At 45.5% G+C, this 72089-nt stretch overlaps 1 protein-coding gene and 1 long non-coding RNA gene across 2 annotated transcripts; one reads left to right on the top strand and one right to left on the bottom strand.

The window, feature by feature from the left end:
- Nucleotides 1-27341: 27341 nt before the first annotated feature.
- Nucleotides 27342-71638, top strand: LOC144123817 (uncharacterized). The gene is made up of 3 exons (XM_077656558.1): nucleotides 27342-28206; nucleotides 64807-65036; nucleotides 71329-71638. Exons 1-3 carry the CDS (start codon nucleotides 27352-27354, stop codon nucleotides 71636-71638), a joined length of 1395 nt encoding a protein of 464 aa, XP_077512684.1. The 5' UTR covers nucleotides 27342-27351.
- On the bottom strand, nucleotides 48003-55060 carry LOC144123048 (uncharacterized). Its single transcript, XR_013312979.1, has 3 exons — nucleotides 54843-55060; nucleotides 53885-54056; nucleotides 48003-51467 (listed from the first exon to the last, which is right to left on the bottom strand). It is a non-coding gene; the product is annotated as an uncharacterized LOC144123048 (long non-coding RNA).
- Nucleotides 71639-72089: the final 451 nt, after the last annotated feature.

Raw genomic sequence — 72089 nt, 5'->3', positions numbered from 1 at the left:
TGTACAGATTTATTTAAATTTATTCCAGAGTTCATCAACATTAGTTCCTCGAAACATGTCAAGGTGTAAGCTGAAGTAGTCTAACACACTTTCATCATTAGCTCTGGAGAAGTTTTTCACGGAAATAATTTTTGCAGGTTCACTGTCGACATTTTGTTGAATGGGACAAGTAAAAACCACCATGCAATGATCAGATAACCCAGTTTCAACTGAAACAGTAAAACGTTCTGTTGCTTGGCTGAGAAAGACGAGGTCGAGAATAGATGCAGCTTCACCGTGTATGCGCGTTGGGTGCTTAACTCCCTGTTGCAAATTATGAATAAGCATAATATCACACATGTATGAAGCATTTATGTCATTGTTTGTACTAGGGAAGGGACTATTCCAGTCAATATTTGGGAGATTAAAATCACCGACAAGATATATTTTATCACGGCGAAATTTAGACATGTGATCGGCCAGATCACATAAATATTGAGGTGGTGAATCAGGTGGTCTGTATACAGCAAAAAGCACAAACGATCTACCCCCGTACGACAGTTTTAAGGTCACACTTTCATGGTTAGCTATTTGCTGCAACGTGTGTGCCTCTGTGTTTTGATTCACCAGGACCGCAACTCCCCCTCCACGTGTTGCTCTATCACGGCGAAAAACTTGATAAGAGCGGGCGAAAACAGTTTCATCATCAATATCATCTCTCAGCAAAGTCTCGGTTATAACTACGGCGTGTGGATTGTGAATCAACAAGATAGCCTCCAAAGCCTCCGATTTATTTACAATACTACGTGCATTTATATTAAGTAAGCGAAATTCCTTAACACGCGGTTGTGAAAGTCAGTCTTTGCTTTGATAACTGTTTTTATCATCGAATTGAACTCTGCTGTTATCGCTGTCATCTCAGGTGTAAAGCATTTTTTCGATTCGCAGCTTGTCATTTATCAAGGTAACTTTTTTTCCCTCATTCCTATCTGTTTTTGCGCTGTCCCACAGTAGTTTACGCTTCCTAAGTGTGTTTCGTGAATAATCGTTCTGTATTGAAATATTACTGCCTTTTAGTTTCTTGCAGTTCTTAAAGAGTTCTTGCTTTTCGTTATAGTCCTGGAAGAACACAATTACAGGGCGGTTTGTTGCCTTTTTGCCCAGCATGTGTATTCTGCCCACAGAACTGCAAGATACGTTAAGCTTTTCTGCAAAAACTTCAGTTAGAACCTTCTTTTTCAAGTCAGCCTCAGATTCCCCGGGTTCCTCTTTTACTCCAAAAACAATAAGGTTTGAGCGGCGGCTCCTGTCTTCTAAATCAGTTATTTTCTCCTGGAGTTCATATATTGTTTGTTCTAGAGTGTCAATCCTGTTTGCCTGCTTCTCCAAGGCTGTAAACCTTAGTCTCATATCATTCATGAGTTTTTCCATATTGCTCTGTTGCTCTCTCAAATCAGTCACTTCAGTGGCTAGGCCCTTTTGCCCTTTAAGTAATTCTTTCATCATTTCACTAGTATCCGGACCGGGATTAGTTTCAACGTCTCCACATAGGAGCAGTTTGCACATACAAAAAGCATTGTAGGCAATTTCAACGAACTGCTGTGGGCACGGCAGGACCAGAAGACAGCGGCAATCACTTTTAACAGAACAGTAATCGGTACAAACCTGCAGAAGGCAGAAGAGAAGCTTGTGAGACCACATGCCTACGCTGGTTCCGCCGCGCCCACTGAAGACAAATTCCTGTTGACGTTCTTTTAAAGGCGATTCGGACAAGGTGACGTGGTGGCTAGGTGGCGTTCCAGGCTTGATGTCACGCGGGAATGGACAATCAAAAGGAAGAGGCTCCAAAGGTGACGGTGCAGCCAGAGAACACGTGTCGATTGCTGATCCATTTACTGCAATCGTTGATGCGGTAGAACTGGGCAAGAAAACCTGCAGAAGGCAGAAGAGAAGCTTGTGAGACCACATGCCTACGCTGGTTCCGCCGCGCCAACTCTCCCCAGAAATATCCCAGAAATATCCCATCAGGACATTTGGAATCTCCCCCTTAGGTGCTCATTTTTCCCGAAGACATCCAAAAAACGTGCCCACAACTAGCCGTGTCCAAAAGGTTGTGCGTCCCGGTGACAGCCCCAAAACGTTAATGCTTGATCTCTCGACTCTGGCTCAATAAAATTATTTCTTCTTTTTCATGCAGACTTCAGGCATCTAAGCGCATATATTTGCCAAATTTCAGACACATGCATACGTTACAGGCGGTGTAATACATCTGTCCTCTCGCGTGAATGCTTGCTGACTAGGCCATTCAGGCTTACCTGTTTACATGAAATGTGCTTTAACAAGGTGAAAATTTGGGCTGGCTGGTGCATGATCTTGTGACGGGAGCAGCGCAGCACGAGAAAAAGAGAGGGGGGGGGGGGGACACGACGCTGAATAAAATCCAGATTTTTAATGCACGTTCGTCGAATATATACATCTCGCTCGTATAAGAAGGAAAAGAAAGATGCATGAAAAACACATTAAATGTACACGTGGTAAAATATAAAGACAGCGTACTCAGATAATTAATTTCTCTGTCACGAAGCGCTATTTGAAGGTATGGAGACGCATACGTCGCTCTTTGATCGGATGTTGAAGGCTTCTTCAATCTCCCTGGTCCCTTAATCAAAATATGACGGGATGACCATTGTGTTGATAAGCTGCGGAGCGCATTCATGCTCTCTGCAATGTTTTTGTAATTCACTGCCGATGCCGTCCTTTAGGGATCTTTTGTGCTCGTGAAGCTCTTGAAGCCGTTTTTTCAAACAGCGCGCTGTGTGACCAATGTAGGTGCGTCCGCATGACAGAGGTATTTGTCCTTCGTTTTCTTTCTCTTGGTGTCCCCTGTAGCAGCGCTTTCTAAAGTTTTAAAATGATGTACCGACTCGCTCAATTTTCTGTGTTACTTCATAAACCCCCCATTTCAGATATTTCGCATGTTTTTTTCGGTGTTTTTTTTGCATTGATTTATTCTTTGCTCGCTATTGACTTTGGCGCAAAGGCTTCTTAACTTGTTCGGCGCTGACATGAGCACTTTTACACCAGCTCTTGCTCCTATTTTTTTTAGACCGTGGGAAAGGCCATTGATGTAAGGAATGACCGCGGACGGCTTCCTTTATTTTGATGTGGTTGGGACATATTTTCTGCCTATAAGTGCTTGCAGAATCTCTTCTGCTACATTGGATAGCAGTCTCGTCGGGCAACCTGCTGCGTTCAGCCGACGGTTCTGGGTGTCAAAACTGCCTTGAACTTCATGATGACAGGATCTCGTCAATTAGGCTCTCATTGCTGTTTTTATCTACCCCTGCTTGATGATCTTAGAGTGCGCAGATGTGTAGGGGAGAAGTCCCTTCTAGTTTCGTGGTCCGTACCGCCAGCATATGTGAACGCCTAGAAAGGTTAGTGTAAAGTCAAGAAATCGCATAACGTTGTTTTCTGAGAGTTCAGTCGTTATTTCTAGTCCTTCTATTCCTTAGCAAAAGCAGCAATGAGATCCGCATTGATGAGATCCTGTCATCATGAAGTTCACGGCATTTTTGACGCCCATAATAGTCGGCTGAAAGCAGCAGGTTACCCGACGAGGCTGCTATTCAGTGTAGCAGAGGGGATTCTACAAGCACTTAGAGGCAGAAAATATTTCACAACCACATCAGAAGAAAGGAAGCCGTACGCGGTCATTCTTTACATTAATGGCATTTCCCACAGCCTGAAAAAGGTAGGCGCAAGAGCTGGTGTAAAATTGCTCATGTCAGCACCCAACAAATAAGGAAGCCTGTGCGCCAAAACCAACAGCGAGCAAAGAAAAATCAATTCAAGAAAAAGCATCAGAAAAAAACATGTTAAATGTTGCGAAAAGGGGGTTTATGAAATACCTCTGTCATGCGGACGCACATACATTGGCCAAACAGGACGCTGTTTGAATCAACGTTTTAGAGAGCGCAAAAGATCCCTAAAAGGCGCCATTAGCAGTGAAATAGCAAAACGTTGCAGAGAGCATGTATGTGACCTGCAGCTTAGCAACGCAATGGTCATCGTCATATTTTGATCAAGGGACCAGGGAGATTGAAGAAGCCTTCAACATCCGACAAAAGAGCGACGTGTGTGTCTGCCATCTTCAATAGCGCTTCTTGACAGAGAAATTGATTATCTGCGCGCGATGTCCTAATATTTTACCACGTGTACATCTTATGCGTTTTTCATGCTTCTTTCTTTTCCTTCTTATACGAGCGAGATGTATATATTCAATGAACGTGCATTAAAAATCTCGTTGCTAGTCAGCGTCGATTCCCGCCTCTCTCTTCTTTGTTTCGTGCTGCGCTGCTCCCGCCACATGAACATGAAATGTGCTAGAATTTTACACATAAAGGAAATATGAATTCAAAAGTCGCCTGATCCCGCCCATATAGCAGGAAATGCAGCGCAATACAGATGTAATTCCAGTTTATTAGATGTGCTCTTTGCATTTAAATGAATACAAACAGGAGACGCATATGTATGCACCATTTAACACACAATGTATGGAGCACTACGGCACCAGCATATAATAATGGCCAAATTTTTCTCTAGCTCGGAAAAATCTGAGAAAATGAAGATAATAAATACTTAATACATGCTGAAAGTTGATGCACCTTAAGCAAACATTCTAAAGGGTACAAAAGCATATATGCACGCGCAAAAACAAACGCATGTAAAGGGCAACCTGGGTGCCGAAAGAAAAGACGATATGGGCGTACGATACAGATACCCGGTTTCAGGTCGCGGACTTTCTGCAAATTGAAACCTCCCTCTCGCACGAGCCTCGCAGTGAGCTTGGGCGTGTTATCAAAACAGGAAAAATATAAATTCTACCAGCGGAAATAAAAAACGAGCATAAACCAACATACCTTGACGAAGTTGTCAACGGAAACACGGGCATTAAATAAATTTCTGTAACTATATATATGAATTCAACGCAGCCTTCTGTCCTGCGCCTTCTCACGGCACAGCGAACGCTCAAAAATACGCGTTACATCCTGGTTACACCCCTGTTTTATTTTCTTGTGACTAAGTGTGGAGATATGACTGCTTGGAGCCAGATGGGAAGGAAGGACGTCTTGAGGTAGGAGCCCTGGCGCGCCGCACACATGGTACAGCAGACCGCGCGTGCGGCACAATACGGCGTGGGAGGCGAGATCAAGGGGATCAAGGCACAAGTAATCCGGTGGGGGTGGGTGGGGAGTCAGCGACGCGAACACAACACAAACTATACCGCTGCGGCATGACGGCAATGTAGGTAGAGCAGGTTAATCCATGGGCACTCGCAGAAAGAGTCTGGTGGGCCTCCGAAGATCTCTCCCGCCTATGACCGCAGTGGACGGCAACGCTGCCACCAACAACACACCACAGTCGTCGGAGGCGCTGAGGGATGCAGAGTGCGCGCTAGGAGTCGCCCATTGCCTCGAAATCCGCTGCCGCGAACGACGCCTGTAAGAGCGCCATTATGGTGTAGGGCCGTGAATCTGCGCAAAAGACTTGCGATGCGCCGAGAGCCGCTGCATCAGTTCCAAAAGGAAGTATATGTGGGCACGCCGAGGTGCGCGGGAAAGCTGCCGTGAATCCGTGGCTACGAAATTCACGACAGCCCAGTGATGAGAGCAAGAGCTGCCGCGCGCTGGGGCTTGCGCGCGAGCGGCTAGGGGCTGCGCGAAAATTTGTGTGCAAGATGGCTTCCGTCCAGCGAGGAAGACGGGCAAGCGACGGGAGGCAATTACTGCGCCTCTGCTAGACAGCGGCGCAACAAGGACTGCTGGTAGTTGGAGATGCCTGCAGGGACCGCCGCACCGTGCTGAAGTTGGAAACACTATAGAAGACGGGCACGTTGGTGACCGCCGCTTCGGGCGGTGCGATGAAAAGGCAGACCGCCGTCGCCTGCTTGCCTGCAGCATGGAGCCGACGGCCCACGAGAGGGATGCGGGGTGAACTGCGCTTCCTTCGGCTTTTCGAAGAAAACTGTTTGATCTCTCAAAACGGCGAGTGCAGGAGCAAAACCTTCTCTCCCCATAGCTTTTGGCGCGATGGAGAGAGAAAAGGAAGTGAGGAGTCAATTTGTATTTTTTTTAAAAGCATTGGTCCAAAAACGTTCTCCCAGTTACCTTTCTGGGAACAAAATGCTATGATTTTGTTTCTGCTTAACACTCTCGAAAAACCGTTTCTAGGCCATTAGTGTGCGCACCGCACTTTTGCTTGTGTTTCTGTGTCCTGCCTCTACGGCCTGGAAATGTTCGATAAATGTTGTACTGGGACTGGGACATTCCATCCTTTCTGGGCGCACGTGGGGAGCTACGTTGTTTGCAGGGCTGTGCTTGTCCAAGCCAGAGCATAGGTTGCACAAGACCGACAGAGAGCGAGGAAGCTTCTCCTTTCAAGCCCAGTGCACTCCGTTATTCTGGCTAGTGACTGCACATTCACTCGAAACTGTAGCAGTCGCCATTTCTTGGAAATTGGTGCGCCCAGTAGCAACCTGCTTTACCAAGGATCAACGGCGCAAAGGTCAGCATATCGGCACAACTGCGGTTCACCTCTCGTCGGGACGTCTATTCTCGGCCGGTGTGTTCCAGCTACCAAGCTGCAGCCTGTTGAAATCTGTATCTTACTGCTTAATTACGACAACACCACAGTGCAGAAGCGTCTAGGAAGGAGTCGCGGGATTTCTTTGACTGGACCAGTCTCCAGATCTGCACTTAATTTCTTCCCCCAAAACCGGTCCGACAGCTAAGGTTTATGAGCTTTCCTCTGCAGGGACGTTTTTTTTCATTGTTCCAATTCCTGAATGCGCAGCTATTCCGCTGTGCACGATGGCGATGTCATCACGTTTCCTATAGCGTGGCAAAATTTTATCACTATCACAATGAGTAGGAAGTTGCGACTCGCTCTCAGCAAAGCGTACCCTTGTTCAAGCGCAGCTAAAATAGAGACCGACGCAGCATTGACTGCTCAATTGCTTAAAGGGCAAGATTGGATTGCCATTAGCGCCACTATAGGCCGTGAGATTTGGGATATAGTGCTGGCTACTAGGTCTTACAATAGGCCAAACGCGGGCGTGCTAGCCTGACCCGGCTGTATGCTTGATCCAAAATATATAACACAAAGGTTCCCTACTCAGGTGAGCAGGTGCGTGGAACTTCACTTTGAAATACCCAGAGGCGGGCTTGACAGGGTAGAAGCTGGTGGGAGCCCAAAATTTGCAGAACGCGAGCACCTAGTGGCTGCACGGGTCATCATGATCATCCAAGCTCAGTGAATGAGGCGCGGTTCGGCTCAAGGGCTAGTTGGCATCCTTGCTCAAATAGTCTTCTACAGATTCACGAAGCGTCGTTCATGTTTTTATTCTCTATCCTCCAACCACTGCTTCGTTTTGGAACACTAGGGACGCCGCAGACCCTAGAAATCTGCCCGCAATTGCTAAAGCAGAAAAACAAAACTACGGTTGTTCGCACGGCTGAAATACCATTCAAAGCCTCTATTCTTGTTTTAAAGGGCTACACAGTGGTGCACATTCACCTTGAGGATGAACATCTGCGTACGAACAGCCCTGTCAGAACGTCGCACAATGGCACGGGTAGCGCCAAATTCAAAAATATAGGTTGCGCTCAACTACGCAGTGTCTAAGCTTCCGCGAAAGATCTAAGCTTTAGTGGATTTACGCTTTAACGAAAACTGAAGTTGGTTTACATTGTGAGACAGAATGGCGACATTGGTTACAGGTCGAAACGGACGTATTCGCGTACTTATAATCGCTAAAGGATGGCTAATTTTAAAACTTACTTTTTCTTAAACAACTACAACGTAGCTACAATTTCAACAACATTTAATGAGCAGCAGGCAACACATGGTCATGTGTGGTGTTAGGTTGAAAGCAGCAAATTTTTCCACTTATATATTTCTGGCTGGAGCCTTCCAATACGGTGTCTCTCAAAGCTCATGTACAGCCTGGCACGATGTAAAACTATACCATATCATTTTTCTTGACATTGGGCGAAGATGCCAAGAAGCCACAGTAGAGTAGCGCTCCTGCTTCTTCTCTGTGCAGACTGATGGCGCGGAGTCACTCCAGTTCGCCCTAAATGAGTTGAAGCTTCCTTGGCCCGCCAGCACTCCGTCCAACGAGCTGGAGATGCTCGACGTTATGGTGGGCGCCTCCCTCGAGTACGGCCTGCCGCTCATGTGGGCCTTCACCATCGGCCGCCACGCTCGCCGGACGCGGCAGAACGCCATCTACCTGGTGCTGGACAGGAAGGTGGAGCTGTGGTTCCGCCACGTGCGCGCCTTGGCCGCCAAGCGCCGCGTGGCCCACTTCCTGCGGCGCTGCGCCGAGCGTGTCGGAGGCACGGGCCAGTCTTACGACCGAATGCTGCGCGGGCTCCTCGGCACTCACCTGTACGTACCCCCGTTTTAGCGAACGTCATCACAACAAGGAAAATAGGTTAAATTTGCTTTAACTGAGAGAAAGAAAAACAAGGTCTAGAATGTCCTGCCTTCGAAATGATGCTACAGCAGCTATGTCGAGGTATGGGCGTCTTGGAGGACGTGCAGCCTGTGGTCATGTGCTCAACTGCACCTTGTGAGGTGACGTGAGGTCTCCGCGGCTATGCAGGGCGAGAACCACGCTAACTCTTCAGGCCCATGCTACCTCGATGTCTCCTCCAGTACCTGAGGATCAAGTTTCCGATTTGGAGGATGTAAACGGTCCTTGTGACAAGCGCACTTACCTGAACGTCAAAATATGAAAAAAGCCTGACAGCAATGTTATTGCGCTCCAATTAAGTGACTGAGGGATCAATAAAGGATATCGGAGTTTTTTGTTTCATTGAACGCACAGGACAGTGCCGGAAAGATTTCTGCAAGCTGTTGGGATTATGATGTTCTTCTTGGAGTTGGCGTGATTCAGAAATTTTCTTTTCCGAAGTGATGCCAAGTGTGACTATGCCGTCCTTTTGCCGAAAACTCTTCCAATGCAGTGTGCACAAGTTCGGAGCTTAAATTCCTTGTAGCCTTTTGTCCCACGTTAAATCCAGATGTTTTGAGTACCTATAGATTTCCGCTCAGTCTAAAGAACCCACGTGGAAGAAGGTAAAGGGGAGCTTCAACGGCATGTCTGTGCTGAGGTTATTACATTTGGTTATTTACTATTAGTGCGAAAGCATTCATTCGATCGCCAGAGCTGAGCTGAAAACTAGCAAAGGTTTAGCGCATGTTAAACCTTGTGAAACGAGCGAAAGCTCTGTTAAGCATGAGTTAAGATGTCAGGTTCTTCCTTCTTCACACCTTACTTCCTTCGAGGTACCTCTTGCTGGGGTAGTTGGTGGAACATTGTCTAACAAAAGTAAAAACAGCGCTAAATTTAACGCAAACCACACAGAAAGACGAACAGGACGGGCACTGACTGTTTTTATTCGAAGCCACATGTTGCGTATATAGAGCACGAAGAAGGTGAACGCATGCGCATTTATCACATGGTAAAAAAACAAAAACACCAGAGAGACGGAAACTACTCATTATCGCGTATTTTTTGGCAATCTATGTTCGCCTTCTCGCAGGGAGATAGAAGTGGTGCTGACGCTCGTATCATATCTCTCTTTGATAAAATTGCCTTCTGCCATTTCTCGAGCTAATCTACCTTTACTTCTAGCTAAAATTTTGATCTCCCCAAGTCGTGGTTCACAGTTTCTTACCATTTTATCAATGCAAAAGCGGCAATGGGCGTGTAGATTTTTGGGCGAGTCTGATGCGTTCCCTAACGACCTTTTATGTTAACCAGCACCGCAGCGTCCGGTATGACCAGCGTACACCTTGCCAAATGTAAGGGAGATCCCGTAGACGGAGAGGACAGCGCTTGTCCTGTCCGTCTTTTTGTCTGCTCTGAGTTCAGCGCTGTGTTTACCTTCTTTCGATGTGCTCGTTTATTTGGCGTTGGAATCGTAGCAGACAGCCAGACGATGGACCGAGGATAAAGCACAGACTAACAGAAGAACTGTAATTCTTAACACTTAAAAAAGCTTCACAGGAAGAAATACACACAGAGGAGAAACAGGGGCTACGCACTCGGCTACCAAAGCTGTCACAACAGTAACGCTCGAGCTACAAGCTCGCTCTTCACGGCTTGCCGAAAGCCGGGGCCTGCCTACATGGCTGTGCAAAGCCTGACTTAGAACCGCTTTACATAATGTAACGCGCTGTTAACCTAGCTCAAACATTCTAGAAACGGGCGAAGACACTTGAGGGAGAGGAGGCGTCGCAGCACACTTTAAGTTACGTCTTCCTCCTCCCTGTCTTCTCGAGTGCGCTGAAATTCTCTCGAAAAATCTGTCCGCGCGCACCCCGCTTCGCCAAAGGTCGCACGGGAGGGGGAGGCGGTCCTGCCCCTTGCGCTGGGGTGCGCTTGCAGCCGCTCGCGAATTCCGGAATGCGCGGGAGTGTACTTTTTCTGTTCTCTTTCTCGGCGCGCGCGCTAGAAAAGCCTTGCGCTCGCCAGAGCGGTCTTACAGCAATGGTTACGCATGCTGTGTCTTAGTAAATCTCTCACTGAAAATTCACTGGCGTGTCTTGATCTTCGGTGGTACTGTTTGTGAAATCTCATTGAAACATGTTTTGAAGCGGACGAACACGCAGCCAAGCGAACCGTATATTCGGTCAACCGCTGGTTAGACACACAGCTCATCGGTTCGGTCTTACCGGCAGCCGATGCAGCCGTTGACGATGAGGTCGAAACTGGGGCAGCGTCCGTTGCCAGTTTCTTCGGTCGCCTTTGCGGACATCGTTGCGTTGTTTCTCTAGTCAAGCTTCTCGCTCTTCATCTGTTTCCCCCAGTAGTTTAGCGCGCTTCTTCACTGCAGCTTCCCGGTGAGCTATATATTGCCGGGAATCTTAGCAGTGTTTGTTTCTTTTTCAAAGCTGCCATCACGCTGCTTTATCGCTTGCCTTGCGATTGAAGACGCGACGAGATTTATCTCGATTGATCGAATCCAAACAGAGCTGATTCTACGCTGTTCCAGAATGTTCTAGTAATTTTGTACGCTTTATTTATACAGTTCGCTATGAGCTTTAACTTGAACACGGCCGACAGCGGCGGGCATTCTGTTGACGACCGCCGAGCACGCTCATTGCTGCGCCGCCGCCGAGTGATTCAGTCCATTGTGGGCGCACGTCAGTCCAGATAGAGAGATTTGTTTGCACACCATTTTTGCGGCCTTTCTGCTCTCCAGACTGCAGTCATCACTTCGTGACAATATGAGAGGGTGATCAGATGCAGCCTGGCACCTGCAGCGAACAGTTGACGCGCTAGGCACACAAAGGATGTCCTGACTCGATATATTCCAGGCTCGCGTTTGAAGAACTGGCTTCCAATGAAGGCATTGACTCGACTTATTCCGAGGCTGATGCATACTCTTATTTTTTGTTGCACGTTTAAAAGGAAAAAAAATAGCGACTGTCTCGTTGTTCACTTTCTTCATCGGGAGTGAAAGCTACTTTAAGTCAAAATGACGACGACGAAAATAGCGCCGTTACCAGCATAATCAGTCGGCACGTCGAATTAAAGCACCCACGTAACACTTACTTTTCTAAACGCAGTATGACAGGAAAAATCGTCCTTCCCCAATGCACATATGCCAGCAGGCACTCGTTCCACTAGAGCTTGTTACGCATCAGAGCCATTGGCTCTTGCATATGCTAGTGGGGTCCTAAAACCTCATCGGTTTTGCGCTGACGAGGAAGCACGCAGTGATCAGATTAACAAGCGGATAGATAAATGACTGAGAGCAACCGAGAAAGAGAAAACGAAGTACGCACACCACACACCTAGTGTCCACTTTGCATTCCATAGTCACTCTCCCGCGTCGTCTGTTCCTACAATCGAATAGGTGACTGCATAAGTTGGGAGAAATTGTGCATCTTTGTGACTAAACTTTTTCTCTTTACTGCGTACAGTGCAAGTCAAATGGCAGCCATCAATGTATAGCAATTCTGAACTGCTTCAAGTCGCCTCTTACGAGAGCCGTCTGCAGCCTCTTCGCTGCGCATAAACTGACGCCGCCCAAATTTGAGCATGCGGCTCTCTAGCTTCCAAAAGATTGTTGCTTCCTAAAATGAATATTTGCACAATCCGCTACATGTTTTTTCTTGAGTGAAAGAACTGAAAATGTCCGTGAATGAAGTTGTTTTAGAAATGCGGCCAAATCTAATCTCTGCATACAGGACGCATCCCTTTATAAATTCTGGACATGCCGCTAGCAAGTGTCTACAAATAGGTAAAATTCTTTGTTATAGAATGATTTCAGCTTATTTGAATAGACTATGAAATGAAAATTCGTTTTACTTTTTATGGGGAAATTTGAAAATACGCACAGGTAAGAAGCCTCAACGTGCAATAAAAGAGGTATAATACGTCTTCGTTGCATTTACAAAAGTAAAACTTCAGAGCCTGTAAGCGACACCAATTGCAGACTGGTGGTTTTTGGCGCATTTTTTTTTATGTAGAGAGCAGCCACTGACGTCATTTGTTCCTTGATACCTGGTATGCTTCAGTGGCATTTATTATGACGGCTGCGACCGAAGTCCCGCCAAGCTTTTCCTTTGGTTCAGATGTCTGCATTATCTGTCCTGACTTGTTGGGCACATCCCGTGCCACCGCCAGAGCCGAACCTTGGCCTCGTGAGGCCGTCTTTCGTTAGCAGCAAACGAGCAGCGCACCTGCACAATGAAGGCTACCCAAGCGCAGTTACTTGCGCGCAAAGCAGGGCCTATGCTGATGGCAGAGCAGAGCGCAGCGGGGAACGATGTCCAGCCGCAAATCGATGCGCTTTGCAGACCCGGTGCGGAACGGACCATCGAATTCAAGGCGCTGAGCAGTTTAAAGCGAAGCGAATTCGACGTGAAAAGTTAAACCGCATGAAATTGTAACATATTGCATCGGGGCTCTCAATTATCTTACGACCGGAGCCCGGAAGATTCGACATTTGGCTACAATTACCTATATCAAATCAAATCATATCAAATCTTTATTTTCCATCAAGTGCTACAGATGGAGGGGCTACGGAAAAAAAGCTGCCACTTGGCGGCTTGACGAGTCCGCAGCCCCATATATAAGGACGTGTCTAGACAGCACCACAGAATAAACAAGCGATAAACGAATCAAGACACTCGATCAAAGCAAAAGAAAAGAAAAAGTTCTGAGCCAGATAAAACAAACACCATCCGCACCAAAAAATGAACAAGCGATAAGTATATCATTATATTTGTTCAATGCAGAAGAAAAGAAAAAGTCCTGAGGTAGATAAAACAAACACCATAATATATGAAATCAGGTTAGTCAATCAGCAAACAGGTCTCTAAGTTTAACAGTGGAACAACTAAATAAATCAAAATTCCGCGACTGATAACAGTTTAAAAGAGATGGCAGAGAATTACACAAACACTCCTTACTAGAATTCAAGCGTGGTACAGCAACCTTCTAGTTTTCTCCAGTCCTGTATTATAACATTTCTTATTTCTTTCTAAATGTGTCAAAGAATCGAGGCTATGAATATTTTTTATTCACTTCACATTTAAACCGAGCACTGAAACTGTATCGGTATAGCTTCTGAGTTGTAATAACATGTGCACTGTGAAAGAATTCGGCAGTGGTTGCATTATAACCAGCATTGTACACATGGCGTAGATACCGTTTTTGCATATGGAATATTTTTTTGTGTTAGAGAAAGTTGTCGCGCCCCAGACAATTTGGCAATAGTTGACGTGTGGATAGAAAAGAGAATTATAGACCAATATTTTTGTTTTAGTAGAAAACATGTATTGGAGACGACCGACTACACCAGTTATTCGAGCAAGTTTGGCTAATACAAAATTCACATGAGCTTCCCAGGACATATTGGCAGTGAATATCACACCAACACATTTGAAGGGGTCAACAATGTCAACAGGATGAGGGTTTAAAACAATATCGGCATGAGGTGCAACAGGTTTATTTTTCCGCCGGAAGACAACCGCTTTTGTTTTATTTTCATTAATCTCCATGTAATTGGATATGGACCATTGCTGCAGTTGGACTATGGTGTCATTACAATCACTGATGAGTTTATCGGTGTTATTACTAGAAAAAAAATGGTGGTATCATCTGCGTATATAATAAATTTGGCGTTCTGATTAATGTTAACAATGTCATTAATATACAGGTTAAATAGCAAGGGGCCCAATATGCTTCCTTGTGGAACACCACAAGGCAGTGGCCGGACTCGTGATTGCGAGTTGTTTATTTGGACTATTTAATATCGATTAGACAAATACGATTGCAATAAAGGTAATCTGCACAGTCGTATACCGTAAATGTTCAGCTTCTGCAGCAGAACATCATGATTCTCCTGGTCGAATGCCTAGGAAAAATCAACAAATAGGCTGAGTACTATTGCCTTGCTTTCAAACTGTGTTAAAATATACACTTTCTGGTGAAGCAGAGCTAATTCTGTAGACATATTCTTCCTAAACCCAAACTGGTGTTTCTTTATTATTTCGCAGCGATCAGCAAAATTTACAAGCCTACAGTGTATTATTTCTTCAAGCGGCTTAGAAAATATAGGTAAAATAGACACCGGGCGGTAATTGCCCACATCATTTCGGCTTCCCTTTTTAAAAAGCACTACTACTTTTGCGGTTTGCATATTCACCAAAATGTCGATATTCTCAGACATTTATTAAAAATATGCGTTAAAACTGGTGCTATGACATCTGCGACAAACTTTACTAGTTTTATTTGAGTTTCGTCGATATCCCTACTGCGGCTGCTCTTTAAATTTTGTATTGTTGAAATTACTTCCTGCACATTCACTGGCTGTAGAAATACTGATTTTTCATTTCACCTGCTGATATATCGACATTCATTTGAGGAGCTTCCTGGCGTTCTCATGCTTGTAAAAAATTATTCAAACCGTCCGCCAGTTCCGCTTTGCGGAAAACTGCCATTAATCGTGAGCTTAGAAATGCAGCTATGTGGGTTATTGCGGCGCAATAGCGTGTTTAATTTGTCCGAGAGCAACTCACTCGGCACATTTTTGTCGTCCAAAAAACGTAAGAAGTACTCTTTACGTGCAGTACGCAGTTGTTTCGTTAGTTGGTTCCAATATCATTTAAGGACGATCAAATCACCAGGATTGCGGGTGTTTAAGAACTGTATGTAGAGCTCATCTTTTGCTCTCATTTGTTGATACAGTTCATGTGTGACCCACGGCTTTCAAATTTTTCTGCTCTTTTTGCGTCTTTTAAAAGGAAAATGAGCATTGTACAATCTTTTGAAGGTATCTAAAAAAACATTGTAGGCATTGGTAGCATCATGTATATTCAGGACTTCGCACCAGTCTATTTGAAGCAGCTCATTCCTAAACGCGTTAAGAGCGCTATCGGTTGCCGGTTGGTAAAGACTGCCAGCAGACGAACAGTTTAGAGTGCTTGAAACTTGCAAACAAAAGAATACGGGGAGATGAATACTAATGGAACCTGATAGGGCGCCAGCTATGATATCTTGCGATGGAAAGTTTGTTGTGAATATGGCTAGCACTGACTCACATTAAGTTGTTATTATGGTTGCTTCATTAATAACGTTGTCAAACCCATATAACAAGAGAAGGTTGTTAAAATTTCTTCTAGTAGGAGTGTTAACACCCATATCATTATTGTCAGGACTCGGTAGAACTCCCCAAGAAAGCTGAAGGTAAACCGGTTTACTGGTTAACCAGAAAAAGTCCCTGCGAACTTCAGATTCTTCTTCTTCTTCTTGCCTCGCGCTCGTAGAGCAAGTCTTCATCTTTGGCGTCTTCTTGCATACGCCATTTGCCCCCCTCCTCAGGAAGCATCGTCTCGATGGTAACAAAAAGAAGTAGGAGGTCAAGATCGGTCCGAGTAGTACGGCTTCATACGTACAACATGGACGACGTCGACTTCTTGCTGGCGTCGCTTGGATGTCGATAACCCGTCCGGCACCACCTCATACGTGACGTCGGTTAAACGTCGCAGCACAACATAGGGCCCGAAGTGCCGCCGTAATAATTTTTCGGAGAGTCCATGACGGCGAATAGGCGCCCAGACCCACACTTTGTCGCCAGGTTCATACATGACATGTCTGTGGCGAAGATTGTAGCGTCGTGCGTCAGCCTCCTGCTGAGTCCTGATGCGCACACGCGCTAGTTGGCTAGCTTCCTCTGCGCGCTGTGCGAATTCCTCGGCGTCCTGATCGACATCGTCACCGTCGGCATTCGGGAGCAGCATAGCATCTAGCATAGTTGTCACTGGTCGGCCATGAAGAACGCTGAAAGGCGTCATGCGAGTGGTGTCTTGTTGTGCCGCATTGTAGGCGAACGTGACGTAGGGAAGAATTTCGTCCCAATTCTTGTGGTCTACGTCCACGTACATACAGAGCATGTCAGCATGTCTGCGATTGTCTTATTGAGGCGTTCCGTCAATCCATTGGTCGCTTTACGATGACTGGTACCGCTGAGGTGGAGAACGGTTTCCAAAAGCTCGGCCATAAAGGCAGTTCCTCGGTCAGTTATAATGAGTGCCGGAGCGCCATGCCTGAGGACAATGTTCTCAACGAAGAACCGAGCTGCTTCGGCGCCGTTACCCCTGGGCAGAGCCTTTGTCTCCGCGTAGCGAGTTAGATAATCGGTGGCGACAATTATCCATTTATTCCCGGCAGTAGGCGTGGGATATGGTCCCAGGAGGTCCATGCCAATTAGCTTGAAAGGTGTCTTTGGCACTTGATGAGGGTGGAGTAGACCGGATGGTTTTTCAGGGGGTGATTTACGACGTTGGCAGTCTACGCACGTCCGTACATAGTGCTTCACTGTCGCTGGTAGTTTCGGCCAGTAGTATCCGCGCTGTACTCTAGCCAACGTGCGGGTGTAGCCTAGGTGGCCGGCGGTTGGCTCGTCGTGACACGCTTGCAAGACTTCCGTGCGAAGAGCTGTTGGGACGACGAGTAGATGACCGTTCCCCCCAGGACGGAAGTTCTTGTAAATTACGTCGTTGCGAAGAAAGAATGACGAGAGGCTGCGCGCGAAAATCTTAGGCACATCCGTAGTTCGCTTCTCCAAGAAACCAATAAGAGGGAGCAATTCCTGGTCCTCTATCTGCTGTTGGGCAAAAGTTGCGTCATCTATGACTCCTAAAAAAGCAGTGTCTTCATCGGTCATTGTGGAGGGTCCGACTGGTGCTCGGGAAAGGCAGTCAGCATCCGTATGCTTCTTTCCGGATTTGTAAATAACCGTCATGTCGAACTCTTGTAACCGAAGGCTCCAACGCGCGAGTCTCCCTGAAGGATCCTTTAAGTTCGTCAGCCAACAGAGAGAGTGATGGTCGCTAACGACTTGAAAGGGGCGAGCGTACAAGTAAGGGCGGAATTTCATAACCGCCCATACAACTGCAAGGCATTCTTTTTCAGTTGCCGAGTAGTTCGCTTCAGCTTTAGACAGAGTCCTGCTGGCATAAGCAATCACTTTTTCCACACCATCCTGGCGCTGCACCAATACAGCACCTAAACCCACATTGCTTGCATCGGTATGAAGCAGGGTAGGGTCGTCATCAAAGTGCGCCAGCACAGGTGGCGTCTATAGGCGTCTCCGGAGTTCATTAAAAGCTTGGTACTCTTCTTCACCCCAGCGAAAGACAGCGCTGTCGCGTGTCAGTGAAGTTAATGGCCAGGCAATTCGTGAGAAGCCAGCAATAAATCGACGGTAATAGGCGCAAAGCCCCAGGAAGCGCCTAAGCGTCTTTTTGTCCGTAGGTGTTGGGAACTTGGCGACTGCGGAGAGCTTTTCGGGATCAGGCCGGACACCTTCTTGGCTAACAACGTGTCCTAAGAATTACAGCTCCTCGTTACCAAAGTGACACTTCTCGGGTTTTCGCGTGAGGCCCGCATATCGTATGTCCTGAAAAACAGCTACCAAACGGCGTAGATGCTCCTCGAAGGTTGCCGAAAACACGATCACGTCGTCAAGATACACCAGGCATGTTTGCCACTTGAGTCCTGAGAGCACAGTGTCCATCAGCCTCTGAAATGTTGCTGGTGCCGAGCATAAACCGAATGGAAGAACCTTAATCTCATACAATCCATCAGGAGTGATGAATGCGGTCTTCTCCCGATCCCTCTCATCTACTTCAATTTGCCAATATCCACTTTTCAAATCCATTGAAGAGAAGTAACGTGCATTTCATAGCCGATCAAGGGAATCATCGATGCGAGGGAGGGGGTACACGTCTTTTTTGGTGACTTGATTGAGCTTCCGGTAGTCAACGCAAATTCGTAAGCTGCCGTCCTTTTTTTAACAAGTACCACGGGGGAAGCCCAGGGACTCTGTGACGGCTGGATAACGTCGTCTCGAAGCATTTCGGCCACCTGACGCTGAATAGCCTCGCGCTCTTTCGGAGCCACACGGTAAGGATTTTGTCGAATCGGGCGAATCGCGTCATCCGTGATAATGCGATGTTTGGTCAAAGGTGTTTGGCCAACCCGCGATTCTGAAGCAAAACAGTCTGGAAAGTGATCTATGAGATCCAAAACACGTTCCCGTACTGAAGACGACAGATTTGGGCTCACATCGACTATGGGTGCGGGCGCCTTGCTCACTGATCCTTCCTGTTGCAGCACGAAATAGTCTTGGTCACTTGGGATGCTATCGAAGAAAGCCATAGTTGTGCCTTTCGGAATTTGCCGACGCTCGTCGCTGAAGTTTCTCAGCAGGGCTTCGGCGTGGCCATTGGCCAAACTGAGTAGTCCTCGAGCTATAGAAACACCTCGGCTGAGTATCAGGGTGACGGCCAGTTCGGCGACGCCATCGCCGGTATGCACCACGTCGCACTTCACTTCAACAAGAGAGCACGATCGCGGAGGTAATGTCACCCCCTCATTGGCAACTCGTAAGGCCATCAGTGGTACTTGCGCATAACCAAGGTCTCCATGATTTTTGGTGAAGACAACGACGTTGTCCCGAAAGCTGATCATAGCCCCATGAAGGCGCAAAGTCCATGCCCAAGATGAGGTCTTTGCAACAGTCTTAGAGGATAACGAAGCTGCCAACGAACACTGAGTTTCCAATTCCTATGCGGGCAGTGCACTTCCCAGTCGGTGTCAGTAGCTGACCCCCAGCGCTTCCTATTACTCGCCCAGTCCATTCGGTTTTTACTTTGCGCAGCTTGTCAGCCAGTTTTTGACTAATGATTGAAAAATCCGGCCCGGTATCCACCAGAGCGTGTACCTCCAGCCCATCAATGCAAACGGCGAGGTCAGCGCTAACAACGTCGTCTGGGTCGCTCGTCTCTCTCGGCATTTGCGGCGGAAGTGCGGTAAAGTCGGCGCTGTCATTTTCGTCGTCGGGGCTGCTTATCTGGTTCGGCATGTTTGGCGTTAATGTAGGCGGCATTTTCGGTGGTAGTGCGGCAGCGTCAATGCGAACAGAGGTTTCACAGTGATGGGTTGCGGTCGGCAGTTGCGGCGGTAGTGAGGACTTTGAAACTTATCGACTGGTTGCAACCTCCCTTCGCGAGGTTGCGGCGGTTAGTTTCCCCGGCGAGGGCTCGGGGTCCGCCGTCCGCTAACGTCAGCATCACTACGACGCGTCGGTGAAGAATAACGCCGTGGAGATGGGGAGCGGCAGCGGAATCCCGGTGAGTCGGCTTCCCTGCTGAGCGGCGGGTCCTCGAGTTGGGCACGGCCAGCGTCGAAATGGCGTCGAGCAGAACCAGGCGGAAAGGCCTGCCCCTCTTGGCGGTAGTGGCAGTACCGATACACATGGCCAGGTTGCAGGCAGAAGAAGCAGAGTGGTCGGCTGTCATAAGAGCGCCACTGGTCAGTTCGGCGCGGCTGAGGGCGGCCGGCACGTGCCCACTGAGGCTCCTGGAAGAACCGCGTCTGCTGACGGCTCGCTGAGCTCGGTGGGGCGTGGTCTGGCGGCGGACGACGAAGGACTTCCGCATAGCCCGCGGGTTGCGGCTCCGGCTCATAGTAAGGCGCCGTGTTGACAGCCGTGTTGCTGTTGGATTGGGGCACGTGGTATGGTTCGCAAACGGCTGCCGCGCTGTCAACTGGATGAGACTCGTGGTATGGTGCAGACGGTGACAGAGCATGCCGGAGCTCTTTCCTGACGGCTGCTGCGACGGCCTCTGGTGACTGAGCGCTCGTAGCAGTAATTCGCTACAGCTCCTCAAGGACAATTTCTCTAATGAGGTCTCGAAGAGTGTTCCCATCGGTTGCAGTGAGTGCCGCCGCAGTCGGTGGAACACCGGTGAAGGGTCGGTCGTACTGGCGGCACCGTTCTTGGAGGGCTCGCTCTATAGCTGTAGCGTCCTTGACGAACTCAGTGACGGTTTGAGGTGGGTTGCGCACCAACCCCGCAAACACCTGCTCCTTGACGCCATGCATGAGATGTCGTAGCTTCCTTTGCTCAGTCATATCGGGGTCGGCATGGCGAAAAATTCAAGCCATGTCTTCCGCAAACATAGCTGCGCTTTCATTTGGCTTCTGGACGCGCACTTCAAGCAGGCGCGGCGCATTCTCTCGTCGATCAGTAGTGGCAGAAGTGTCCACCAGTTGGCGGCGGAAGTCATTCCATGTGGACAAGCTGGTCTCGTGGTTTTCATACCAAGTTCTAGCAGTATCCTGAAGTGCAAAATAAACATTGCAAAGCTTCTGGTCCGCGCTCCACTGGTTGAACTTGGGCACTCGTTCAAACTGGTCGAGCCTGTCTTCCACATCTTCAAACGCGTTCCCGCGGAAGCACTCCGGTACCTTGGTGTTGTGAAGAGTCACCGACGTAAAGGTGGGAGGTGCCATGGCTTGGAAAACCCGGCGAACTTCGACGTTTGAAGAGTCACCCGGTAGATGGTTGTACTCCGGGGAAAGGCCTAGACGTCGGCGGCTAGCGCGATGGACAGGCGTGTCGATGTCCGGGATTCGCTGTGGACTGCCGGAAGGAGTCCTGTGCACACCCAGCACCTCCACCAGTGTCAGGACTCAATAGAACCCCGAGCAGAGCTTAAGGTAAAACGGTTTACTGGTTAACCAGAAAAAGTCCCTGCGCACTTCAGCTTCTTCTTCTTCTTGCCTCGCGCTCGTAGACCAAGTCTTCATCTTGGCGTCTTCTTGCATGCGGCAATATTATGATCATCTGCGGCGATCAGCTTATGCTTGTTTTCTACAACAAATTAAAGAAAGCCTTCATAAAAATAAAAAATTGAAATAGACATTTGGTGGCCAATAACAGACCGACTATATTACCTTATCTGCAATTAAAGTTAAAACTTCATAGTTTGGAATCACTGTGCTAAACGAATCAAGCAGTTCACGGTTCTTTTGTTGCAAAGTTAGAATTCCAGTGCCACCTCCGCGACCGCAAGGGCGGTTGATGTAGTACGTATTGTAGCCTTTCATTCTGAAAACGTCACTCTCGTTCGTGCTCCATGTTTCGCTGAACATAATAGAAAAGCTAAAATAAAATTTACTGAAGAATTCTTTTAAAGAAAATATTTTGTTGCGGGCAGGTCTTGCGTTTAGGTGTGCACATTTTAGTACAGAAGACCTAAAATTAGATACCGTAATGTTCAGCTCATCTGATGAGTAAAAGGTGTGCTCATACAACTTTGCCCTCTTTTCTTAAGTATAGCACTCAGGGCACACTTCATTTTGCCTTAAGGCTATCAAGATCCTCGAGGCATTTATTATGAATTGCGTTTGTCCCATCCATCATCCGCACAAGAACCTTCCCATGGGTATGCCATACATATTTGAACTTGGCCTCTTTTGCCCAATTTTTTGTTGCTAGAAGCAGCTTTCGGTTGTGTCTGGTTAGTTTTTCTTGGACGAAGATGTTTGGCTTACAGTCTTTTAGGTTGGTCTTCTTACTCAACCACGATTATCTGATCGCCTGCCTTGTGAAGCGCACGATTATGCGGGTATCTTATCTTTCCGAGCGGGCAGCCTGTGTGCGGAGACAATGTCCTGTTCGACGAGATGAGGCGTCTTGAGCCTATCTGCAACCTCATTCAATATCCTGAGCATGTTTTCATCTTTTAGAGAAGGAACACCGTGAACTTCAAAATTAAGCCGCCTATTTCTAAACTCAAGCTCATTTACTTCTCGTCGAAGGTGTACTTGAGCGGACAGGTTGTTTTCACCCCATTCCTCCAGTTCTTGCACATTCTTCCAGAGCACTCTAATCTCATTTCTTTGCGCACCGATTGGGTTTTTTATATCTTAAAAAAATGGCAGACATGTGCGTGATAGATTCTTTCATGGCGTCCACTCGAGTTACGAGGGCTGGTAGGCTTTCAAGCTTCAGATTAACAGATGTATGGATAGCCTTTATATCTCCATCGATCTTGCTTTCATCACTGCAGCCACCATGTTACGCCGAGCTCCGAGAATCTCGGCATCGCCACGCTTTCATGGCAACGACAGATTTTCCCTTGAAAGACTTTTCCGCTAGCCCCGCACATTTTCAGAAATGGTACTTGCGTGCGCACTCTGCACAAACTACGCGTCCTTCGCTCTCAAGAAAGACCACATTACAAGTGCAGTAAGTTAGACATGGTTTTCACTGCGAAAAGATGTCGCTTGAACCAACACAGATAAGTACACTACAAGTCATTGGCAGCAGCCGCGGCATAAGCATCATCAAGTAGAAGAATATGAGTACAAACTAACCTGCACAGTTTCGACAGCAGATTAAGTGGTGATGTTGCAGGGTGCTGCTGCCGCCGCCACATGACTGCTTCGCCAGGTGTTTCCGATTTATATACGGTCGATAGCTCCGTCAGGCACGCAGGCGCACTGGATGCTTGCAGCGATGATAGCAGCAGTGATTTCGTGCGAAGCCGGTCGTGCAATACAACAGTAGTGGAACGGTGACTTGAGTGGCAGGAAAAACCAGGCAGCCCGCCATGTCCGATAGGGCCGGGCAGTGTCAGACGATCCAGGTAAAGACCGCTCTCCGTCATATCTGCACAGTTTCGACAGCAGAGTAATTGCTGATGTTCGCAGGGTGCTGCCGCCGCTGCAAATGCGACGCCTGAATGCGAATTTCTACCGCGTGCCAGCCCTTTTTATAGCTCGCAGGAGAATGGCGCGATGTCATGCACATTTTTACGGAAAGTTCTTCGCTGTCTTCCCTACGTCGTAGGAAGATGAGGGGCAAAGACGCTGAAAAACGAGGACACGAGTCACCAAAACTTAAGCAGCAGTAGTTGTACAGTTGTACTGCAGCAGTACAGCAGTAATAGAGGCTGTGCGTGTCACCCGTGGTTTGGATTAAGGCAGTAGTTTATTAGAGGTTCTTAAGGCCTTGAGACGAGGCTGCAGCCAGGAAAAACAGAGACCTCGTGGTTATTTCGACAAAAGACGTGCACACTGCGAAAACAAGAATTTCATGAAATGAGGATCTCAGCCACGATGAAACTTGCAGCTTACAGTCCACCTTCATTTCGTTCGACGTAGAAGGAAATCTTTTTAACTAAAAGGCTTTGGCTGTGGAGAAAAATAGAAGCGTGATGTCATTTATTCCCGCGTGCATCCAGGAATGTTAACCACCTGATCTCGACTCATGCAAAAATTTCTTTTCCAACTGCTTTTAGAGTAGCACCATGAGAGGTCTACATTAAGAAATGTTTGTTTGCAGAGTAGATTGTAGCTAATGCGAAAGTGTTTTATTCAAACTGCTGGTTTATACCATCCTAGGATTTCATCAGAGATAGTCCATAAAATATATCTTCGATGGAGGCGAAATCCCAGATGCCTGTGTCCTGTGGGATGAAAGAACCCCAGAAGGTTGAAATTTTTCGGAGCCCGCCATCACAACGTGCCATAGCCTGAGTCCCTTTGGGACATTAAACTTTGAAAACATACTAATATCTATAGATATATACAGGATGCGGTCCCCTAGTCCGCTGACTCTACCGAGATCGCCTGTAGCGAAAAAATTACCAGTGTTTAAAATTTATATAATCGGAGCGTAAGAGGATAATTCGCGAAGGTGAGGCATGTCAGAAATTCTGATAAACTGCAAAAAAAACACAGTACTCATGATGAGCACTAATTTTCAGTTTCCTTTGGGTTGATAGCGGGCTATACTATTCAAGCCGAACAAGAAAAATGTGCCTATTTTCAAGATCGGCAGTTATGTGCTTATAACCGCATTTTTGCAATTTTCAGAGCCTAAAGTCCTTGTATTTTGCTTTTTTAGTGCTTAAATGACCTAAACACAGTGCTGATGAGATTTAATTTGTGGCAACTGGATGGCATTCTGACTCTGATTTGTTCGCGCGGTGGAAGTTATTGAAGACATTATGCAATGCAGAGCGCAGGTGTGTACTGCTTGTTAACACGAGACCTGATTGTCTTCGGCGATAGCGTAGTGCCCTCGTGCAGTGGCCAGTGAAGCTGATCGAGCGCGCCGCAGCGGGTTGGAATTCCAGGCACGGCAATCATTATTTTATGAAATTGTGTGTTCAATGTCAAGGCTTCAGCGATGGCCGGAATTTTGCAAATTTGGTCGAGAAGTAGAGCTTTCGCTCACATTAAAATGCTCCAGTCATGGGCAGTGCCAGTGCATGCTAACGAGCCATTAAAGATCAATATAAGCCTGGCTTGGTTCAGCGATTAAACTGCGAAATTTTCTGATGTGTAATCTTTTTTCCCGACGGAAGAGTTTGATAAAGCAATAAAAAGGCATACAATCAAAAAACCTAAAGGGGCTATATAAGCAACTTAAGCTCGGGCGATACGCAAGCATTGCTGTTTTATTTTAGTTCTATTCTATTCCTAACCTGATTTCATTACAATTCTATTCCATTTCTATGCAATGCTTTTACAATTTTATCCTGTTTCCTTTGTAGCTGTGCAGGTTATGTACTATTACTGGCTACTCGTTAGCATTTCGTATTTTCTCACCTTTGATGACGTTACAACCTTTCAACCGACTCCGAGTTCTGTAACGCTGACACATTTTGGGCCGTACCCTGTTCGTGTCGAACCCGTCAAATACTTTCGCATTAATAAAGCGGTGGTGAACCTCAAGTTTTCGTAAGCTGCAACTGGGCACGCGAATTTTTCCCTGTCCACGTTTGCCTCATTGTTTTCGTTTGCTCTAGTTCTGCGGGATATCAAATTGTCGAAGTTGTAGCGCGGCGAGTGCTGTTTAGGTAGGGACACTCAAACCGGCGCTCTGTTTGCATGCTGAAATTTGTGCCTTTGTGATCGTGCGCAGCAGCAGCACCCGCGCAATCCACTTTTGGTTAATCGAACTGTTTCATCCGCAGCAGGCGCAGATAGTGGCCCGTTCGCAGCCACTGGACCGACCCATGCAGTTTCCTTTCTTTCCCTCGTTTCTTCACGGACTTCCCCTTTCTTCAAACGAGTAGCTGAAATACACATCGTTCGTATGAACCGCACATAAAAACAGCACAGCAGGAAAGGAGCACCGAGAAAAATGAAATGGCGACGAAACAGCACGCAGAACAAAAAGCCGTGACGATAGAAGAGCACATTAAAAAAAAATATCACGGCTGCAAAAGCTGCGGAAGGAAAGAACTATCATAATCATGAAAACAAAAGAAAAACAATCAATACTGCGGCGACGTTGTTATGTTACAAAAGGTTAGACTACGTTAGGTTCCATGGCACATTACTAACGAAAATGTCTCTTCTCTCGGTCCAGTACACGCTTTTCTTCAAATGACCTCTAGGTTTTCAAACGCTTTTTGAACTGACTGTTTGAAGCCTGACAAAGCAATCCCAAATTTAGGCAGCGTCCAGAGGCTCGAGTATTAGGACTAATGCGCCATCATCAGACTTAACAATTCCGACTGTTCGGCGATAATTGAATGTGCAGTTCAGCGGCGGTTTTAATGAACGTCATTTCAAGATTTATACGACAAGGTGGGCCAGAAAGTAGAAGTAAAATCGAAAAAATAAAAGTACGAGGAAGTTCCGCGCAATTTCTTTCGCAGCTTCTCACATTCTGCTTCATTAATTATGAAAAACCTAGCTCATTAAACCCAAGCAAGCAAGGAGCAATACCATCACGGCACACAGCTGTGCTCATTGCTACAGGGCATCGTCAGCTGAAAAATTAGCTTACATGTAGGGGCTCTATTCTGTAAGGTCTCTCCTTTAAAATGGTCCTTTCGCTTTCGTCTGGTAATCTAATTCGTCATTCAGATATACCCGCGGCTTTCAAGCGCATGTCACAAGCGACCGGACGTCACGATTGGCTGGCATTGCCTGCATTTGCGGCCACTGATGAGATAGATGCGTCGCAGCGCTCTGTGAACAGCAGCCGCATGGACTTGCCCACTGGCAGCCGTTGGCTGCAATATGCAGCCAGTGGTGAGCCTCCGGTTGCCTTCTAAGTAAAGGCCGGGTCGGCGTACACAGACGCTTCAAAGCAGCGGGTATATCTGAACAAGCAATGACAGAGGACCCGACGGATGAGAAATAGCCATTTTACAATGGACAGCTTGACGAGTACGGCCTCACGTGTTATTCTGTTAAGCATACCAAAACTGCACGAACAGGTCAAACGCGCGAAAGCGGCCTAGCGACGAAATTACGAACAAAGACACGATTGTATGAACCCGGTATGCAGGTGATTGATTCACCTCATACAATACTACAAGATGAAGGCATCTCTCAATGATATGCAAACATTCCTGCATTCCATTTTGTTGTCCTGTGCCCCCTAAAAACTAGATAGACAGCCTACTACGCGCTTTTTCGACGAAAATATTTGCTACAGCGGCGGCCACACCTCTGACTCCCAACCAGAAGTGCGTGCACAGAATGCCTCCTAGGCAGATTGACGACGAATGCGGGAGTGCAATGCGTGTTTTCAATTGCGCAGGCTACAGAACTTCGGACGCACAAGTTCCTGGGTTTGAGATTTTGGTTTTGGAGCACCGCCCCGCTAAGGCGCACCTTTGCTAACTGCGCACTTTCTGACACTGACCGGCAGGGCTGCCGTGCTCCCGCAGTGCGGCGTATGGTTTGACAAAAAGAACATGTTTGCCTTCCATCTAAAAAACAATGAATATTACAAACAGGCATTAGAGTCCAATGAATGCCGTTTTTCCTGAAGTACAGTTTGGTGTTTGCCTGCTTTTTTTGACACAATCTGTTATTGAGCGTTTGTTTTGATTATTAGGAGTGCCTTGTTGCCCACGTTTTACAGTCTAGCTTTTCTATCCAGTGTCATCAATGAACGTTTGAGGAAAATTATCTTTTCTGTTGCTTTTTTTGCGTAACGCAGGGATATTGAACGGGCTATGAACCACAGTATCAAGTTCAGTCGGCCAGAACTGATGAATTTCAGTGACGTCACGCTTCGCTTGGCCATAAATCGCCACCTGCCGGACGAATCGCAGCAATGGCCCGAAGATGAGCTTGTGTGCATGCAGGCCGATCTATTTGCTGACTTTCGAAAGCGTTACTTGGCCCATGAAGAGAATGCCACTTCTTTCAAGACCTACGTGGGGGCCTACATGGTTTGGTACCTGGCGCCGTACACATCGAAGTACATAGCCCACTCCCTAATGATGGACCTGGGCACTCCACAGAGTTTGCCAAACTTCATACGCAATCGCTGCTGGGAACTTGTCGAGAATGCCCTGCCGTTAGCCTTCTGGAAAACCCAGCTGGACAAGATTGACCAGCACTCCAGACGGACTGTCTTCGAAGGGTACAGCTTGATTCGTGAAGTGATGCTAGCAGAGGTAGCGCGTCACGATGAAGCAGTGTCTCAGCACATGTCTGACTTCATCGAGACGCTGTCCCTGAACTTCTACAACATGTCTTTAGAGTGGGACGTCTTGGAGCGGATATACGAGAAGATGCCGCACATCCATGGAAGTTTAGTGGACATGTACGCCACACTGCAGGAGTACACCGCACGCAACATGAGAACATCAATGCGGAAGCCAAGCAGCAGCTACGTGCACGTGCCGTACCTGGTCACCGCGCGCGCCTACTCTCTCCTGGCGGCCCGAGAGATACCCGTGCCCTTGGCCGAAATGATTTGGCCAATGCTGCACAGCCGATACCCTTTGCCTGCGCAGATGGCTGGCTTCGGTTGGGAACTGGCACGTGGCTTGGTGGACATGGTCTACTACACGTACTTCATGGTGAGTGATCCCATGAAACACTCGCACAGAGTGTGCAGTCGCTCGGTTTTGCACGATTAGATGAAACATTGGACAGGAGCATGGATGAATACTAGCAATTAAGCGCCTATAAATGGCCTCGAATCAAGACAGATTTGTAGTTGGTCATAACTATAGCAATTGTTGTCAGACATCAGCATTATTACTGCCTATACACTTGTATGAACTGGCTCACTCCCGAATTGTTGTATTTGAGCTGGTAGCTACATATGGCGCCGCTACATCAGAGCAAAATTCTTGAATCATACCGCACGTAAGCACAGATTTTGGTTCTTGCGAATATCGACATTGACAAAAACATGCCATAACCAAAGTTCGAATTAGTTGGGGATGTTTTAGACACTGTATTTGCAGTTCCTTCTCCCAGAAAACATCATGGGGATGTACAAAAACTCGTTGAGTTTCGTATATGAGCAACGCATTCTGGGATGCCTTTTTCGCGGCAGAAATATATAGATTTGAATAGAGAATGCGCTGCTCCGCACGAACTACGACAAGGTGTTCATACAAACAAACGTCCTTTCTTTACAGGGAATACTGCATCGCTTAAGCTTAACTCGAATGATCCTTCTGAACGCAAAACTAATGAGTCTTATGGTGGTCGGTGCTCGAAACAACGAAGATGCGCTAAATTGACCCGTACTTTGGTCTGCCGCCAGTGTCATTGTGTACACGGCGCGAGAAGCGAAATAACACGATGGAACGGCAACCAGACGAGGAGGAAGTTTTTAAATGAGCAGTTACATAATGGATTCTGGTAGTGCGCAGCCGTCGGCCTACAGTGACTCTGGCCCTAGGAGCTCTGAAAGAACATGACAATCATCGCACGCACACCTCATGCACCTTAGTTATGCCCAGTGCCAATGCATCATTTTCATTTTTCGGGAAAGAGTGCCGGAAGATGAGCAAAGGTGAAGAGATATCTGGCTTACTCACCTTAAACGTTACTCCTATTCTGGCATTCAGAAAGGTGCGAATGCGAAATCAGCCCCTGAACACTGAGGATTCTTTCTCGTTACGGGACAATAGATATGTTCGCAGGTGTTTAATGTTTTCTGCTGAAATACCTCAGCGGCTCGGGGTAGCCGCTAGAGGTACATGCATCTTGAAAGAAACGGCCCAAACAAAGATAGAGCCTCAAGAGAAAAAGAATCAGAGGATGAGCGCGGGCTTTTCAGTTATTTGGCTTGACAAGAAAAAGCCCGTGTGCGGTACGTGCAATGTCAGTGCACGTTAAACAAACCCGGGTAGTCGAAATTACCTGAGCCCTCCACTGCGGTATCCCTCATAGCTTGAGTGTATTTTGGGTGTTAAACGCGGCAAACCACACCATACCAAGAAAAGGGCTACATACGCACAAGTAAGTTCCTACCGCAGCATGAACTTCCCGCTATCGCAGCAGTGGCCAAGTCATTTGAACATCCTCCACGCATACGGGAGGTCCGGAGTTCGATCCCCAGTGCTGCCCGGTACCCAACGGTGATACAATGGGTAGAAGCTTTCCCCTGCCTCGTGCACGGCTTCTTTAGAGGGAAATTCTTGGCAAATGGGTCTTTGACCCCAGCTTGAGTATAAGAAAATCATTGTGATGTGGCGCTCTTTGGTCAAAGATGCCCTTACACCATAAAAATTCATCATCGTCATCATCATGAACTTAACACAACTGAGCGTAGAACGTACAATTCAGTATTTCTAAGCTCCTGATTTCTGGACTTCCGATACCACAGAGGTGGGATCCACGCATTTCTTATTCCTCTTCATAATGTGGATGCTTCCAGCAATCTGTCTATACTGAGAATAATGAGAAAAAAAACAAGCACTTTCGATGTTTTACACCAAGAAGTATCACAAGACATGGCGAGCTGTGAACACGGTTTGTCCTTAGCCGATGGATACTGATCCCTTAAAAGGATGTTTACGCATGTGGCAGTATCACGGAAATATGCACGTCAACAAAGGAAGAAGTTCTTATACCATATCCTTTTTGCATACCTTGAAAGAAGGTACTTATTATGGTGGTGAAAGCGGCAGACGAGTTAATAGTCGTTTGCACAGAAAAGGAACATAATGGTCGCAAATAAAAATGCTTTTTGACATGCGTGCTTGAACACGGTTGTTTCAACCCACGGTTTGTTTTCGCCGTCATTGCTGAACTACCAGGACGCTAGCTCAAGCTTTTCTTATTGCAAAAACAAGAAACAGTTGTGTTATTTCCACGGACAGCCCAAAAGACAGGGAGACGCAGAAGAAACACGTGCCACAACTATTGACTCCATAAACTAAACAGTTAATAGAAATCCGATGTGGTTTACATATACAGGTAAGACCACCAGAAGCGGAAGAATGAAATCAATAAAATCAAGCGTCGAAACTCGCACGCGTACCGATAAACATGAGTGGGGAAATATTTTGTAAACAAGTTCATATATTTCTTCGCGCAATCTGTCATAAGAGAATGTGATATAAGAATTCACTTTTGTGAAATTCAGGCGAAAACCTGCAGTATGTGCAGTAAGCAGCCAAATGGGAGTACACGAGTTATTTTAAAAATTTATGCTTTCCCATGTACATGTCAAAGGACTTTCCAGTTTCGCCTAAGCAATAATCGCCCACGAATATCAGAATTCTGTAGACCACTCCAGCACACGATGTATAAACTGCGATTTATACGCCTGACAAATGAAGTCTCCCTTGTTTTTACTCACCACTCTTTTGAGGTCTGCTCCGGGTTTCATAGCATATCTGGGTTATTTTTTAGGTTCAGACACCCCAACATGAAACAACGTAGCCATGTTGGCTAGTTGCTGTTTTTCAGACATAACTTCACCAGCGAAAGCACGAGACACCAGGAGTTGTCCTGTAGCGTTGTCCTGTGTTCTTTTTCTCCTGGTGTCTCGTGCTTTCGCTGGTGAAGTTATGTCTGAAATGCAACATGAAACACTTCTACCTTCTTCAGGCCATGCCAAAGACATTGTAAATATGAAATTTGGTCAAGATCATTTTTTAATGTTCCAAGTTGTCGGGAGTCCATGTTGCAGGCTTTAGGTTTGTCTGCAATGCCAGCACTAGTACAAAAATAGGATAACCAGAGTAGCGATGACTGAAGGTTTGTTCTACGAAGCGACTGACGTAGAGGGTTTCAACAATGCAGAAGAAAAAAAAAGTATAAAGGAGCGTGCAGGCTTACACTTGCGGGATGTATACTTTGAGGCTCCGCGACCCAACTCATTTTTACTCAAATTTTTATAGATCTATTTGTTTTATTTGTAGCTAACTGCTGCTATTTCAGTTACAATTCATTTTACTAACCGCATCATGAAACCAAACAATATCTTTATAGATGAGGGTCAAATTGGCACGGACTGAAATGATACCTTCAAATAGCTTTAAATAGTGAAAGGAGCATCTTATCAACTCTAGTGTAAACAGACGCGGTGTCTTAGGGCTCGAGTTGCACGGCTAGTGAGCTAAAAGATGCGTTCTCGATCACGGCCGCAGCCGTCGCGTTTCGATGGAGGCGCAATGCAAGAGGCACGCTAACGTCAGTGCACGTTAAAGAATCCCCGTTTGTCGAAATTATCTGCAGCCCTTCACTCGGTGTCCCTCATAGCCTGAGTCACTTTGGAACGTTAAAAGCAATAAAAAACTTACCATTTTAATGGACAAAAAGAAGGACGAGAACAACGCAGTGGACATTATAACGGCCATGGACGTCCGTGGAGTTACAGTACGCATTGGGAACGCAGGTAGGCCACCGAAGTCATGGCCTATTAGCTTGTGCGCACGCTTCGGCTCCGGAAGATGCTTGGTTTGGGACCCAGCGCCTGATATACACAGCTAAATATTGGTACAAGTGTTCCCTGGTAACGCGCCCGGCGTCCACAGCTGTGTGTGCTATCGGTGGAGACTCCGCGAAACACCACTGCGCCCATTCGGAGGGCAAACCTAGTTTTGAACACCACAGCCTGCAACGTGGTTCGGGTTACCGTCTTTACTTGGGGTATGACACTGCGAATTTAAATTCTTAGGCTCTACTCAGCACGTCTCAAAAGACGTACAGTAATGGCTAAATGTTTGCGGGATCCGGATTGGAGAGAAAAAAAAACACTTCTGGACTGCCTTGGCCACCAACTAGATGATATTCTTGCAGAAGATAAATCACTTCATGTCAACTCATTCTTTTCTACTATTTATTGATCTCCTTTGCACGACCGCCGAAAAAATATTCTTTACGTAAACCCGCATCCCGTACAATCTTTGCCATGCCTGTATAGGTTTTACTGTAAATACTATAGTCCCCGCAGGGGGGCGTCTGCAGTTCGCAGGAGTTGGAGAGTGGCGACACTACGGGTTCCCGAGCATCCTCAGGGACATCGCCGCAGGCGGATGATGGCGAACTGTGCATCACCACGGAACCAAGCACCCGCGCCTAGCCGTGCGTGGCATCGCCGTGTCTGTGGAAAAGGGGTTCCTGGTGGTTGAGGCGATGCCGAGCATTTGGGCCTTTAAGGTCCCTCGGCGGAGGTAACACACCACTTTGGTCCCAGCTTCCTGTAGACGGCACCTCCGGCATGACCCGGGCGGGGAAAATCGGCAGACGTCTTTTCCAGTCCTCCTCTTGTCCTCCTCTTTAATATCTTCTTTCTGACTACTGTCTTGTCTCCTCCTCGTTTCCCGCTTTTTTCCTTCCTTCATGGGCGGCTAGGGTTAACCCTGTGTGGAGTAGCTACCCTTAGTTGCCCCATATTTGGTTATAGTCTCGGTGTACAGCTGGCGAGGGCAGGACTTGGTTACAAATTCCTGTCCCGTCCCCTCGTTGGGCTCCATGGTGGGTGGCTGCCACCGCGGCTGAATAGATAAGTATTTTATGGCCATACATCTTTTCTCGCAACCGATCGCCCTCTGAAACGAGGGCGCACCGAAGTCACTTCGAATTTTTTCAAAAAGAACGCAAACAACTTCCCGAGGTTACACGTGGTCCACAGTGAGCACGCCGACATAACTGCGCGACTAGTGTCCCCGGTTACCGTTACAAGAAACCTAACTGAAAGCCTTGGACTAAGCAACAAAATCAAGAAACTTGCAAATGGCGATCTCCTGTTGGAAGTCGTTTATAATCACCAATATGAGACGTCAGGAGGAACAGGCTTTCGTGACATACCAGTGACAATCAGCCAGCATCGATCATTGTACACTGTTCGCGGAGTAATTTCAGATGATGACTTGAAATTCCTAACAAAAGAAGAAATCCTTGATGAACTTAAACAACAAAACGTAACAAATGTCTACAGAATCAAAATAAGGCGCGACAACATCGAAACACCAACAAAGCACATTGTTCTCACATTTGCCTCTAGGATACTACCCGATTCTGTCGAAGTAGGCTACACAAAGCTCAAACTCAGACCATACATACCAAATCCACGTCGATGCTTCAAATGCCAAAGGTACGGCCACGGTTCGCAAAGCTGCCGGGGCAAACAGACCTGCGCGAAATGTGCTTCCCACGACCACCCCGCTGAAAACTGTGATGTTGAACCCCACCTTTGCATAAACTGTGAGGGCAGCCATCCGGCTTACTTACGATCTTGCCCAGCCTGGAAAATAGAAAAAGAAATTATTACACTCAAGGTCAAAGAAAATATAACAGTCAGAGAAGCATGCAAAAGACTTTCATTGCAAAATCCAATCTACTCCCCCGTGGTGCAGCAGGGCACAGCATCACAGCGGCCTTCGGCACCTGCACAGCTCACACACAATGAGCCTGCAGCAGGGCCATCTGTGCCCCTGGTGGCCGCAGCTAGTTCTGCGCCACCATCCACAAAACAGGCCGTGCGGACCTCCCGGTCAGCCGGCCCCAAGGCCCCTACCTATACGGAGAGGCCCAAAACGAAGACAACCGTACGTTCAGCACATTCGTCCAGCGTATCGGAGAATACGATGAACACAACCCCTCCCTCGCCTCCGCTGCATCGGCGGCAAAGCTCTATCAAGCGAAAAAGATGGATAAAAGCTCAATAACTGGCCCAAAAGACCCACCAACCTAGGTTTTAAGCTTTATCCCTATCTAGTCTATAATCATGGCATTTCTAGTCCACTGCAACTGTCGTGGACTTCTACACTACAGAGACATAACCGATAGTTTACATTCATTCTCCCCAGTAGCAATGTGTCTCCAGGAGACTAACCTAGGACCACAGAAAAAAAAATATTCTTAAGAAGTATCAAGTCTTTCGCTGTTACCGACAGAAATCAAGCAGGCTCTCTGGAAGCACTGCTATTGTGGTCCAGGGTGGTTTTGCTACACAGCAAATTGATCTAAAATCCTCATATGAGGCTGTTGCTGTGACCGTCCTCGATTTTAAAACCATAACAACATGCTCCATATACATTGAACCTCACCTAACCGTCACACTTCACGATTTAGAAACGCTTTTAATATAACCGGAGTCGTATCATTTAGTTGGGGATTTTAATGCTCACTCCTCCTTTCGGAGAAGGGAACATACGGACGTCAGAGGCAGAATTCTGGAAGATTTTATTCTCTGTAAAAATGTATGCCTGCTGAACACAGGAAAACACACTGCACTCCAAGCAGAGGGAAAATGAGCTTCCCATATTTATCTTTTCGCTCCCCTTGTGTTTTCAGCCATTTCAAATGGGATGTCATTGACAACCCATATGGCAGCAATCCTCTCCCTGTTTCAATCATTTTATTGTCCCCACGGAAATCATCCCAACAAGGCCGCGTCCTTGGAAACTTCATTTGGCAGACTGGGAGCTTTTTGGGGAAGAAGCCACATTGGAAAAAATTGTGTTAGAAAATCTGAGCATTGATCAAACAAATGAAAAGCTCGCGAATTGCATATTAACTGAAGCACAATTACCTATTCCTCAGTCTTCAGGAGTGGTGCGACAAAACCACAAAGGGTGGTGGACAAAAGACTGCAAGAAAGCCAAAAAAACTACAAAACAGAGCCTGGGGTAAATTTCGTAGGTACCCAACACAAGCGAACCTCGCACATTTTAAAAAAGCAAGAGCCAAAGCTAGGTACGTCCGTCGCAGTGCAGAGAAAACCTCATGGCAAAGTTATGTTACTTCTATAAACAGTCAAACGACATAAAAAAAATGTCGGAAGAGGTTCAAAAAATTAAACGGCACCTTTTCTCCTTTCACAATTCTTTTCTTGACAACACCTGGCCCACAATCAGGCATGAAAGAACAGGCAGATATTTTGGCAGAACACTTCGCTGCAGTTTCCAGTTCGTCTCATTATACGCAGTCATTCACGAAATACAAAAATATAGCTGAAAAAACAGACTTTCAAGAAGTGGAGGTGCAAACGAGGAATAAAACAATTTAATTATCTTCCAAGAAAAAAATCGAGTACTGTCTTCCGGCAAAAAAAAAACTGCTCCAGGACCCTACCGGATACACTACCAAATGCTTGGCTATCTTTCCCAGGCTGCCGTAGAGGCGCTCCTGACTTTATTCAACAAAATATTCATAGAAGGAAAAATACCTCAGGAGTGGAAAAGACCCATCATAGTGCCATTCCTGAAACCTGGGAAACCAACAACTTCCCCTGATAGCTATAGACCAATAGCACTGACAAGCTGTCTCGCAAAATCTTTCGAAAGTGTCCTAAATATAAGACTAACATTTGTCCTTGAATCCCGCGAACTTCTCAACATCCAGCAATGCGGTTTTAAAAAGGCATACTAAACAACAGACCATCTTGTTCGTCTTAAAAACACAACTAGAGAAGCATTTATACTCAAACAGGACTGTCTCGCCGTTTTCTTCGACATGGAGGAAGCATATGACACACCTTGGAGGCTTGGGATCCTCCCCGACCAGGGCGCCCTAGGTATCCGCGGTAGGATGTTAAACTGCCTCAATGACTTCCTTTCAAACCGCTCTTTCGAAGTACGCCTAGGCTCAACGCTCTCAAGAACATTCATTCAGGAAAATGAAGTACATCAGGGGTGTATATTAAGCACAACCCTCTTTATTATAAAATTAATTCCATAGCTAAAATAATCCCAGAGTCCATCATGTATTCACTCTACGTCGACGATCTCTAAATTGCCTGTACACCCTCAAACATAGCATCATGCTAGAGACAAATGCAACTCACAGTGAACAAACTGACGACATGGGCAGATAAAAATGGTTTCAAGTTTTCCACGCAGAAGTCAGTAGCTGTTCCGTTCTCGCTGAAGAGGACTGCACACTGACCCCACCCTTTGTCTGAATGAAGTCATAATGCCTGTAAAACTTGAGCACAAATTTTTGGGAATAACATTTGATAAAAAACTCACAATCCTGACACACATTAACACCATCAAAAAGAAAGCTTCTAAATCCTTCAATATACTAAAAAATACTCTCACGGAAACACTGCGGCTCCGATAGGAAATGTCTGTTACAAATGTATCGCTCTGTAGTACGCTCTATCTTAGATTATGGTTGCATAGTTTAAGGATCACCAAGACCATCGTACCTTAAGCGACTGGATCCAGTACATAATTTCGGCTTGCGTCTTTCCACAGGTGCATACAGAACGTCATCCATAAACAGTCTGTATGTAGAAACTAATGAACCATCGCTTAAAGACAGAAGAGCCATGCTCACATGCTCGTACATTTTAAAAATCAGTTCACTATACAAACATATTTGTTATCCCATCGTTTCAAAGTGCCCATCTAGGATACTATTTAACAATAAACCGTAAGCTACCGGGCCACTGCTGTTGCGATTCAAAGAGATGTGCCAAAACCTTGGCGTACTAGACAGGTTGCCAAGCATTGCTCGAAGGCGGGGTCCACTGCCACCATGGTATAGTTTTCCTGAAATCTGATTTCACTCTTACGCAGTTTCGCAAAAAAAAAACAAATTCCGCAAGAAGCTATAATGCAAGAATTTCTTACTCTCGAGGAAAAATATAGTAGTTTAACAGGATAATATACAGATGGGTCAAAAACAGAGGCGTATGTTGGAAGCGCAGTGGTAGAAGGGAATTGGAATAAAATAATAAGACTTCCACAGTGTGCATCCATCTTTACTGCCGAATGCTACGCCATCTGTCTAGCCATAGAAAAAATATTAAAAGAGAGCCTCTCCAACAGAATTATTTACTCAGACTCGCTAAGTGTGCTTGGAGCCATTCATTCCGGAAATGCAATAACACCGCTGCTTAGCGACCTTATACACAACATTACAACAGCCATAGCAAAAGCACAAAACATTAGACACTGCTGGGTACCTAGTCACGTTTGCATAAAAGGCAACGAAGGAGCTGATTTGTGTGCTGCTCAAGCTTGTGGCAAGCGAATTAAAAATGTAGGCATCTTCTTTAAAGATTGCATAAAATTTATACAATTAAATGCAAGAAAACAATGGCAGTCCGCTTGGAACAACAAAATAAATAACAAACTACACCTAATAAAACCAGTTTTAGGCCAATGGAAGTCATCTGAGCACAAAAAACGTTCCATTGAAGTCCTTAGGTGCCGTCTCCGCATAGGCCACACAAACATTACACACAACTTTCTGCTTACGAAAAAAGACAATCCAGTTTGCACATGTGGAGATGAACTTAGAGTTAATCATTTTATTTTCATGCTTGCAACTGGAAAAGCAAAGTGTGCTTTTCTCCATTGAATAACTTATGTATCGCTTTTCACCCAGCACAGCTCTTAGGTGAAAATGCAATTGTCCACATGTCTTGCGTTTCTAGATTTTTAACAGAAGAAAAGATGTAAAACATGACCCAGTGCTTCGCCGATGCACCTCAGCCACCTTCTCATTCCCGAGAAAAGGGCTGAGGTTTTTTATTGATTTCTTGGGGGCCTCCAGTCCTTGCAAAGGACGGCTGATGAGGTTGTCCGACCTGCTTTGAAACTTTTAATATTCGCTATTTACCAATATTGTTTTGCTCTCAATACTAGGTAGAAAGAAGTAACTTTTTTAGCTTTCCAGACCGCCAAATTTTATATGGTTGTGAAAATCTCCAGAAAACAATTCTTTATACCTTGAGCTTGGCGCATGATAGCCTTAGTTGCTTATGCGCCATTAAACCCAACACAACTGCTATAAGGGAACCTTCGGAAGGGGAGAAACTTCGTAGTATCACTGCGGTCTCGGGAAGGTCTGGATTTCTCCGGCTGTCTCACGTTTACGCGGGAAAGAATACAGGGCCACTAGCTTCTTTAGCGCACGAGGCGTGTAAACTGATTTGACGACGAAACAAATTACTGATTGTCAGGGCAACGCTATGGGCTAAACCACTTTTCCCAAGGACTTCACCCCACAAAGCGGAGCACTATGCCGGGTTGGAATTTTGTACCCAAGAGAACCATAGTGGGTTTGCGACGGCACCTGGGATCGAACCCAGCACCTCCAGAATGCGAGGCGGATGATTTACCACAACACCACCGAGTCCATTCAGTCAACGCATGAGGCTGAGTCATGGCAGCATCTAATTTCTCGTTGAAGTGCCCATCGGTTTTACCAACTGAAGACTAGTTACTCGTCCCAAATTCTCACAAAGCGGTTCAGTTTCAAAATACAGGGACCACTATCTGCTCTCTGGAATTCAGCTTAGGCGTGGAAAACTTTTTCTATGCATTTCTTCACGATGACCTTATGCAAGGCGTGATGGCAGGTATGTTTTATTTCAATGACGACTTGTGTTTCTTGAACACAATGGTATTCCTGCGGAGACATGTTTAGAGCTAATCTCGATTTACTTGAAGTAAATTTTTCTAGGGTGTAAAGGATCTCTGTATCAAGAGAAATATGGCAATTGTATTCATTCCTGTGTCGCGCGGGATCTATTTCACTCATATAGATGAAACATCAAAGCAAATCTGAACGGTCTCTCTAAAAAAATAATTAATTGTCCACACAGCTCATGAAGTGTTTGCTCCTTCTGATCTTTTCATTCTCTCCATCGTTGACATTTTAAACGGTTTAAGCGAGTGTGGACAAGGTGTAAAGCACATTTGAATTGCCGGATAAATGATCGCTCCAGTTTCTATACTTACTGTTCCATTTTTATACAAACAAACAGAGTCGCCAGAAATGTTTTCTATTCAATGTAGCGCCGCTCGCTTGCGCCCAGACGCAACTGCCCCCACTGCCCCCAGTCGTCACTGTCGTCACTGCCCCCAGTGACGACAGACTTCGACCTCGCTCTCGCAAACTCGCAAGTCATGCTGGGTAAATCTTCAGTGCGGCGTTATACTGCTCTTCTGTTGATGGCTGCGACGAAGAGCCCTCATATCAGTACAGAGTGCAGCGCATGACACTGTCGCGCTGTAGCAGAGCAAGGGTTTGGCCACTCGGCATCATAACGCTGCGCAGTGAAGAAAGGAAGCTTTTTATTTACGTTGCTAATTTGTAGTCGCCAAATGCCAAAAATTAGGGCTTTGTGTTTTACCTTCACTCCTTGCTGCGAGCTCACCTCCTCATTAGTCAGGAGCTTAACTGCTGATCACGCATTCAAGTTTCTTCTTTTCGCCGACGCCTAACAGAAGGTCTTACAATTAAGAACGCACAGTATCATCTATGTATACAGGGCATGAGATTTTCGTAGGGGGTTCGGAATGTTGATTTGTCAACACTCCCGCGAAATTTTTTTTTCTTCCCTGTTGGCACGATCCACACTTCATAACTTTGTGTAAACCAGAAGGTATTGTCACCTAAGCGCAGGTTAGCTTGCTGAGTATATAAATAAATGTCTTGATTATTCCTACTGTGGAGCTGAGTTTTTCCTTGACGTGGTGATGAGAGGAAACACCTTTTTGATGAAGAAATCTGGGTGTCTTGATGACTTAGTGGTTCTACCTCGCAAAGATTGTCTTTACTCGAGCAAACATGAAGGTTAACCATTTCTTGACAACATAAATAAAACAAAAAATGAGGAAAAAGAAAACCATCTACAACATGACTAAACCGTGATCAGACGAAATCTGCCCTGGTTCAACCCAGAGGGCTTGCTTTTGACCCGTCTTTCTCCGTCCTTAGCGGAGACACCAACCAAAAAGCTAACAAGCGATCCTCCTCACCAATCAATGAAAGTAAAATAAGGTTTCCACCAACTAATCACAGTTCGGGGAATGAATACCGACAAAACAATGGTCGGGGAAAGGAACGCCAAAACTCAACAATTCCCTTCACCAGCCAAACGTTTGGGAAAGGAGAGGGTGCATCCAAACACAAAAACAGCGCAAACACCACTACCGTTTCCCACCGCACAGAAGTTACTACATTCCAAACCGTGACATTTGTTTTCTCTTTCGCTCACGTGCATGCGAGACAAACGTATGCCCAAGGAACGATCACTCAATACGTTCGGTTCTCTACAGAAAAAAAAACAGTCGTGAAGGGAATAAGCACTTCATGGTCACTTGATTCTACTAAGTGCCTCTCCCGCATGCCTGAAGATCAGCAGCCCTTTTGGCTCCACACACATATCGACCGCCCTGCCTGCCTAAGCTTCTTCAAGACGGGTCATGCCGTTGACGGCGCGAAGAACACAGAAATCCGCTGCAAGGAGGGGAGAGAAGGAAGGGACCGGCCCATTATTTGGCAACGCGCCGACCACAATACAGCGGCCACCGAGTCCACGTCGGCTTTCCCTGCGAGTCCAAGTCACTCCACATGTGCAGCATTCCTCGCGACCAAGAGACTGATTGGCGCCATGGAAAGTACAGCGAACTTCACAGAGGCACGGTATTTTTTTAAATCTTCTCTTTCGATAGTTTTATTCAGCTCCGGCTCAGGCAATATAATTTACAGCTCAATAAGTCCTCTAAAAACTGCGTTTATCCTCTGATAGAATACGTGCTTTGTAGTGCCACTTTGCAATAGTATCATCAGGATGAGATTGCTGGGAAGGCGAATTATAAAGATCAGTCAGTCATGAAAGTTATTCAGTTTCAGAGTTTTGATCGAACCTAACCGCCGCACTGTAGGTTATTGAATTTTTCTGCGTTCGAAACTCCGCAAAAGTATTCCAACAATCGGTTTCCATACCAAGCTCGCTAACCCGGGTTCAGGTGACAAGGGCCTTTGAACTACACATCGTCTGTAAGTCGGATGGATACCAACATGCCAGGTAGAAAAAAAGATTGCAGGTCTGCTCACAAACAAAACTTCGCACCGCCTACGAAGTTTTCACGTGTATAGATACGTAATCCTGTGCGTTCTTAATTTGGTTAATTGTAAGGGGACGACTTTTGGTTACGCGTCGGTGAAAAGAAGATACATTGATGCGCGCTCAGAGGTGATGCTTTGGGCTGGTGAGTACATGAGCTCGTATGCCAGGAGTGGAGTTACAAATCTGCAGCGTAGACAAAGTGCGGTTTCGTTTTTTCACTGTGCAGCGGCTTTATACCGAGCGGCCAAGCGCTTGCTCCACTATAGCAAACGTCGGCTACAACGCGACAGAGCCATGTGCTCGACTGCTGGCCATGCGCGCTCTTCATCGCAGCAATGAACAGGAGAGCTGTCGAACGCCTCACTTGCAAGTGTGGCAAGAAGCTGCACAAGAGCAAGTCCGAAGTCCGCCGTGGCCGTGTTCTATAAGGCTTTGAGTGGCAGGAGCGAAGCGGGTTTCGATGGGAGGCACAGAAGAAACAAAAAAAGCGCTCAGCCACGCACGGCTCTGCCTTCGTGTACTGGAGTAGAAGAGCATGCCGTGTGCGCTGCTGCGTCGCTGCATTCAGCGAGTTTTAGCGGTGCCGTTTGAAAAGGGTGGTGGTTTGGGATTGATGGGGTAAGCCAAGCGAGAGAGTGCATCGGGGAGAAGCAAATATAAAAAAAACAAAGCACCACGCGGTGCGAACGCCTTACACATATATGGTGTCTCGATGCACGCACCTGGCGATAAGGGGGAGTGCGCGCATCGAGGCACTCAACACACATGTCGATGCGCATGATACCACTCCACAGCCAAGCAGCCGCGAACACGCGGCTAGGCCGGGGCCCACTAAGAATGCATCGCCAAAGGCACACTGAGCGAGAATCTAGGGAATGTGCACAGCGCTTAGAGCAGTCAGCCGAACAGCGAACGCGGGCAAAGTTGACCAGGAAACACACGCGAAAAGCATTGAAGCTCGATAAGGAGGTGAACGAAGAATAGCTAAAGTGAAACGGGAGGGGGAGCGTTTTGAAATCACACAGCAAGAACTCAAAAGGGAGACAAAGCAAGAGAGAAAGAGTGAGAAAGAAGAGGAAAAGGAAGAGGAAAAAGGCAAAAGTGAAAGGAAAAAACAGTTTGGCAAGAAAGAAACAAGAAATAAAACTATGGAAAGAAACTAACAGCATAAAGCCCTATGTTTGGCGACCGTCCTGGTTTTCGGAATCTAAATTTTCTTTTCTGAAAATTTAGATTCCGAAAACCAGGACGGTCGCCAAACATAGGGCTAAATTTTCTTTTCTGAGCCCCGCCGCGGTGGCTCAGTGGTTAGGGCGCTCGACTACTGATCCGGAGTTCCCGGGTTCGAACCCGACCGCGGCGGCTGCGTTTTTATGGAGTAAAAACGCTAAGGCGCCTGTGTGCTGTGCGATGTCAGTGCACGTTAAAGATCCCCAGGTGGTCGAAATTATTCCGGAGCCCTCCACTACGGCACCTATTCTTCCTTTCTTCTTTCACTCCCTCCTATATCCCTTCCCTTACGGCGTGGTTCAGGTGTCCAAAGATATATGAGACAGATACTGCACCATTTCCTTTCCCAAAAAAAAACCAATTATTATTTCCTTTTCTGCGAGAATGAGAGAGGGAACCCTGACGCAGCAGTCTCTGGCTGAAGACTTGAAAGGGTTCCGTTGTATTTCTGGTAAGAGTTTTCGATATTTTAGGTCCGGATGTTTTATTCGCATCACACAAATCAATAATAAAGGAAGGTTCAGAAAGCAGGTGAACTGTGCCAAAAAAAATTGGAATCCGATGTCCTTTTCTCTTGTGAACCTTAACGAAATTACCTAAACAATAGCCGTCACCTGCAGACCCATAGTTGAAGCCTTTCCTATTTGGTCAGGGAGATATTGCAACCCAACTTGTAAGAAAACCCTTGGAAAAACAAGGATGAGTAGTTGTGTGTGTGTGTATTTTTAACACAGCAAACTCGCAGACGAAAGTTGTACCTTATTGTTTTAACATACCAAGGATACTCTTATGGGGGCGGCGTATGTCGAAGTGGTAGCTATTTTTTGGGCAGAAATTGCTCCTCACCAAGATAAAATGGGGGCAACCAGACTGCTATACAATCAGTTGTCATAACCGAACGCAAAGACCAGGGTGCTTAAGGTGTTCGTGAGCAAAAATAAACAAGTCCTTCTCAGGGACAGAAAGAAGCGATCGCCAAATTCTTCTGTGGCGGCCTCGATCCCTCGCCTCCCGCTGGCGCCATCATTGAACCCTCAAAACCTTAGGCATAAAACCGGATTCCCAGAAGTAAGAAATTGCACCTTTTTCCTTTCGAAATACCTCTCCATAGTTCTTAGTTCTTGTATCCTCATAATGCCCTCTGCATCTTTATCGTCGAATGTCTTCGCGCTTTCGCCCTGACAGACTGTTCGTGCTTTTCGAGTATGTCTGTGCTTCGTTTTCCCATACCGCGATATATGTTCATTCTGTAAATCTATTCAAGTCAGGGCTTTGTATGGTAAACATGTGATCAGTCTGATCATTGAAAATCATCATAAATGAAATTATTGAGTTGAAAGTGAAACCTAGGGCATCTCCTTCGTCTCCACAAGAATTAAGCAAAGTCTGAATATATGCAACCTTTGGCAAAAATATACAGCCCAAGGCGTCTGCTTCCAAGAAGTCTAGTGGACCACCTAAGGACATCTGATAGTCGTAACCATGGAAGGGCAGAGTACTTAAGTTCCTCTCGCCTTCGTGAGATTAGGGTCCCCGAGCATGCAAGAGGAGCATTGCTGCAGGGTTCAGGACCAGACCTTTTGGGCTGTATACATTTGAACAAAGACTGTACCTGTGTATCAGCCAATAGTACAACATCGACCCCATGAAATAATCCGGGGAGCCGCTGCTCTACGACCTTCCTGTCTAATCTGAGCAACAGCTTATAACCAAGACAACTTTCTTGTCACCTTCTTTCCATATCATTGAATAAACCATAAACAGCAGCGGTGATAGAGGACAACCCTGCCTTATTTGCATACCTCGATAGTTGTCCTGTTTTTATGCCTTCCATGCAATTTCATCTTAATTATCAAGGTATTTTTACTTAAGCAAATCAATTACCTCAAGACCAATAACTTCGTTTTGCAATATGTTCCACAGGAGTTTCCTCTTTACGTTCTCGTACGCACTGCTTATGTCCAGAAATGCTAAATGAGAGGTCTGTTTTCTGCCTCACCGTTTTTTATGCATTGTATAAGCACAAACAGCCTACAATCTGAGCGCCTACCCCTTCTGAACCCGTTCCGAAGTTCTCTGAGTATAGTATAACATTCTATCTATGTCTGTGTTTTTAAAATAATCGCCAGGAATCTACGACAGCGCCTCGTTGCGGCAATCGCTTTGAGAGGATCACGTGGATAGCGCCGCTTTGGCTACTACGAAGCATTCGAGAAATCTGTGCCACCGTCATTCAAGCTACCTCAACCGTGTTCAGGGCAGTCTGGCCGCGAGCGGCGCAAGCGGCGCGAGAAAGTAGCGCCGTGTTGCGTCCCCGCGGTCGGTCTTGCACACCGGGGGCGTCATTAACTTTTCCGGTGATACTACATCGTTTTAATGCGATGTCATTAAGACGGCCTTGAAGGCGAGAACTTTCCGGCGAACCATGGCAGGTGATGTTTAGATGAATTTCCTTCTCACCCCTTGCCACATAGAAACCATCGCCCCCTCTCTCTTCACTTGTAGAGGTGAGTACGGAGAAACCGGAGAAACAATTTCTGATCAAAATGAAAAAAGAAAATGAATCAGACCACAGAATATTACAAATCTGAAGTTGACAAGTGGTGTGTTCCTAGATGAATTGAAGATTGCTCGTGTTTGTCCTATATATAAAGGAGGAAATAGAAATGAAATCACGAACTATTGTCCCATCTCTGTGTTATCAGTGTTATCGAAGGTATTTGAAGGAGCCATCAGTAGCAGATTAGCAAAGTTATTTAGCGTTCATAACGTTATTAACCCCTCTCAATAATTTTTTGAAAAATAAATCGTCTGTGCAAGCTTTACTCACTGTTAAAGAAAAGATCGACAACATTGAATCCAGAGCATACATTCTTGGTCTGTTTTTAGACCTCCGGAAAGCTTTTGTTTGCGTGCAGCATGAAATTTTTTTGAGTAAACTGAACAGTTACGGGTTTCTCGGAATAACTCTAAACCTGCTGAAAGTCAAATAACAGAATAGAGTACGTTAAACAGAAAAATTTTGTTTCGAACCATTTGTGCATTACCCAAGGGGTTCCGCACGGGTCTATGTTAGGTCCACTTTTGTTTTAATTGTACATAAACGACATCTGCAACATACCTGATTCTTTAGTTATGTGCACTGCCAATACAAACATTTTTTTCACATCACGTACTCTGCCGGAATTAGAAACTATCTTGAACGCTTATTTGGTAAAATTGTACTCTTGGATGCAGGCGAATAAGTTTAGCTTAAACTTTTCAAAAACCAGGTACATAATTTTCAGACCTATTAATGCCTCTGTTCATTACACACTTAACCTAATATACGCCAATGCAAAACTGCAACACGTAACAACTCAGAAGTTTCTTGGTGTCTGGTTTAATGAACATTTATCATGAAGCACACATATTGCAAAACTTCTCACTGACCTGAGTAAAACTGTTGCTTGTCTTTTCCGGATCAGCAATCTCTTGCCCGTTTCCCTAAAGGTGCCCATATACTACGCCCTATGTTTTTCCAAATTGCCCTATTGTGCACTGGACTAGGGCACTACAACAGTAAGCAATTTTCAGAAGTTATTGCTTCTGCAAAAGAAGGCATTACAGGTTATTTATGGTTACCATGGTAGGCCGGTAAATCTACCAACATCACCACTTTATCATAAGCATTTTTTACTTAAAGCAAACAATGTTTACATATTTCGCCTGTTACAGTACATCAATCGTAATCGTTTGAATTCCATTGCTCCAATCCGCACTCCTACTAAATACCCACTTTGGCAACACAGAAACTTGGTCCCTGAAACGAGGACAAATTACGGCAAAGAAAAGCTCGATTACCAGATTCCAGTCGTTCTCAATAACCCATCTTTAAGTGTCATGTTTGATCTCCCTAAGAACAAATTTAAAAAAAGACATCAAAAAGGCTACTAATCAGCACTGATTCAATATAATCTGTTTCTTACTAGCAAAGCATCTCTAGCATTGGTTTCAAGTTGTTTGTGTGTGTGTTTTCTTTAGTGACCTCATGCCATGCTTATACACTGCCTTTGATTTATGGTGCACTGTCTTTGTATCAAAAGTAATATTTTTATGGCAATACTGTCGTTTGATGCAATGTATTTTGTTCACTATCATACTATGTTAATATTTGTTATTTCTGTTTTGCTCACTGCTGTATCGACTGTTTTGGGGAACTGTGACCTCGTCAGGCTTTACCGGCTTTTGTCGCTGTTCCCTCTTTCACTTTTGAAGAAAAATAGACCTCTACCTCAACCTCAAAATAGACGGCCCCTGAAAAACTATCTGCAAAAATGAGGCTTGCAAATGCTATTGCATCTCGCATTGCACGGAATTAGGGCTAGTCGCAATCCGATCTGTGTGGAACATTTTGCATGGTTGCGTAGTGGAATTGGAATATAATCAGAATTCGAGCAGTCTGGGAACAGAAGGAAAATGGACTAAGTTGGAATATAATTTGTGCTGTTATGTGGGAGCTAAAATGTGTCCCCCTCCCAAGTGTTTTTAAGGCAATAAGATTAGAAGCCCCACGGCACCACAAAGCATCGGCGGTCGTGAAACTCGCCCATTCGCTGCAAGGAAGGAACGCCACCAGATCAAAAGTGGCATCGCTTGCGGTAAATGCATCAACTGCTCCTAATGTTATCACATTGTTGAACTAGGTGTCTCTCCAAATTTTTTCTCGATGCTGCCTGTCAGTGAATCATGTTCCTGTAAAGTAACCTGCATTGTCTTGGTACACTTTATAACGTGATACCGATAAAGGTACCGTTCAGCAGAAAACTGAGCGCCTTGGTGTTCAGCTGAAGCCGTGAGCGAAAAATGCCCACAGAAGTAACCTAGCCCTTACAAAAGTATTTAGTAACATTGTTTAGAAAGTCTTTAGACAAATGTTAATACAACCTATCGACATTGAATAGAAAGTCTTTTAAATGTATTTGTACTTTCTAGTAACACCCTATTGACCGTCTTCCTACTATTGGTCACCGCTATCCAGAAGACTCAAGTACATAGAAAGTCTTTATACTTCCTATCATCCCCTTATTAACAGTTTCCACATACTTCCTATTCACCACTTAATGACAATGTCTACCAACACCCTATCAATGGTCTTCTGACAATTGGCCACCGTTATCCAAAAGACTCAAGTACGAAGAAACTATAACTGCCATCCATCAACTTATCAACATCTGGAAATGAGTGTGTTACCTACACTGTATGACATTTTGATCAACATTGTTTTAGCACTTCAAAATCATATTGTGAACTCTGCATCCTAGACTGTTTAAAGAACAACAGAAGCAAAATACAAATCATTGCATTCATTTATTGCACACAAGCACTAACATACATAAGCACTGCAAGATATGCATCATACATCAAAATATTTTATGGAGAACAATAGGGGAACTGAATATTCCCTTTGGCACAGCAGCTCTAGCCCCCTCAGTTCCCTCTTGCTAACAATGATTGACACACAGAAACTGTCTAGCGATTTTATATCTTTTATGCAATGCCCTCAACCACCACTAATAAATGTTATTGTCTGTAGGCCTTAGAGGTATAAATGGCTTCATCTTACGAATATGAAATCTCACCATATACATATATATTAAAGGCGATTTCTCGGCAACTGATTGATCAATGCAAGCAAATGTCAGCAGAAATTGTAAACATAACAGGATTTTATTCCTGACATTTTCGCAGAAGCAGCCTTTTTCCAGTGTACTACAACATTTGAAACAAAAGCTGTCTGCTTGGAATGCTATAGTACACTTGAAAAAGGCTGGTCCTCCAGTTGAGATGTCATGGATTAAGTCCTGTTATTTTTCTTACATACGAGGTGTTTCAGGGAAGACTAAGAAATTCTCAAAACAATAGGTTTTTTTAGGTAAAAATAGGGCTTTTCAACACAGTATTACCAGTGTTGGTGGGAACCAGTAAACTGGCACATCGTCTTGAATAGTTAGCTGGTTAACTAATTTTTAATAGAGTGATTCCACGAGAGATCAAACTATTCGAATTTTTAAATATTCTTGATTATGATATGCACTGTGCACACATTATTCAGCAGGCCAAGAGTGAATTTAGTTTCATGAAAATGCAAACTTTTCACTGTAAATAACGTCATGGCAGAGGCAGCGTTTTTACATAGAGCTCAATTTTGCAAATTTGCTTGATGTAGGAATAAAAAATATGAAAGCCATGATGGATATTTTTTGCGTGCTAAAAGTACGGGTAAGGAAGATTATGTCAGGCTTATTTCCACCATTGTGAAGAAGTTGTCGCTTACTAGAAAAAATTTTGAAAACACAAGTCTCAAAAGAGCCAATTTTCAAGATTTTTTCCCTCTGTAAATACAAAGCAGATCTCTTTCAAATTTGCAAAATGGATAAGCATCAGGTACTAAAAAAGTGTACTGACTTTCATTTTTTAATATTACAGAGAAGTGCAAAAAGTATTGCCCTAAATCCAGCATTTTTTAATAAAATAGTGCTTTCAAAAACATTTCCAATTTTTCTTATAACTGCTGAAACCAGTCTCTCGAAGGAGGCGAATAAGAATATTAAAGAACATGTTCAATTATTTTGTTTCTAACAATGACATCCAAGCTAAAACTTGTAGCTTTTTGAGCAGTGGCAGGAGCGCCTAACTCCAAGTTGTTACCTGCACTCGACGATAGCAGTGCTACCGAATCCTGGTTACGTCACAGATAGGTGTTTGTCCACAAAAAGTAATGAGGTATGCTCTCTCTTGATGGAAAATGTTTCAGCCTTGGGATCGGGGAAATTTAGAGCAGCGGGGGGCGTGGTTGCTGCTTCGGCACCGTCAATTAGGGCCTCCTGTGGATGTTCAAAATGCTACAAGTTTGAGCTTGGATGTCGTTAGAAAAAAAATAATGCAATACGGTCTTTCATATTCTTTTTCGCCTCCTTCTAGAGACTTGTTTCAGGAGTTTTAAAAAAAATTGAAGATGGGATTTTTTTTCCTTTGATTTGTAAAAACACCACTATAGTCAAAAATGTCAGAAATAAGACAATACTTCGTCCACTTCCCTGTATTATATAAAAATGAAAGTCGGTACTCTTTTTTAGCCCCTTGAAGCTTATCCAATCGGCAAATATAAAGATGCACTTTATATCTGCCGAGAAAAGATTCTTGAAAATAGCCTTGCTTCAGACTTGTTGTTTTCAAAATTTTTTTCCAGTAAACGACAACTTCCTCGAAATGACGGAAATAAGCCCAACATATTCCTTTGCACCTGTACATGTAGCATGAAAAATACATCATGGCTTTCTTATCTAGATGCTTACGTCATTGCAACTTTGCAAAATTGAGCTGTGTTTGAAAACGCTGCCTTCGCCACGACGTCGTTTATTTTATTTTATACTTTTTCTCCTGAAATATTAGCATTTCCACAAAACGTAATTCACTGTTGGGCTATTGAAAAATGTGTGCATAATAAATAAAATACTGAAAAAAATTTAAAATATTTAGACAATTTGATCTCTCGTGGCATCACCCAATAACAAACTTTTTAGCTATTAAAGTTAGGTGTCTAGTTCCAATTAAGAAATTTGCAGCCAACTATTAAAAATAGGCATACCAGTTATTAGAATTTTGAAAACGCGATTATCCTTCGTGCTGTGGCTCGACAAATTTTGACTTTTTCGTCTAGTATAATGCACTGGAGCACATGCTTTGCCTGCATGCTTTCAAAAGCACATGTATTTTTGCATGATGCAGTCAAATTTTGATGAGCCACAGTGGCGAGGGTAATCGCGTTTTGTAAATTCTAAACACTGATATGGCTACTACTAACGACAGGCTACAAATTCTAATTGCAACCAGTTAACTGTGATAGTTAAGTTTATTATCAGAAATTTGTTAACCAGCTTATTAAATACAATTCACTCGCTTTCCAGTGTCTGCCAACTCTGGTAATACTATGCTGCAAAAGCCATATTTTTAACCCAAAAAGCATATTTTTGAAAATTGCTTTGTTCTCTCTGAAACACCTGGTGTGCATACTATTACTGCTCACTTTCCTGTACAACAGAGAAGTGTAATAATTTCTTCTGTAACAAGAAGGTTCCATTAGCCACATAACAAACCTATGGAAAAACTCAGTGATGCACACACATACGTACACTGTGAAGCACTGTTGCTTAAACAGTAAGAAATCAAGGCTGATTCCGTTTTAGCTTCCTGACATGCCAGTCAATCCAGAACAGCCGAGGCAGCCAAATAAACTCGTGACAAAATGAAAGAAGTGAAACACCCTGTAGCAAGCTTGAACTGCAGCTACTTAGAACTGCAGACATGTGATTTGCTCCATGTAACTAGATGTGGACTTTTACCTTTGACAAGCATCAAAGCTACAAGCTTTTTCAACACTTGACAGCACTACAATATACACATTTAGACTCACATTTCTAAGGATGTGATTGTTTACCTCTCTAAATAGCTAAAAAAATCTCTCACAATCAAACAGTACTTACACTGTCTCAAGACTGACATTCAAAGCTGCAAACACTAGCGAATAAAAGTCCACAACGATATAGATATCAAGCTTTGAGGTAATTTTAAAAAACATGCATTAGCACAAGGATACAGAAGTGACCTGGTTAGTCCGCTATTTGATGCGCCATCCTGTCACTTGTCCGCAATATCAGCCAGCCCCTTGTCGTTACTTGTCTGCATTACCAGCAGGAAGAGGTAGCGTCCTAGCCATGAGATGTGCGCATCAACAGCACCAATAGGTAGCTTCCTCCATGGCGGAATGCAGCGGCAAAAGAACTGCATAAGAAACAGATTCGAGGTATACAGTTATAGTGAACTATTTCATAATCAAACCTTGGAGAGACAACAATCGGCTAAATGTGCACTAAAACATAGCACTTAGAGCGGGTTTGATAAAGTTGCTGAGTAATGAGCATGAAAACGCAGCACTCAGAGCCGGTTTGATAAGGTTGGTGAGTAACAGCACAAGCAGCAGACACAACAACAGAAATAAATGCAATGCTTCCTTGAACAAGAAAAAGCCATAACATGCTGTTGTGCTCACTTCTACCCCCCCATTTGAAGACTGATATACACAGGAACTGACATTAACTTGTTGTGCCTAATTTGGCTACTATAAAAAGATATTTAGTGATTCCAGACATTTGAAGATAACTTGCACACCAGCAAATGTGAAAATTATTTCATGTTTCTTGACTGGTATATACCAAACTTCAGGCAGCTTTTGCTCTCAAAAGTGGTACCTGAAACACATTGCAATATAACTTGCGCACCTTTGTGTCTCTTTGAATAGCTAGGAGAAAGTAACTCAACTTCACTTGCCGTTCAGTTTATTTACCTGTCTGTAGATAATGTATCACCATTTGGAGCTATAGCAGGTGTGGGGGGTAAAATGGATGAACAAACAGTATGCAGGTGAGCAAGGTTGTCGGAGTGCCAGAGTGGCCCTTTCTAAAGCAAATAAATCAAAACATTAAGGCACATACTGTGCCTGGAAATTCCTGGAAACTGGCCCTGGAAATTTCGCGTCTTCACCATACAGATATAACATTTCAAACTAAATATCATGCCCAACCTGGTCCTTATTATCTACGACATAACTTAATACCAAGGCCCCGTTCGCGTACAACATACAGTGATCAAAAACTAAGTTATTTGATTCCGGATTTCCTCAATGCGCATCGTGAATTAGCTGATATACTGTTTACTGCCACCAAGGTGCAACGACTGTGAAGAACACTTAGAGACATTTTCTTAAATGAAAACCAAATACCATGCTGTGCTGATAATTTCGTTCGCCTTCACTCCGGATCTTTACCTTCACTGTGATGACTGTTTTTCATAACACCACGCTACTGATCCAACTTATTGTTTCTTATGTACCTGTATTTTTGTGTTTTTCATGCCCTTTCATATCATGCAGTATTGATGTTTCTTTTGCTTTGTAATTATTGTGCTTATGTTATGTTGTTTCCGCCGCAGCCAAGGGGGGCGCGGCCCCGTCAGGCATGTTCTATTGCCTTTTGTCGCGTCCCCCAAGGCATTTCTGTAACAGAATGTCTTCAATAAAGAAAAAGAAAAAGATACAATGCTTGTAAGTAAAACCACACAGACCTACGAGCACGAAAAGCCTCAGCAACGTGCCCCTAAGGGAGCAGCTGGACTGACATTTCTTTACTTGTCCCGCAGCACATCACTCCAGTGCTGGGGCATGCTCAATACAAGGGAAACAAGTGAACAAAAAAATGTGTTCCAAAGAAAATAAAAATGAGTACCCAGGTAATTAGGCAATTACATGCCACTAATTGCAGCAATTCCTCTTGAAAGTGAATGAAATAATTTGCACAGCTTATAGCAAAACTTGATGGCTCAGGAGGGGGGCAACGACAAATGCGTCGGTTCAAGTAAAACAAGGGGCATGGTTAAAGTCATGGACATAATTGTTGACGTAAGCTCAGCTAGTGTAACACAACCAGTAATTGAATGTCAGTATGAATAAAAACAAGAATGGACAAATATTCAAAAGATTCCAAATGCGTTTGAACTGTACAGTGCAGTCAGTTGTGACAAAGGGAGTGTGATAGAACAATAACCTCAGCAACACTCATGACATTGAACAAATGCCTTTCTTCTGTACAGCTTCAATATAAGCTTTACAGGGTTTCACGTAATGCAAGGATAATCTTGTATGGCACGAATTATTCATGCTAGCCACACATGTGCTTCTAAGGCACAGTGTTCCACTTGAACGCTAATATTCAATAATGTATTGCCCCTTTTGCTATGTCTGCCAGTTATCACACCACTGGTTCACTTCAAACTTGTTGTGCCTTGCAACAGGTAGGTATTGATGAAGTAAGCTATGATGAATATGAATTGCTGCTTTTAGGCTACTGTAGAAAGGTCATGAAGCACATATTTTTTTATTTGGTCTATACAGTGGTCAAGATTCCCAAGCAGGAGAAGCATGAGCATAAAAACTGTAAAGAAAGCATTACACACTATAACACAATGCATTTGATTAGAGCAATGCTCTCATGATGCTTGCAATACCTTTTTGCTTTCTTCTTGATGCTCTTTCAAAAGAAAAAAGAAACAAATGAAAGAGAGAGCGATATCCCGGACCAGAACACTTTTGTCAGGCTACAAGCAAAGACAAGAAAAAAACAACTGTCTGTGATACCCACACATACCTATTCTTTTACAGATGACATGCTTGATATCCGGTATCAATGGCTGATAGGCTGCACCAGCAGGTCGATGATGCCATTAACCTCAGGTTGAGGTAGCGTTGGCTCAATGATGGGCGAAAGGAGGTGCAATAGCAGTGTGATGATACCGGTGGGGTAGCTCTACAGTCCTTCACTGCGGACGCATTTGAAGAAAGGTTGAATTAGAGAGATGCTTTCGTAAACATAATCAAAGAAGAAACATCTCATTACAGCCTCTAGCGGTTAAGTCCAATGTGTTCAGGAGTGGAGGCTAATGAGTAAATGCCTATGCGTCCATTAGCTTGCATAAAAATGGTTTACAAAGGCAGTATTATTTTCCTTAGAGCTATTATTCGCGAATCACGTTATACTGTTATCGCTTCAGACTGAAAATGGGGAATGACATTCAGTATACTGAACGTAATTCAAATAAAACGACTACGTACCTTCCAATGTGCCATTACCTTAAGTGCACTGCAATGGAATGGTTCTGCTATTTTTAAACGTAGTTTCGTTCAACAAAGGTATTAAGAAACATAGCACTTCATACGACTGCGACATAGAACGGGCAATTTTCCATATCGAGTAAACACTCAGGCCGCAGAATCAAAAGACACACGCCGCCGCTACAAGCACTTTTCCTTCCAATGGTCTCCTTTTTACGCATTGCTCCTGTTCAGTCAGAATAACGAATCAAGCGGCACCTCGCAGTTCTCAGCGTGCAACCGAATTCTATCCCATATTCGCAACGGTGCTGACGCAAAGACGCATAGCTGGCACGCGAGCGTGTCAAAACAACTCCTCCCTGCAAGCGATCGTGTCGTGCTCGCATTTCGCACCTCACGGCGAACAAGACGTAAAGACCACGCCTAAATGCATTCGCAGCCCTCATGTATCCCCACGACCCACCACACAAGTCATTTTACAGTTCTGTACTTACATTCGTCAGCAATCATGGTAAGCCGTTTCGTCTATCGGGCGTCGGGGGCCGGCGGTACGTCAGAGCAGTATTTGAGAACTCCATGCGCGTAAAAACGTCTTCCGCAGCACAGGGGCGATCTGTGAGCATTCGAGTTCAGTCACACCACCACAACACTAACGGGGCCGCACATTCAACAAAAACAAGCTGAAGAAAGCCACCACAGTTACAACCGCCAAAGCTCTGCACACAGACTGCGTTACAGCGTACTAAAAAGAGGTAGTGTAGCACACGGCCGATAGTACGCATGGGGCGCTCAACCCCGCAACCGGCGAACGAAAAGGCGGCGCTATAGTCGCGTAACGTTAAAGACTTTAAAAGAAAACTGGTAACGTTATTTTTGCCACATGCGTGGTGCAATAAAAGATGCAAAATTTTGTTTGAATTACAAAGGCAGTTGACGGTTGGTGATGTAGCAAAAAAAATGTCACTACTCGCAAACAGCTGTTCCTGGCGGCGCTGCGAACGAAAGCTTTCGAAAGCGGGGCGCCATGTAGCTGCAGGCGACGCAACTGGGCTCAGCCGTGGTCGCTGCACGGCGGCACTATCTACCTGAATCTAAGGCTTTAGCTATTTCGCCGTAACTACGTCGCTGAATCGGGAGAATGAAGACGTTGGCCAGCTTCACTGGTTTCGGTTTTTGTTTTAGCATATTGTGTGGCTTTCTGTACTCTGCACAGGTTGAAAATGAAAATTCGTTTTGAGGAAAGCAAATGGCTCAGTTACAGTCTCGCTTATCTCGTTGGTCACCGGAACCGCGCCATAAGGAAGGGATAAAGAAGGGAGTGAAATAAGAAAGGAAGAATGAAATGCCGTAGCGGAGGGCTCTGGAATAGCACACGGGCGCCTTTTGCATTTCGCCTTCATCGAAACGCGACCGCCACGGTCGTGCCTCATGTCATTTACTGTACATGTGTGTACACTGAGAACGCGAGCGCCCGCGCGCCGCCCTACAGCGACATGCGAAACAGTGCAAGCCCGCGCTGCCGCTTCGCCTCTGTTTGGTGCGCGCGTGCACCATGCCATTGAGCGCCTTCAAGCTTTTTGCTCGAGCGAGGCCCGCTGGCAGTCTCGCTACCGTAGTCTTATGTGCGCTACCTTAATTATTGCCTCTGCCTTTCGTGGTCTTCGGCTTTGCATCACGTCCGCCCCACAATATGCTGTATTTCTTGCTATACGAAGGGGTGCGTATAATAATGAGCGAATCAAGGGGAAAGAAGGCATTATTTAAGTAACGCTGCTTACCATCTTGGAAGTGCGGGCATAAAAACAAAGTAAACCAAAACGCGCGGACACACACACACACACACACACACACACACACACACACACACACACACACACACACACACACACACACACACACACACACACACACACACACACACACACACACACACACACACACACACACACACACACACACACACACACACAGGCACGCACACGCGCACGCACGCACACCCACCACACACGCACACACACACACACACACACACACACACACACACACACACACACACACACACACACACACACACACGCACGCACACGCGCACGCACGCACACCCACCACACACGCGCACACACACACACACACACACACACACACACACACACACACACACACACACACACACACACTTGGTGGGAAGGCACTACTTAACGATGAAACTGTATACTGAGATTATCTTGTGTGAAGCCTTGGAGTGACTCGGGTAAGCTCGATCAGGTTAGTTCGTAGGAGCGTGCTGCCGAGCAGAGAGGGTGGGAAGATGAAGAGCGATCGAGAACCGCGTTTGTGTGCATATGCAGATGCCAGTAAGGAGACGCGAAGCATGAACACATGCCTTCGCACGTCTACTTAGATTAAAATTTAAAACTCCACATCTATTTCCCGGGCCCCTCAGGGTCATTGCAGTACGGGAAAATAGAAAATACAATTCTCACCGCATTTTCCCTGCCACATATCTTCGTACCGTGTTTGCGGTTGAAGGAGATGCTTCTGGAAATGCAGAAGACGCACTGCGACGGTGCTTTAGCTGTGCTCAAGGCGGTTGCTGCTCACATTGTAGATTATGGGACCAAAGCTCTTACAGCTTTTTCGATACTCGAAGCTCCTCTGTCGCTTTGAAACGCAAAAGGCGCCCGTGTGCTGTTCTATTTCAGTGCACATTAAAGACCCTCAGGCGGTCAAAATTACTCCGAAGACCTCCACTACGGCACCTTTTTCCTTTCTTCTTTCACTCCCTCCTTTGTCCCTTCCCGTACGGCGGGTTCGGGTGTCCACCGAGATATATGAGCCAGTTACTACGTCATTACCTTTCCTGAAAAGCAATTTTTTCTAGTATATTTCTACTGACAACAGTGCATAGAAAGCAGTAAGAAAATGGTATGAACTTCCTATCAACAAATATTACCAGAAAATGCTCGGCTAAGAGACTGTGACTGCTAATATTTGTTTCGTGTCCAATTAAGGTTGCTTTAGTTGCTTTGTCCTGTTAAGCTTCAGTACTTAATTTAGGCATTTGTTCGCATGATAAAAACTTTCTCTCGGTTTCTAGTATATTTCTACTGACAACAGTGCATAGAAAGCAGTAAGAAAATTGTACCAACTTCCTATCAACAAATGCTAATAGAATATGCTAAGGTAACAGAATGTGATTGCTAATCTTTATTTCGTGTTCAAGGTTGCTTTAATAGCTTTGAAGTTTTCGGCTATAGTACATGATTATTTTAGGTTTTTATTTGCATGACCATACGTGTTTTTTCGGTTTCTAGTATGTTTTTTCTCACACCAGTGCATGAAAAGCAATAAGAAAAATTTTTTTAAATAGAATATATCTTCAGGTTTGAAAACACGTTTCTATACCCTGACTTGATTCCGAATGAATTTGCTGCGAAAAACGCTGGACGCTCGTCGATATAGGGAAATTGTCAACTAGCTGCAACAGATTTCACTGGGCACTCAAGTGAGATTTCACGGTTATGCGAACAAGAGTTTTAATCACCTTGAACTCCATGCAGTTTGTCCCTCATTTCTCTCAATGTGTCGAACTGCGCCAGCACTTTATAGTAACTTTCTATTGACAAGCGTATATACAGAGAAGTAACGTTCTACTACCTTTTTATTTACAAAGGTGCATAGAATGTAAAAATTTTTTTCTAGTAACTTTCTACTGACAGGAGTACATACACGGAAGTAACTTCCTACCAACTTTCTATCAACAATTGTTGACAGAATCTAAAAGTAACTACAAGGCTACTAGAGTACATAGAAAGTTAATACAAATTATAAAGTTGATAGCCATTTTTGTAAGGGAGGTGGCAGGTGGACCATCGAAGTAATGAGACCGCGTGGCATCACCGAAACCTGCCAACCGGATTGTGGGCAAATCACCCACCTTGGAAAGCGGCAGTTAAATAACGACTTGTCGCGAGAAGTTGGTTGGGAATAGCAACCTGTTTCTCACAAGTCGCACCGGTGGCCGCACCTGTCATGACAGGGCAGCGGCGCACCACCAACTGCTGCACCACTGAGCCGGGAGCTCAGTTATGGATGTTAAGTTGCTATGAATGTTAAGTTGAATTTGATGAATGTTATGTAATGTTACGTTATGTTATGAATGTTATGTTATGAATGTAATGAATGTCAGCTATGAATGTCAAGTAGAGAATGACCTTCCGTCTATATGGGATTTTAGCCACTACGCTATCGCGTCATACCATTAATACGGAGCTGAATTCTCCCCTACAGTTTTTTCATGTTTCTGCAATGAGCTACTCTTTCCTGTCCTGGCAAAGTGCATGCAGACCAGCACCACTGGGCTCGGGAAGCGGTATCAAACGAGACGCTCGGGTGGACGTAGTCTCAGATAGCAGCAGCTCGTTGCGGCGAGCACCGGCACTAGGTGCTACGGTCAGTATCGTCTTATCTTGGAGGTGATGAGCGGGCAAAGCACGCTGAACATGGATGCAGCGTACTTGTGCTCGACTGCAATACTAGGCAGCACATGTCCCACCGGGCCAACGCTCACGGGGTGATGAAGAATGCGCTCTCTTCATTACCTGACGTGGATGCTCAGACGCGATCTTTCGACTCCGTTTACCGCTGCGAGGTCAGTCCAAAAATTTTCTCATGTCCTGCCGAACAAAAAGGGAGGAAACCCTGAGCAGAGCCGCAAATTTTGTGAACTTTCAAACAGCTCTGTATCTCTGGCAGTGCGCCGCCCTATCATACATTTAAAACACCACGGAAAACGATTCATTTGGTTAATGGCTGCGTAATACTACTGGATGCATTACGGACGCTAACAATTAATTGCAGCGGATTGTGCTCAATTCGGGAGTTTTATCAAATAAGAACCCAAGTACACCGGTATGTAATAAACGTTCTTTAAATGCAGTGTGACTGATAGGCCCATATGCCTGCCGTAGTGGCGATCAGAGGAAATAAAAAAAAACAAATTCTCTGGGCCTAACCGCCCGCTTCTCCGGGCTCATATTTCGCATAGACGTGGCATTTGACTGTCAGTTTTGTCTATATTACGTTTCAGAGAAGTACTTGGTTGATGCGGTCAAAATTAACCGGAAATCCCGATCTTTTGCGGCGACGGCGAAGCAAAACGGCAATCTTTAGCAGGATGGATGGATGGATGAATTGTAGGTAGGAGCGACCCCCTTGACACGGGGTGATGGCTGTTGCCAACATGCTGAGCTTTTTTTTCCCATTATTTCTGTTTTACTGTGTTGTAAGCGTTGAGAATTCGCTATTTTATTTAAATACGACCTCCTACACTTTTTACCCTGTGTCAACTCACTGCTTTTGTGCCACTAATCTTCCAACCATTTCTTGCTAAATTCCACCCCAGATTTATTTACTCAACCAAGAGAGAGAGAGAGAGAGAGAATGAAGGAAGCGCAGGGAAGTTAACCAGATGTGAGTCTCCGGTTTGCTACCCTACACTGGGGATGGGGGATAGGGGTTAGAAAGATAACAGAGAGGAAAACGCAAAAAAAAACGTGCACACATGGAGACACACACACACAAGGCGTTGCAGTTAGTCTTTCACACAGGCCGGTAGATTTTAAGAAGCGCAAAAGCGCTTGCACGGCCTTCTGCGACGGTAGGTCCTTTCGATGTTGTAGAATTCTTTTTTCGGATAGCGGTTGGTCGTCAAGTGTGTCAAGTTCGTGGCTAAGGCATGCCCTCTGTGGACTGTACTGCGGGCAGGAGCACAATATATGGCCAATTGATTCTTCATGGCCGCAGTGGTCACAGGTTGGGGTGTCGGTCATCCCTATGCGGAAGGCATAGACTTTAGTAAAGGCAACACCCAACCAAAGTCGTTATAAAAGCGTGGCGTCTCTACGGCGAAGCTGTGATGGCGCTCGAAGACTTAATGTTGGATCAAGTGAGTACAGTCGTGTATTTCTTAAATGTGGCTCATTCCATTGCGACTCGGTGCACTGCCGAGCAAGTAGGCGGAGCTTCCGTGCCGCGTCAGTTCTAGAAAGAGGAATTGGGACGTGGCGCTCCTCAGTATGGGCTGAGCGGGCAGCGTGATCCGCCCGTTCATTGCCGATAATCCCGCAGTGACTTGGAAGCCACTGGAACGTTATTTCATGGCCGGCATCACTTATATGGTGTAACGTCTCTGCAATATGGAAGATTAGTGGTTCGTGCGGTCCGCGTCGTATAGGTGACAGTAGAGACTGCAGTGCCGGCTTCGAATCGCAGAATATTGTCCATTTGTGTGGCGGTTCATCACCAATGTGATGAAGGGCAGTTAAGGGCGCTGCGAGCTCTACTGCCGTCGATGTTGTCGCGTGGGTCGTCTTAAATTTGATTGTTGTAGCTTTCGCTGGAATGACGATTGCCGCCGCGGAGCTGCTTGGAAGGACAGATCCATCAGTGTAAATATGCGTTGAGTCACGGTAGTTCTCGTACAAATGTAGTAGCGTGAGCTGTCTAAGGGCTGGTAATGACAGATCAGCTTTTTTCGAGATACCAGGTATTGCGAGGTTGATTTTTAGCTGAGCGAGGCACTATGGAGGGATCGAAGGCCTCGCAGCCGGAGTGAAACAAGCTGGCAATGATTCTTCATATGCAGTTATCGTTTGGCTGAAAGATGTGTGTGGCCTGTCCGCTGGTAGAGAGGCTAAATGGTTACGAGGATTCCTGGCTAGATGCCTTATATGGGTCCTGAGTACTTCAATTTCAGTGTGGGTCTTGACAAGGTGGTCTCTAGCGATTGCTATCGTAGCCACTGTTGAAGCACTCTGAGGCAGGCCTAGACAGATCCGGAGCACTTGAGCCTGGAGAGTTTGTATTGTGCGTAGATTCGTTTTGCCTGTGTTGTTTATTGCTGGCAAGCTGTATCGCAGAAATCCTAGAAAAAGCACCCTGTACAGTTGTAACATGGCACTAGGCGACATTCCCCATGTCTTGCCAGCGAAAAACTTGAACAGGTGGCAGATGCCTGTCAACCGTTTTTTCACGTATATGTGTTATCACCAATGTTTTCTCTAAACCAATGTTATCAACCAATGTTATCTCTAAACCCTAGGGCATCAGAAGAGTAACTGCGTCTGCATCGACATCGGGATGGATACCATCATATTTTTGTATGAGGTGTTCTATTGTTTCTACAGATTTGCCAAACACAGCACATGTTTCATCTTCGTTAAATTTGTTTTTGTAAATCCGTTTTCTAAGACACCCTCGCCTAGCTTCAAAGAGTAGGACACTGTCTCTCAAGTTATAATAAAACCCTTCCTTCCTGATCTGCCTTTTCCAGTATCGATATAGTTCTGCACTATCCTGCTTTTCCACTGAATGTATGCAGTTTTTATTCTCCGTTTTTTAACCAGTCGTTTATTGCTCTTTCTTTCTCCGTGCTCGTGTCTGGCATACTTACTCGCTACCTGTCTAGTTCTTTTCCGCCAGTGTGAGTCAACACTCGTTTTGAATAGGTATTTAAATATCTTAGATGCCCACCTGCTATCGCCCAGTTTCTTCAGGCGTTCTTCGTATAGTACTCTTTTATTCTGAGCTTCCCTTGCTTCGAAGGGTGCCAAGACCATATCCCCATGTACTCCGTCGTTTGTGATTTTCCCGTGGGCACCTAGTGCTAATCTTCCAATTGTTCTCCGGTTTACCCCTAATCTCGACTGAACTTGTGCCCTTAAGCACAGAACCACATTCTGGAAAGCAAGTCCCGGCACCTTTATGATGCCGACAGCGCCATCATGCGCCCTTCGGACGAATGAGCGCTCTAACTTGCAGGGAGGCGGCGGAGAAACGCATAGGGGAAACGTAAGGTGCGGGGAGGCGGCAGTCACGTGCTAGCACTGTTTTCTGCACCCCGATTTTGATACAGTTGTCGAGATAGCACTTTCAAAACTAACTGCGCAGCATCGTTTGGGGATGGCCCTGCAGGGTTAGGATGGCAACACATGGTATGGCACTTGAGGTATGTCACGAACATCGTTAGGAGCACCCAACATTCAACCTCGGAATGACCTTTACCGATTTAAACACGTCTCGGACAACAAACAAAGCTTAATTTTTGGACGACCCTGCATAGTAAGGCTGGCAACACTTAGCATGGCCGATGAGGCATGTGCCAGTTATGGTTAAAACGCCCGAAACTTGCCCTTGGAATGACTGGTCATTTTCACTGCCAGTGAATCTCGGTGTGCTCGGTTGGAAGGCAGGCTTCACCTAGTCTCAAAATGCAACTGGTCCGCCTCCTGAAATGGGGTTGACCCTCCACAGAAAATATGAAAACTAAGTTGATCCACACTGGGTACCGGCATGGACCTCACCAGAATGAGAATTCCGCAGCCTCGAAATTTGGTGCCCCTTCCCCCCGAAATTTGGGAAATTGAGATGACCCACATTCGAAACCGACCTGGGACAAGACCATGATGAGTTTACTCCTCCCCCCCCCCCCCCCCAAAAAAAAATGGTAGCCCTCATGCTTTCGCAGAATATTTCGTTCTTAGCAATGATAAACCGCCAGCCATTTTTTCCCATTGATGCGCGCTTCAGTGAGAGACTTCTGACGCGACCAAGCTTTACATTTTCTACGATGTAAATAATTATGCCTAATCAGAAAGCTTTGAATTGCCTCATTTCTGAAACCAGCGAACAGGTTCGTCCTGCGTATGCACCGGTCATGCAGCTTCCGTTAAGAGCCGGTATATGAGCTTCTCTGCGTGATAAGTGCAAGGCAGGGCTTGAGCGTTATGAGTGCCGGCATTTAGCACGTGCAAATTAGTTTCACATAGAAAACTGAGGATACGCGCAAGTTTCTCATGGCACGTAGCAAAGACTGCCAAGAACCTGCCATAGGACACGACAGCAATGAAACGTTTCGATTTTTCTTTAAGCGAAAACGGAGCCTTCTATAGCGTATCGTCCTCAGCGCTAACAGTTGCGTGGGAGAATATTTTCTCTGAAAGTGTGCCTATTAAACGCAAAAATTGTTTTCGATAGTGCGCTATATTTGGCGGCATGAAGAGAAAGACGTTTCTCACCATGGGCAAATTTGAAGCTCGTTTACACCTGTCAGCTTTTCTGGCCATCATGCAGTAAGTATACTGCAGTACAGGACATGCTCATTAAAAAAGAACGCCTCTTTGCGACATTTTGTTTGCGGAAACAAGTACTTTTGCAGTCGTATGTATGGTTTAGGGCTAACACTAGCCAAGCCAAGTAAAAAACCTTTTCTTCCCCCCATTCCCGCAGTTGATGAAGAGCCCATTAAGAAGCTCGTATAAACGGTGGCTCCAGCTCTCCCTCGTGGTAATGCCTAAGAACTCTATGCTGGACAGTAGCTAAGAGCGTAGCGCAGATTCCTCCAGTGAGCGCAGATGGAGCTACCGGTGCCAGTGCTGTGAAAGCTTTCGGTTTTGAGGCGCCGTCACCGCAGAGGACGGTTTAGGTTTACTGCGGTTTAACGGGCCAAGGTGATTCAGGCAATGAGAGACGCTGTAGTGAAGGGCTCCGGAAATTTCGACCACCTGAGGCTGTTCAACGTGCCCTGGCATCACACAGTACACGGCCTCTAGAATTTCGCCTGCATCGAAATTCAACAACGCGGCCGGTGTCAAACCCGCGTCTTTCGGGTCAGCAGCCGAGCAGACAATTGAGATTTTCTGATAATTCTGGGCGAATCAGGTAAATACGCCCCCCCCTCCCCCCACCCATACGTAATATAAAGCAACACTGACATCAAAGCGCGACTTCTCTGAGTAATTTTTTTTATTTTCTCTGAGCGACGTAACAGCCTGTTTATTAGCTCCTACGGCATCCGTGAGCGCCTCGCAATTGCCGCCGGCGAGCTCAGGTTTCTCTTGGGCACAGATTTGCTCAATGAGCGGCTCAGTTTCAGAAAAAATATCTCCGGTGATCGCTTCGCCTGATTGCTACCACTGCAGCGTTTCTATATACAGCAGACAATTTGCGCACAAAATGGCGGGCAGTAAGAGATGCACTGCCTGTTTTATACGAAGGCAAACAATTTATATATACAGCATGGAATGTCCTTGTCTTTGCGGCGTCTTTGTGGAGCCTTCCATTAATTTTCTGGCGAATTTTTGAAATTTTGTGCAAAATATCTAGAAATGCACCATTTCTGTGTAAATGTTTAATTCCACAGTACTCATTTCACACTGCCGACTTATATTTTACGTTCATGTAGTTATTGAGGGGTGGAATTTCATATGCTACGCCTGTTACAAAGTTAGGGCAGAGCCTGGAGTAGGAATGAGATTGTCTTTCACTGCACTTTACGTGCATGTGCCATGCATTTTCGATATAATTCTCCTCTCGTTCCTTTCAAGTGGTGAAGTGTAAGCGAAATGGCAGAGTGGACTAGGAGTTTTCGTGTTTTTGTTTTTTAACATGAATGCGCAGGACAACGACCTTCACTCCATCCCGGACGCACAGAACATGTTCCCGGCGACACTACGAAGGGCCATAGATGATTTCCAAGGGGAACTGAGCCGAGCGATCCGGCGGAGCGAAATGTCGCTCTCGGACGCGGAGCTGGAGGCAACCACCATGGATGCCATTGCCCTTGTCGTCGCACACGCGGCGTCCAAGAGGGCAACGCCGGCGCCGAAGACACCGGCCCCATTGAGCAAGTGAGCGAGCGTCTGAGACGCGTTGACTGTGTTCGAAAAGTGTTTCGTTATGTAGATGACTTTTTAATTGTTTTCGACAAGCATTGTGCCATTCCCAATGAGGATACGCTTATGAGTGTACTGCATGACTTCAAAAAGCATGGAAGGGGGCTCACTTTCACGTATGAGCTCCCGGTTGAAAACAGCCTGCAGTTCTTGGATGTGAGATTAAGGTTTATGAATAAGCACGTGTGCTGGTCTTACTTGCCCAGAGCACAAAATGAACTTTTGCCTTATAGTTCATCCCATTCAAAGATTGTGAAGAGAGGGATCGCAAAACTCTGCTTAGAATCTGCACTCTTAAAATCCTGTGTGCATGATATGCAAGATAGTTTTGAGAACCAATTGGCTAGGCTTGAGGCCGCCGGCTTCCCTGACTCGGTAGTTGTCGCTGTTGCAGAAGCGTTATTGAAGAAGTTGAAGCCCGGAACTCGGAAGGAGGCAATAACACCCCCGCAGGCTAAAGTAAAACCTGCAGTGATGCCCTACGTGCACAAACTATCTCATGGCCTCAAAAAGGTGGCAAACCGGCACAATGTGCCGTTGGTCTTTTCAGCCCCTCGGAAGCTAGGCCAGTTGGCCCGACGCATCACAGGTGATGACAAGAAACCTGGGTGTAAAAAGAGGCACGGGAACCGCTTTGCGGAATGCGCCACAGGCGTTGTGTACGAAATTCCCTTGACGTGTGGCAAGTCCTACATAGGGCAAACGGGGCGCTGCGTCAACGACCGTCTCAGGGAACACGAAAGAGATTTAAGGAATAGGGAAGGTGCTAACCTTGTTGAGCACTGCGCAACTTGCAGAGATTGCACACCGATGTTTTCGGCAGTGAGGATTCTAAGCAGAAGCAAATTAAAAACAACCCGTGAAACGATAGAGGCATACTATATTAAAAAAGCTGGGTCAGAGTGTGTCAGCGATACCTCAGTCATTCTGTATAATACAGAAAAGGCGTTCCTGTCAAAGTTTCTGCGATAAAGATATGATGAGATTGTTTTTCCTATTTTTCCCCTTTTTTGGTTCTTTTACGGTGTGCGCCTGCGCTGGTCTGAGAGTATTTAAGCTGTGTGTGTGACTCTGAATAAACAGTTGTAAGTCAGCGCTGTGTTCGTCCTTGTTCGTCCTTCTTCTTTTCTGTCTTCTGTCTTCTTTTCCTTGGCTAAAAACGTGCCGTTGCGCTGGAGAACTATGAACTTCAATCAACAATACCAACTAGCCCAAGAACTAACTCTACTATTTCGCCGCGCGTGACACGTTAGCAACTTTCTGCCTTCTACGGGGCCGAGGTGTTGTGACAGTACCTGCGAGGAGGAGAGTATGGCAAAACAGAGGGAACAGCGCATCTTTCATGGCAGCTGTTACATGCACTACGCAATAGAAAGCTTTGTAGTTTGCATAGGAACGCAGTTTTCAGCCATTTGCTTTGTTACTTTCGTAACACTAGCATAGATACTGAAGACAAAATGACGTCGGCGTGCCCGCCCGTTTCGGACTCAAGTTAACACGACGACGCCACTGTATTATTGACGGCCTTTCCTTCTTGAAATGGCGACCTTCGCTTCCAGTTCGCTTATTTTCGTTAACACCCAAAATATATTTCTTAGTCTCTTATTCGCTTATTAAATACGGAGACGACCTTCAAATTATTTAGCCCTGCTGTACGCGCTATACATTCCTGTTGCAATGATCGAATCAGTTCTCGCCATATTTTGTGGTCTTTTACACTCTTATATTTTCATCTCTTTCTTCATTGAAGAAAATAATACTTTTTACGCGCCCACCACTGTCACCAGTAAATGGGGAAAACGGTTTTCTCGGGCCAGTGCTGAAGCGCTTTGACTACCTTAGAACAAAATATGCCGCACTTAGTGTGATAGAATTCTAATGGCAGCAAGAAGGTATATTTCATTTAATATCATTTTATTCCAGCATCACATGTGCTGAGGGCCGCAATCAAAATACCTCAAACTTTGATTGGCGGAGTCCGCGGCCCATAAACATGGCATTGGCAACAAACGACGATAGAAAAGAAAGGCCATTCAGAAATGCAAGGATATCGTAAAATTCAAGACATAATCAAGGATAGTTACAAGATAGACTGTTTAATGAAGTATAGAGTGTATGGTGAAATGCAGAAAAAGGCCTAAAATGCAAGTATCACGCCTATAGTGCAGTTTGCAGAAGCGGAGTTGCGGCTACGAAACATACCCTTGTTTAGAAGCGATGGGAGCACATTCCGTAGCATCTGGCAACCATGATCAAGGTACGTGATACGTGATACATGATACGTGGTACATGATACGTGATCAAGGTATTCCTAGAGTTGCATTCAGTACTGCGGGTGCAACGAGCGCGTCGTTTACGAGTGGGGTTTCTTGTGTCACCTAAAATGCTTTTAGTTTCCTTAATTCCGTTAGTGTAACGCTTAAGGAGCATTGTTTTATAAATGTTACGAAAGTGCAGGATTTAATCTCCTCTGTAGACTAAGCGCAACGGTTGTCGACCAATGGCTTCGGGTTTCAGGGGCGGTAACATCACCTCAACATTATACTCAAAACAAGGAGGTTTATAGACACCTATAGACGTTTTCGGAGATGAAAGAGACGCTGTGAGGTTTATTTTCCGCAAAAATAAATCAGTTATAAATATTTCAAAAGATAGCACATAAGGGGCTTTCAGACGACGGACCCGGGGCCGGTTCTGGCCCAGAACCAGGCGCCACATAACGTCCATTTCTGCTCTGTAAGGTCCGCGCCCTGCCCGAGGGCCACAGCGAACCAGAGATCTTTGAGCATTATTTACTTGCAGTGGACAATAACGAGCCTTTGGTAGACATATTTGTTAGCGCAGCACAGAAAAAGGCACCAGATGTTTCAAATCTGCCGATCATCACCTGCTCCGGCCTTCATCTTTGCATGTGGTGATAAGCAGATTAGATACGACCGCTGTCTCATGCCATGATATGTTCCTTAACATGGTGGCTTATGCTGCGTTCGCGAGGAGCGAACCTCACGAAACGGAAGTGATATATTACATGGTGTCTGCTGCGTTTGCCAGTGGTCTTTTTTTTTTTCTGGTGGCCTTTACGAGGCGCTCACAATGCAACACCAAGGTTGTCTGGGCAGGGCAGCTGAAATATCTTGAGGCATGAATTGACCCAGGCTGAAATATACAAGGAAATACATTGGGACTCCTATGCCGAAATGGAGAAAGAATGCCGTAGTAAAGAAGCATAGAACAGTATGGGGTTGCGTAGGCCTAAAGTGCTGAGAAGTAATGGTGCTATTACTTAGTTGTGGAAAATTTGTGTTCTGTCCAACGTCGGGTGTGCAGACCGGGTTAAAAATGAACTAGAGGACTGTGCGAAGTTTAGCATACCAAAGGGATGGAATTATATGTGAAAATGTTGATTGCGGAGCGGGAGCACTAACTTTCAGGTGCTCTTTTCTCTACTGAACTGCAGTGGTTTCAAGAAAAAAGACATGCTAGAGACGGCACGATTGATGTTAAGAGGCGGAAAAGGAGGTAGCTGGTAAATAATGATACATTGTCTATGAATCGGTTCCTGCAGAAAGACTGCAGTGAGATCGAATTATAAGCTTTCACGCTTCATTTATACCTGTCTGCAAAGCAAGAGCGATCGTTCATTTAAAGCGGTAGAAAGACACACATTCGTGAGCTGTTCGACTGCCGCAGAACGGCAGCTCTGCCACACAGTTCAATTGGATACGAAAACACATTCAATTAACTCCAGCAGGCTAACGAACTCTTTGTAATGAAGCTGAATGCTGTTCAATGCACAGCACATGTTGCACGGCGTCAAAATAGTGTTTTTTTTTGTGAGAACCGGCCGTATGGAAAACAGCGCCTAGTATATAGTACTTGGAATCGAGCCCCCTAAAAAAAGGCTACAACTGGGCTTTACCGCACGAGGCGGATTTGAGTTTGTTCACGGCGAAACGAATCACTCGTCAACGCAGAGGTTTGGTCAAGACGCTCTTACAGGATTATAACTACTGGTATTCGATCTGGATTCGCAGCGTTCGTGAGAAACGTCTCCCCGGACTGGTGTTGGTTCTCGGTGTGTGTTGCACTAAGAAGACCTCGAGGTCGATTGAAACTATCTCCGCATTAGTGGAAATATCTGGTTTGAAACTTAACAGACACTCGCAAGATAGGCGAGCGTTCGTTTAGTGCCGGACACTGAAGCTTCACCGCTGCGTGGATAATTTTGCTAAATAGACAGTGGAATTCGGTACGGTATATGTGGTGTCCCACTTTTTAAAGCTAAACAGCTCCGTTTACTCGGGAAGACCATGAAAAATAAAGGCGACGTGCGGAGCATTAAAAATTCTCCCGGTAACGAATGTTTAGCGCCATGCGTTGCGTGCTGGCAGCTGTGAAAAGTAATAGCTTGCACCAGATTTTTCGGTCTTTGGCGGAAAGGGTAAAATCATCATTTATATTCAGAGCACCGCTGTCAGCGCTGCGGTTCTCGGGTGGTCTAGCCAAAATCGTGCCTGACTCATGAACAGTGGGCTTTCAAGTACCGCACGGGTTTGTAACTGGGAATCGAAGGAAAACGTAACAAACGGGAACGCGTTGGTGTCATAGGATAGTTGAGACGAAGATATATACCTTGATTTGTCGCGAGTAATGTCTAGGGGTATGCAAATGTTCTTAATGTTTCAATAGTGAATCGAGTATGTAGTTGAGTCTCAGTACGTATCTAATAGATTTATGGAGATTTAAAGTCCCAAAGCGACTCGGACTATGAGGAACGCCGTAGTGAAGGGCTCCGGAAATTCTGACCACCTGAGATTCTTTAACGTGCACTGACACCGCGCAGTGCATGGGCCTCTAGAATTTCGCCGCCATAGAAAATCGACTGCCGCTGCTGGGTTCAAACCCGCGTCATCACTGAGCCACCGCGGCGTCTAGTACGTATGAAAATGGTAAATATTCATTTTTTCTCAGAACAAATGGAATTCGTTGTCAAGTTTTCGAACAGTTCCTGAATAAATGGCAGGAAGTTCTAATACAAAACTGCAGTTTTAAAAACATGGTTCACTGTTACGACGCACTGATCTCTGCCGCAATTGTCTGTGCGTGAACCAGGGTTCAGCTCCTCGACGCGGTCTATTCGTGAAGACGTTCTTAAGTTTTATACGTATTGCCTTCAGGACGGGGCGGCAAGACAAGGTTCAACCACGTTTCGAAGCGCTTAGTATACATGCGACGTGGTGGAGGTCATCGCATGAACTCTCGTCGCTCTCGCCAATTCAATTCAGAGGTGGTTTTGTCACGGTCGTCGTCAGTAGAAACATATTTTCCTGCGCGTGTGACGTGACGATCACAGAGTTAATACACTGGTTTTATGTTCCGTGTCCTCTAGTGTAGATTAGAGCTGCGTTTTTCTATAGCTACAGCTTTAACATCAACGACGCCGGCGCTATCCTGTTTTGCATGAATATTCGTTTTTACAAATATTCGCCTAAGTACCAAATAATCTCAAATGTATTGGATTCTTATTCAATTCCGCTCTTTCCCTCCATTATTCTGATGAGATTCGCTTTCGGAAAAGTACTCGTCGCAAGCCCGTAGTAACTTCTGATAACGAACGATACTGTCAATATGTTTGGTAATTCATCATCGTCAAAAGACACCTCACGATGATGACATGGAAGCCCGAAGAAAAGTTCGATGTGCGAGAAGTTTTCGGCGTAGAGGTCATAGCATGCGGTGACTGATGATCACCACAGTCAACCTTCTGAAACGGTCTGCCATGGCTTGCGCCTACGAATCGTTGTACAGATGTGAAAAGCGTCAGCGAAAAATAACGCTGTCAAATATTTTTCATATTTATCATCGGCACTTAATCTGTGTATGTCGGATTCTTGATATAGCACGCATCAAGCCGGAATTTCAGTTCACGCTCTCATTTCTTCTCTCTTCGCTGCATTTTCTTGACTGCACTGCGGGTTGAAATGTGTGCGCTGAGGTATACTTACCGTCGAACAATTCCCCTTTTTGAAAAGACTCGCTGTTTTCTCCTCGTAGAGAAATCCCGTCCAAATAAATACCTTAGACAACGTTTCATTATACGCTTAGATATAACCGAGAGGGGGGGAGGGGGAGGGGTGTTCGTGTCTACCCACTGCAGATGCGCTTAAGGCGTACCTTTTTTTACCGCTAGGCAGAGCGCTGATCACTTACTTGATGCCTGACTTTCGCGCTGCTCTCTCCTGTGCAGGATTAGGTCTGTTCACGGTGAGCACACCATCCCCCGCCTCGACGTGAATGCTTCCTACAACTTTTTTGGAGACATCCCTGCAGAGAAGCTGTTTTTTCTGCTCAGCTGCTTCAACCAGTGCTCAAAGCGGCCTGGTCCGCGGGAGCTGATCATGTGCAACCAGCTGGTGCCTCGTCTGCCCGGATTCGCACCCGCATTCGGCTGCAAGGCGGGCGACCGCCTCTTCCTCAGCCCCAGCGGCATCATCTCGAAGCTGCGCAGCGCTCCGGTGTTGATCGATCACAACAATTCGCGCGCTACTCTACCATAAGCTCCCAATGCCGAGGTTCACTGCCGAGCCTTGTTATTAACGTTTGCTCGTATTTGCGGCGATGGTCGCAGAAGTGTTACCATATTTTCGTTTATAATTATGTAAGCGACTGTTCTAAGGCGTTTTAGTTTCAAACACTTAGAATGCTGCCTATAAATTGCAGCAGCGAGCACAAGAGTGAACATTCCTCTGGAACTGGGGTAAACTATGCGACGAACGGCTCAAACTCTGCTAGTGTGTTTCTGCATCATGAGCTGGTGTGTTTGTACACAGCGCTTAGAAGTCACATCTGATATGCGCCGCATGAAGCTTTAGAATCGCTTATATCGTTATAATTTTATGTGATGAAAGCCCTAGTGAATATTATTTGGGTAGCATTGAACTTCGTGAGTGTGCACGTATAGTTTCAGACACCTTGTTGACATTTTCGGTTTCATCTGTGCGTTTTCAG

Source organism: Amblyomma americanum, chromosome 3 (assembly GCF_052857255.1).
Source record: "Amblyomma americanum isolate KBUSLIRL-KWMA chromosome 3, ASM5285725v1, whole genome shotgun sequence".
NCBI lineage: Eukaryota > Metazoa > Arthropoda > Arachnida > Ixodida > Ixodidae > Amblyomma > Amblyomma americanum.
This window is presented reverse-complemented; position numbering and strand designations above follow the sequence as displayed.

Bases quoted from the DNA above. Each gene is read 5' to 3' on its own strand.
- LOC144123817 (XM_077656558.1), top strand. From the start codon at position 27,352: ATGAACCACAGTATCAAGTTCAGTCGGCCAGAACTGATGAATTTCAGT. The intron at 28,207-64,806 runs GTGAGTGATCCC...ATGAATGCGCAG, and splicing joins TCTACTACACGTACTTCATG to GACAACGACCTTCACTCCAT. The intron at 65,037-71,328 runs GTGAGCGAGCGT...TCTCCTGTGCAG, and splicing joins ACACCGGCCCCATTGAGCAA to GATTAGGTCTGTTCACGGTG.